Below are 72,089 nucleotides of genomic sequence, written 5' to 3'. Positions count from 1 at the left end.
TCCAACTCTGTATTCCTCTCTCAGGATTGCTTTGGCTATTCAGGCAAATTTGGCTATTCCATACAAATTTTAAAACGTTTTGCTCTAGTTTTGTGAAAAATACCATTTGGTAATTTGACAGGGATTACATTGAATGTGTAGATTGCACTATTTACAATAGCCAAGACATGGAAGCAACTTAAATGTTCATCGAAAGGAATAGATAAAAAAGATGTGGTTTGTATATATGTATATGTATGTGTATATATATATATATATATATATACACACACACACACACACACACACACACACACACACACAATGAAATATTACTTAGCCATAAAACAGAATGAAATAATGCTGTTTGCAGCAACATGGATGGATCTAAAGATGATCATGCCAAGTGAAGCAAGTCAGACAGAAAAAGGCACATTTCATATGATAACACTCATGTGGAATCTAAAAAAGAAAAAGTACAGATGAGTTTATTTACAAAACAAATAGACTTACAGACATTGAAATCAAACTTATGGTGACCAAAGGGGAAAAGTGGTGGCAGCGAGGCTAAATCAGGAACTTGATATTAACATATACACATAAGATACATAACCACCAAGGATCTATTGTAAAGCACAGGGAACTCAATATTTTGTGATAACCTATGTCAGAAAATAATCTGAAAAAGAATTAAATATATGTATATGTATAACTGAATCACTTTTCTGTACACCTAAACTAACAAAATTTTCTAAATACACCAATACATTTTTTTAAAAGAGATAATAGTTGTGAATTTGGTGACAGGAGGTTAGTTTCAGATACATATATTTGAAAGATGACCATAGCAGCAGATTTGTGCTATGTATGATTCCTAATAGATTATTGGTGAAAAAAAAGATCAGACTTTCCACTTCTGACCAAATAAACAGAGATAAAATTTATCATCCTACAACTAGAGAACTGAAAACAATGTAAGACCTTTTTTTTTTTTCAAACTTTGGATGACAGACAGTTCATGAATATGATCTGCGAGTGAAGAGAAAATAAAATGAAACTTCAATTTAACTGGAAGAAGTTTCTAGGCAGTAGCTTAGGAAGAGGAAGCTCACAGCATGTTCAGATGTCTCAGTGTATTGAGGGATTAGGGTTGAAGATCTAGGAAGACAAACAGCTTAAATCTTCAGGAGAGACTGATAGGAGAGAAATACACAGAAAGAGAGCTCTGGATTCAACAGAGGGATGCTCTCTGGTTTTAGACTTCATGAACCTTCCTACACTTTTAGTGGGAATGTAAATTAGTGCAACCACAATTGAAAACAGTCTGGGGACTCCTTAAAAGGATAAAAATAGAGCTGCCAAGAATTAAAAGTAAAATAAACAAATGGGACAAATAAAACTTATAAGCTTTTACACAGCAACGGAAACCATCAATAAAATGAAAAGATAACCTATGAAATGGGATAAAATATTTGCAAATTTTGTGTCTAACAAGGGATTAATTTCTAAAATACACAATTAACTCATACAACTCAACATCTTAAAAAAAAAAATCAATCTAAAAAATGGCCAGGAGATGTCAGTGGATATTTCTCTAGAGAAGACATACAGATGGCCAACAGGTACATGAAAAGATGCCCAACATTGCTAATTACAGAAATGCAAATCAAAACCATGGTGAAGTATTACATCACACTAGACAGAATGGGGAGAAGAAACACACTAGACAGAGGAGAAGGGGATGACAGAGGATGAGATGGTTGGATGGCATCACTGCCTCAATGGACATGAATTTGAGTAAACTCCAAGAGTTGGTGATGGACAGGGAGGCCTGGCATGCTGCAGTCCATGGGGTTGCAAAGAGTCAGACAAGACTGAGCAACTGAACTGAACTGAGACAGAATGGATATCACCAAAAGCCTACAAATAATAAATGCCAGTAAGAGTGTGGAGAAAATGGAACTCTCCTATGCTATTGGTGGGGGATGTAAGTTGATGTACCCAGTATGCAAAAAAAAGTATGGAAGTCCTTAAAAAAAAAAAATAGAGCTACCATATAATCCAATAGTACCACTCCTGGGCATATCTGGCAAAGATAAAAACTCTAATTTGAAAAGATACATGCACCCCAATGTTCATAACAGAACTATTTACAGTAGCCAAGACATGGAGACAACACATGTGCTCATCATTAGATGATTCATTTATGAAATGCAAAGGTGTGAGTGAAACTACCCAAAAAGAGAATCACAGGAAAGGAGCTTTCAGGAAAATTTCAGGGACTGAAACATGGATGGAAATAGTTCATATTCCCACCAGCCTGATAGGAGAGATGTTGTAAAATATAGGGTATTAGATACAATCCTCAGAAAGATAGCTCCTTAATAGTGGGGCTGAAGTAGTTCAAGACTAGACACCACTCTAGTCCTGCTGTAATGAAATTTAAAAAGCAACCCTTGAAAGCATCAATCTGATTGCAAGGAATTTAATTTCATGCTAGAATAAAATCTGATTCTATTTAAGGGGATGTAACAAGTAAAATTCACAATGTCTAACCAAAAAGACATAAAGTACACTAAGCATACAAAGAAACACAAAAATATATTCAGAACCAGGTAAAAAACCAATCAATAAAAACTAAAGCATGAAATGAGAGAAATCATAGAAAGTGCAAAAGAGAACATTAAAGAAGTTAGTAAAAGTATTCTCTGTTTGTTAAACTAGGTAGAGGAAAACATGTGCACATGAAGAAAAAGGAAATATATGAAAAATACAAAAATAGAACATCTTGTTTTAAAAAGTATAATGTTTAAAATGAAAACCTCACTGGATGACATTAGAAGTATGAGAAACTGCAGAAGGGAAAAATAAGCAAATTTGCAGGCATAGCAGTATAAATCCTAAATGAAAGACAAATGACAGGAAAAAAGTATACAGATCAACAGTATTCTGTGGGGCAATATCGGGGCAATGTTAAGCATCTATCATAGTTGTTCTTAGAGTTCCAAAAGGATGAGGCCTGAAAGCTGAAAAATATATGAAAGAATAATGGCTAAATGTTTTTCCAAATCTGATTAAAAACTCAATTCCCAGATCTCTAAATTCAAATACCAAACAGAATAAGCCTGAATAAAAACTATAAAAAAAAAAACAAACATTAAGATCAAATTGCTGAAAACCAGTTATAGGTAAAAAAAAAATTGTAAAGCAACCAGAATAAAAAAAGACTTCTATGTTTATTGGAAAAAAATTAAATTTATAGTAGACATTTTGCTAGAAACTATGCAATACAGAAGACAGTAAAGGAGCATCTTTAAGGATCTGATGAAAAAAACAAACAAAAAAAATCCATAAATCAAGAATCCCTACACTAGTAAAAATGCCATTCAAAATGAAGGCAAAGTAAAACTTTCAGAATAATAGACTGAGTGGATTAATCCAATGCAGATGTGCCTTATAAGTTGTGGCAAATCCTCAAAGAGGAGGAATATAGTACCTTCCAGAAGGAAATTTTAATCTATACAAAGACGAAGAGTACCAGAAATGGTAAATACATGACTAATTTAAAAAATCTTTTTTTCATTTATAACTTTGTTAAAACACAATTCTTTAAAGCAAAATAACAGCCATTTATTATGGATTTTTTTCATGTTTGTTGACAACATGAATAAATCTCAAAAGAATCAAACTACATAAAAGAGCCAGAAAGAACAGATGATATCCTATATGACTCCATTTACATCAAACTCTAGAGAATGCAAAGCAAGAGTGAAGAAGACAGATCACTGGTGACTGGGGGTGGGCAATGAATAGGGGACTGACTGCAATAGGAATTAAGAGAAATTTAAGGATGATAAAAATGTTTTTTCTTAGGATTTTAGTGGTGGTTAACTATTACAGACATACTTCAGAGATATAGGGAGTTCAGTTCCAGAGTACCACTATAATATGAATATGGCAATTTTGGTTTCCCAGTGCATTTAAAAGTAATGTTTAAGCTATACTGCTGCTGCTGCTGCTAAGTCGCTTCAGTCGTGTCCGACTCTGTATGACCCCATGGACGGCAGCCCACGAGGCTCCCCCGTCCCTGGGATTATCCAGGCAAGAACACTGGAGTGGGTTGCCATTTCCTTCTCCAAAGCGTGAAAGTGAAGTCGCTGAGTCTTGTCTGACTCTTAGCAACCCCATGGACTGTGGCCCACCAGGCTCCTCCATCCATGGGATTCTCCAGGCAAGAGTGCTGGAGTGGGGTGCCGTTGCCTTCTCCTTAAGCTATACTACAGTCTATTAAATGTGCAATAGCATTATGTCTAAAGTAAGTACATATCTTAATTCAAAAATACTTTATTGTTAAAGATGCTAACCAGCATCTAAGCCTTCAGCAAGTTACAGTAATAACACCAAGGATCACAGATCACCATGACAAATAAAATAATAGTGAAAAAGTTTGACATACTGTGAGAATTACCAAAATGTGACTCAGAGAAATAAGTGAGCAAATACTGTTGGGGGAAAAAAAAAATGGTGCCAAAAGAGTTATTCAACATAGGGTTGTCACAAACCTTCAATTTGTAAGAAAAAAAAAAAAAAAACACCATTTTTGAAGTGCAATAAAGTGAAGCCCAATGAAGTATGCTTGTAATCACAGATTATACACTTAAAGTTGGTGAGTATTATTATACATATACCTCTAGAAAGCTGATTTAAAAGAACGGTAAAAAAAGAAAAAAAAAAAGGACTCAGAAAAGAAAATCATAAGTCAAATAGCACTATTACATTTTAAAAAACACTTGACAACTTTCATTTTGACTGACAATGTTTTTTGAGTGATGCCTGGTTTTTAGACTGATTTGACTATTCTTCAGTCAAACTGTTCAAACAGATTTGTGGATATGGTCATGACCCTCATTCAGAATGATCTTTTCTTAATGTATGCCTGGGGTTGATAAGCTATAAATGGACTATATGTAAATGAAGAATATAGTTTTTTAAAAATCTGATAGAGGATTCTAAAGCTAAAAAAGAAAGCTGATTTCCATCTCAATTCTTACTTCATTCTCAGTCAGTTTCTAAATGTAGTAATAATCCTGATAGAGTCTGTGATGCCAGCATAGCCTTAATTCCTTGGGATGAAGACCCTCTATTTAGAACCAAACATAGCAAATTTAATGCTCACTCATCTAAGAATATTACCATGCTTTAAAAAGTACAGATAACCATTACGGACTCAATAAAAAGAAATTCAAGTGGCTGTTTTTTACTGGGCAGATAAAGATACAGATATTGTCAGCATTATGCCTTTTCCTGCCTGTCAGGACATGAAGAGGAACTTAATGGGATTTCAGACCAAGGACCTGAAGTAAAATGAAAAATTACATAAGTGTTATGATTTTAATTATATCTAGCTGCACTTATAAACATATGTATGGTATATTTCCTTATATCTCAATATAAGAAATTAATTTTGCTTTTTAAAAATAGTTTTATTTTTTTAAATAGCTCATTAATTCACAGATTAATTCAGATTGAAAATCTACATCAAGATAACCACAGGAAAATGTACAAAAATAATCTAATATCAATGATATTTCTAAAATTTGAAAAATCTAAATAAAATCTAAAGTATGCAGTGCTTACTGTAAAATTTAGCTTCACCATTTCTCAGAGAAAACAGATGGAAAAATATTTACATCTAAGCAATTATATACATTTTCCTGCCAAGCCATTACTTACTTATAAGCAAAAGTTTTCACTAATATTCTTATACAAAATTTTTCTTGGCTTCAATAGTCTCATAATAGCATAAATATAAGTATATAATAGCTAATTTGTATTAGACTAGAATTTTAAAATTGTATACTTTCTAAAAATTACTTTGGTAAATATCATTAGCTGTGAATATCATTTATTATTTTTATTTAACAACTTTGGATACTTGCATCTTTTCATTTAATTGTATATACCTTTGTTTTAATAAAAAGGTTCACTACAAATAGAATACTGAAGTATAATAATTATTTCATAACCAACATGCAATTGATTTGAGTACTGACCTTATAACCAAGTATTCTTAAGGGGTAATAAGACACCTTTCTGAATTAACCTAGGGGGCAGGAGGAGAAGGGGACAGCAGAGGATGAGATGGCTGTATGGCATCACCAACTCAATGGACATGAGTTTGAGTGAACTCCAGGAGTTGGTGTTGGACAGGGAGGCCTGGCGTGCTGCAATTCATGGTTACAAAGAGTCGGACACGACTGAGCAGCTGAACTGAACTGAGACACTGACAATCGTTAGCTTCGCTATAGAACAGTTCAGTAGCAGGTTTCAGTTCAGTTCAGTAGCTCAGTCGTGTCCAACTCTGCGACCCCATGAATCACAGCACGCCAGGCCTCCTTGTCCATCACCAACTCCCAGAGTTCACTGAGACACGTCCATCGAGTCAGTGATGCCATCCAGCCATCTCATCCTCTGTTGTCCCCTTCTCCTCCTGCCCCCAATCCCTCCCAGCATCAGGGTCTTCTCCAATGAGTCAACTCTTCACATGATGTGGCCAAAGTACTGGAGTTTCAGCTTTAGCATCATTCCTTCCAATGAAATCCCAGGGCTGATCTCTTTAAAATGGACTGGTTGGATCTCCTTGCAGTCCAAGGGACTCTCAAGAGTCTTCTCCAACACCACAGTTCAAAAGCATCAATTCTTTGGCATTCAGCTTTCTTCACAGTCCAACTCTCACATCCATACATGACCACTGGAAAAACCATAGCCTTGACTAGATGGACCTTTGTTGGCAAAGTAATGTCTCCGCTTTTCAATGTGCTATCTAGGTTGGTCATAACTTTTCTTCCAAGGAGTAAGCGTCTTTTAATTTCATGGCTGCAGTCACCATCTGCAGTGATTTTGGAGCCCAAAAAAATAAAGTCTGACACTCTTTCCACTGTTTCCCCATCTATTTCCCATGAAGTGATGGGCCCAGATATCATGATCTTCATTTTCTGAATGTTGAGTTTTAAGCCAACTTTTTTGCTCTCCTCTTTCACCTTCATCAAGAGGCTTTTGAGTTCTTCTTCACTTTCTGCCATACGGGTGGTGTCATCTGCATGTAACAGGTTTAGCCCAAAGCAATTACTTAACTTGATCTCACACTTAGAAGATACATTTTTATTAAATATATTGTATCTTTCAAATAATATTAGATTGGTGCAAATGTAATTGTGGCTTTGGACCGTGAATTTAAAATCATTATAACTTTGCTCAAACATATCTTAATTAATCAAAATAGGAACCATTACAATCAACAGTCTTACCTAGTGGCTCAGATGGTAAAGAGTCTGCCTGCAATGTCCAGGTTTGAGCCCTGGGTTGGGAAGATCCCCTGAAGAAGGGAATGGCAACCCACCCCAGTATTCTTGCCTGGAAAATCCCATGGATGGAGGAGCCTGGTGGGCCCCAGTCCATGGGGTCACAAAGAGTTGGACATGACTGAGTGACTAAAACACTCATACAATCAACACATTTTTTGACAATGAGAAATAAGTTTGTTTATTCTGATAGTGTAAAAGCCATGCTTCAGGATTGGACAAACTCTTGGAAAGCATTTTCTGCCTCCTGCTGGTTGTGGAAGTGTTTTCTTCACAAAAAGTTGTTGAGATGCTTGAAAAAGTGGTAGTCAGTTAGCAAGAGGTCAGGCGAGTATGGTGGGATGAGGCAAACTACATAGCCCAATTCATTCAACTTTTGAAGTGTTGGTTGTGTGATGTGTGGCCGAGCATCGTCATGGAGAATTGGGCCCTTTCTGTTGACCAATGCCAGCTGCAAGTGTTGAAGTTTTCTGTGCATCTCATCGATTTGCTGAGCACACTTCTTAGATGTAATGGTTTTGCCAGGATTCAGAAAGCTATAGTGGATCAGATGGGCAGCAGACAACCAAACAGTGACCATGACCTTTTTTTGGTGCAAGTTTGATTTTGGAAAGTGCTATGAAGCTTTTTCTCTGTCCAACTACTGAGCTGGTCATCACTGGTTGTCATATAAAATCCACTTTTGTTGCACATCACAATATAATAGAGAAATAGTTCATTGTTGCATACAGTAAGAGAAGATGACCCTTCAAAATGATGATTTTTAAAATTTTCAGTTAGCTCATGAGGTACCCACTTACTGAGCTTTTTTACTTTTCCATTTGTTTCAAATGCTGAATGACTGTAGAATGGTCGACATTGAGTTGTTTGGTAATTTCTCATGCAGTTGTTAAGAGCATCAGCCTCAATCGGTTCAGTTCAGTCACTCAGTCATGTCTGACTCTTTGTGACCCCATGGACTGCAGCACGCCAGGCTTCCCTGTCCATCACCAGTTCCTGGAGCTTGCTCAAACTCATGTCCATCGAGTCAGTGATGCCACCCAACCATCTCATCCTCTGTCGTCCCCTCCTCCTCAGCTTCAGTGATGGCTCTTAATTGGTCGCTGTCACCTTCTGATCACCGGACAGTACACTGCTCATCTTCAAGGTTCTCATCTCCTTTGCAAAACTTCTTGAACCAGCACTACACTGTACTTGAGCATTTCCTGGGCCAATGCATTGTTAATGGTATGAGTTGTCTCCCCAAAACCACAATTACTTTTGCATCAATGTAATAGTAACAAAATAATAACAAGTGTCCTGTGATACCTGTCACCATCTCCAGGGAGAAGTTCCACTACATAGAGGATAGCAAATAGCATAACAATGTCTGCCACCAGGAGCGGTAGTTCCAGCATGGTTTCCAGGTGTTGAAGTTGCCAAGAAAGACATGACTCATACAGTCAAGAGAGGGAACAACACTTTATTTACACAGAAGAGACAGAACAGGATCAGCTTCAATAATGAGCATGGCTCCCACATGGCCAATAGGTCTTTCCCTGAAACCCTGAAAGTGGGAAGATGTTCTGCATATACCCATCTTGCTCTATAGGCAAAAGACCCCATTCCTTCTCCACTGGGATCAGATATAGCAATGAGTTTGACCAGTTGTCATGTGACACACATGCTTTGCAGAACAGAAAGGTGTGCATTGCATTTAGAATAGAGATATTACCAACAAAGAAATATGTCCATCGCAGGCTATAAGGCTCTTTTCCTCTTTGTAAGGAAATTATCTGACTCCAAGGCACATTTTTATGTAACTGCAAGAGTCAAAAGGCAGTACTTGTGACCACCTTTCCCAAGAGTTAAGTTTGTTAAAATAGTAAACTGAGTTCAGCAGACTACTGCCCTCAGGCCCTGACCCACAGCCAACTTTTGTAAATAATCATTTTTTGGAACACAGTCATCATGCCCGTTCATTTCCATATTATCTATGGATGCTTACATGGTGCAATGTAGGCTTAATGCAGTTGCAGCAGAGACCTCACAGCCAGCATCACAACAGAGATCATCCAGCCCTCTATAGAAAAGGTTCACTGACCCCTAGAGTAGAACACTACCAGCTGCATAAGGAATGTGATCCATGCACACAATTTTGCTGGTTAGAGGTGAAACCTATTGTAAATATATTTGCCAACAAATATTCTCTTGTTGTATGCATATTGCAAATAAGTAAACCAGAAGTATTAACGTATGAAAAAGAAGTGGAATTTCCTAATCCCCAGGAAATAATGAAAGTAATTGCAGAATATGTTTCATGGAGAGCTTGAAAAACTGAGTGGAAAAATCTCTTCTCTTTACCTGAAAGCTGGAGACTGGGCTAGTTGGCCTCTTAATGGCCCTTCCAGTCTTGAGTCAGTGATTCTCAGCATGGACGAGGAGTTTTGCTTTTAGTCCAGTCAAATATGTTTCAGCTAACCCCAGAAAACACTTCTAAATGTCCAGTGACTGACATTCTTAAAAGTAAACACAGTGTCTTTTCTTCTGGAAGATGCTATTGTTCAAATAATGACACTTCCTCTGACATTGACGATGGTGAGTAGAATAGAATGTCAGACTAAGATGAGAGACTATGTTCTAGTGAAAAATTGGATCAAGAATCCCCTGACACCACATCAGCATTTAACAGGCCAGACGCATCTGCCATTCTAGTGCATGCTAAAGGACAGGCATAGAATCAATGAAACAGTCGCTAAACAGGGATTCAATTTTTTTTTCCTTTTGTTTTCAACACCAACAGTCAAAATGCTGGTCCTTATATAGTGGCAGCTTACAAATAAAAACATTCCAAGGCCTAAGGAAAGGAAGAAGTGTATACCATATCTTGAAACTAGAAAAAAAAATTTCTTCCTCAAATGCTTCAAGGATCACAGTCTACTATTTCCCCTCATTTTTTATTCCTTTGGTGACATTCAAGTCCTAGAAAATGTTTTTGAAAGCAATTATATTTCTAAAGCAAGTTTTCCCAAACTCCCACAGCTTAACTTTTCGGCTTAAACTATCATGTTTTAAAAGGTGTTGGCATTCAGTTTTTCCTAACAAATAGCTGGGTCTTGGAGAAGAAAAAAAAAATCTGACAATTTAAAAAGAAAGAGTGAGTATGTGTGCGTATGTGTGTGTATGTGTAGAAGGCTGATTATTTTGCTTTAAATCATTGTCTTATTTGAATAAACTTTAAAAAATTGTATAGATTACATATTTCATTTTTCATATACAATAATTAATGGGGACTAAGTAAAACTTACATCTTTTAAAACTATTTACTTGAAATATAGCGCCTACCCATGCCAGTTACATGCACATCAGATTTTGGTTTTCCAGTTGTTAAATGCAGCTTTAAGGTCACATTCATCTCCTTGCCCAAATATACATAAATGGCATTTATAAGAATGAGAAATTCCTAAGAAAAAAAATTTAAAATAAAATTGTAATTTTTTTCTTAAAGTATCTTTCACCTCCAGATTTGATGATGTATCTGTGACCAGGTGTTCTTCTGTCCTAAGTAACTAAACATAAATAATAGCTATTATCAGAGGTTGGAATATAGACTGTTCAGTACTGTTAACTGTGAAAGAAGACAAACATATGAGGTGATGTCTGTGAATACCCCCACTTTCTTTCTGGAGTCATTTTCAGATCAGAATGTAAAGAAGGAAAACCCAAGTAGAACATAGTAATCTGACTTAGTTGAAGAGACAAAATTTTGAGTTTATAGTGTTTGAAGATATTAGAAATTGTTGGGTGGAATTATCCAAGAACAGAAAAAAAAAAGACTTTAAAAATCTGTGGTGAGATCTATTTGAATATCCATATGAATACTGAGATACTCATATGTCCAGAGCATACTCAACACCAGATGAGGGAAGATCAACTGGCTGGGAGCTAAAAGACAAACAATTTCCAGACAAGATTGGGAGCTATTCAAGTTCTCATCAGGCAACACAACAGATGTGCTTTAGAAGTAAACAACCATAGAGGAAAGATTAGTCCAGACCCATTTTGCAAAGTTTAAACATAAGAAATGACCTAGCTGATCTACAAAAACTTTACTGCATGCCAAAATAATATTCAGCTCTTTAGAGGAAGTCAACAAAATCCAGATACTCAACATAATGTTCACAATGCAGAGTATCTAATCCAAAATTACTTCATCAGAGAATAAGGGGGAAACATGCAGTGCAAATATAGCCTTTTCAATAAATGATAATGGAACAACTGAATATCCACATGCAAAAAAAATGCATCTATAGATAGACCTTACAGTGAGCTGCTGCTGCCGCCAAGTCACTTCAGTCGTGTCCATCTCGGTGCGACCCCATAGATGGCAGCCCATCAGGCTCCCCGGTCCCTGGGATTCTCCAGGCAAGAACACTGGAGTGGGTTCAAAAAGTTAGCTAGAATGGATCAAAGACCTAAAAATATCAAATGCAAAACTATAAACCACTTGAAAGATACAGAGAGAAAACTTTGGGCTTGACAATGACACTTAAATACAACATGAAAGGCATGTTATGTGAAGGAATTAATTGATAAGCAAGAATTCATTGAAATTAAAAATGTCTACTCTGTGAATGACAGTGAAAGAGAATGAAAAGACAAGCTACAGATTGGGAGGAAATATTTGCAAAAGACACATCTCATAAAAGAACTGTTACCCAAAATGCGCTCCAAGCTCATAAAACTCAACAGTAAGAAAACAACTGATTAAAATAAGACAAAGACCTCAACAGAAACCTTACCATATAAGACATACAGAAGGCAAATAATCACATAAGAAGATGTTCTGCATTATATGTTTATCAGGGAAATGCAAACTAAAATGAGCTACTACTGCATGTCTATTGGAATGGCCAAAATCTGGAACAGTGACCTCAAATTCTGGCAAAAAGATGGAACAACAGGAACTTTCCTATCACACCATCTTTGTGATGGGACTGCAAATGGTAAGATTACTTTCGGAGATATTTGGTAGTTTCTTATAAACTAAACACTTCCTTACCTTATTCTGCAATCATGCTCCTTAGTATTTACCTAAAGGTGTTGAAAATTTTTTCTACACAAAAGCCTTCCCATGGATGTTCATAGCAGATTTATTTTTAATTGGCAAAACTTGGAAGGAATCAAGATGTCCATCAGTAGGTGATGGATAAACTGTCGTATGTATAGATTATGAAATGTTGTTCAATCACTCAGTCGTGTTTGACTCTTTACAACAACCCCATGGACTGCAGCATGTCACATATCCCTGTCCTTCACCATCTCCTGGAGCTTACTCAAACTCACGTCCATTGAGTTCGTGATGCCATTCAACCATCTCATTCTCTGTCATTGCTTTCTTCTCCTGCCTTCAATCTTTCCCAGCATCAGGGTCTTTTCTAATGAATCAGCTCTTCACATCAGGTAGCCAAAGTATTGGAGCTTCAGCATCAGTCCTTCCAGTGAATATTCAGGGTTGATTTTCTTTAGGATTGACTGGTTTGATCTCCTTGCAGTCCAAGGGACTCTCAAGAGTCTTCTCCAACACCACAATTCAAAAGCATCAGTTCATCAGTGCTCAGCCTTCTTTACCGTCCAACTTCAGTTCAGTTGCTCAGTCAAGTCTGACTCTTTATGACAACCTCATGGACTGCAGCATGCCAGGCCTCCCTGTCCACCAGCAACTCCCGGAATTTACTCAAACTCATGTCCATTGAATCAGTGATGCCATCCAACCATCTCATCCTCTGTTGGCCCCTTCTCCTTCTGCCTTCAATCTTTCCCAGCATCAGAGTCTTTTCCAGTGAGTCAGTTCTTTGCATCAGGTAGCCAAACTATTAGAGTTTCAGCTTCAACATCAGTCCTTCCAATGAACACCCAAGACTGATCTCCTTTAGGATGGACTGGTTGGATCTCCTTGCTCTTCAAGGGACTCTCAAGAGTCTTCTCCAGCACCACAGTTCAAAAGCATCAATTCTTCAGTGCTCAGCTTTCTTTATAGTCCAACCCTCACATCCATACATGACACTGGAAAAACCATAGCCTGACTAGATGGACCTTTGTTGGAAAAGTAATGTCTCTGCTTTTTAACATGCTGTCTAGTTTGGTCATAACTTTTCTTCCAAGGAGCAAGCGTCTTTTAATTTCATGGCTGCAGTCACCATCTGCAGTGATTTTGGAGCCCCCAAAAAAGTCTGCCACTGGTTCCACTGGTTCCCCATCTATTTGCCATGAAGTGATGGGACCAGATGCCATGATCTTAGTTTTCTGAATCTTGAGTTTTAAGCCAACTTTTTCACTCTCCTCTTTCACTTTCATCAAGAAGCTCTTTACTATTTCTTCACTTTCTGCTATAAGGGTGGTGTCATCTGCATTGCTGCTGCTGCTGTTGCTAAGTCGCTTCAGTCATGTCCAATTCTGTGTGACCCCATAAACGGCAGCCCACCAGGCTCCCCCATCCCTGGGATTCTCCAGGCAAGAGCACTGGAGTGGATTGCCATTTCCTTCTCCAATGAAAGTGAAAAGTGAAAGTGAAGTCGCTCAGTCATGTCTGACTATTAGCGACCCCATGGACTGCAGCCTACCAGGCTCCTCCATCGTGGAATTTTCCAGGCAAGAGTACTGGAGTGGGTTGCCATTGCCTTCTCCACTGCATAAATCTGAGGTTATTGATATTTCTCCCAACAATCTTGATTCCAGCTTGTGCTTCATCCAGCCCAGTGTCTCTCATGATATACTCTGCATATAAGTTAAATAAGCAGGGTGACAATGTACATCCTTGATGTACTATTTTCCTGATTTGGAACCAGTCTGTTGTTCCATGTCCAGTTCTAACTGTTACTTCCTGACCTGCATACAGATTTCTCAAGAGGCAGGTCAGGTGGTCTGATATTCCCATATCTTTAAGAATTTTCCAGAGTTTGTTGTGGTCCACACAGTCAAAGGTTTTGGCATAGTCAAACTTACGTTATTCAGTGCCATGAAAATTCACTTTCAAGCCATGAAAAGACATGGAGAATTGTTAAATGCAACCTACTGATTATGAGATGACAATCTGAAAAGGCTGCCTTCTGCATGACTCCAACTATGTGAATTGTGAAAAAATCAGTGGCTGCCAAGGTGTGAGGGGAAAGAGGGATGAATAGTGTGAAAAGCAAAGGATTTGTATGGCAGTAAACAACTCTATTTAACGCTGATGTAGATATACCTCATTATGTTGTTAAATTGTTCAGTCGTGTCCGACTCTTTGCAACCCCATGGACTGTAGCCTGCTTGGCTCCTCTGCCAATGGAGTTCTCCAGGCAAGAATGCTGGAGTAGGTAGCCATTTCTTTCTCCAGGGGATTTTCTTGACCCAGGTATCGAACCCAGGTCTCCTGCAATTCAGGTAGATTCTTTACCATCTGAGCTACCAGGGAAGCCCATGTGTATTGTTATACATTTATCCATACTCAAAGAATACGCAGCACCAAGAATGAGGCCTATGTAAACTATGGACATTGAGTAATACTGATTTGTCAACGCACGCTGATCAGTTGTAACAAATTTATCATTTTGTTGAAAGATGTTGATAATGGTAAAGGCTAGATATGAGTAGTCACAGGGTGTAAATGGGATATCTCTGAATCTTCCCCCTCAGTTTTACTGTGAACCTAAAACTGCTCAAAAAAATAAAGTCTATTTAACTTTTGAAACAAACATCGTACGTGTGTCTCACATGAACCTGTCGGTGAATGTAGCTGCCACTTTTGAGTTCGCAGATTGTCCTGAATTTTGCCACTTGGAAATAACGTGCTGAATCGTCTCAGCAACCAGAAATCTCTATCTGGGAGGGACTCTTGTGAGTGAGCTGATTTGTTTTGACTCTTTGTGTTCCTTTTAGTAGATTTTATACCCAGTTGGAAAGTGAAATAGAAACAAAACGTTGTCCCTTACAAATGCTGGGGTGGGGCCATTCCTTGTAAGCAGAGGTGAGATCAGACCTTGAGTATTTGAGGAGGCGCTATGCTTCATTTCCGGTTCCTTCTGGTTTCCAGTTTTGCCTTGAGCTCCAGGTTTTCTGCAGTTAGAAAGCAGAGCTTTGGACCCTCTGAGTGAATCCCTTTGTAAGTGAAAAGAAAGGCTGATTTTTGATGTTCTTATTATTCCCAAAGCTCTGCTCTGGGACCGTGTGAACACTGGTTCTGTCTCAGCCTGTCCAGATGCAGTGCTCCTGAGAGGTGGGGACCTAATCATTACCAGAGTGGGAGGCAAGAGAGGACACAGTGTCAATTAAAAGGAAAACATGGTTTTTTAAAAAAAAAAAAAACAACAACATCAAACAATTTCCAAATTTGATGAAAACTAAAATCCCAGTGATCCCCAAATTTCACTGATTCCCCAAATGGAAAGACATAAAGAAAACCATAACAATGTATACCTTAATCAAGTTGCCAAAAACTAATGGTATAAGGGAAAAAAACTTAATGCTTGCAGAGAAAGAAAAGACTCAGAGCTGCCATCTTTATCAAAAGCAATGCAAAAAAAAGCAGTGTGATGACATCTTTATTTATTTATTTATGTATTTTTTGTGATGACATCTTTAAAGTCTTGAAAACCACAACGAAAATCCCTGTGAATCTAAAGTCCTACATGCAATGAAATTTTCATTAAAAGTGAACATGAAATGGAGACATTTTCTTATAGACAAAATGGAGAAAACGTATCACCAACAAAGCTGTGCTGCAAGACATTAAAAGGAGATTCTTCAGGCTAAAGGAAAATTCTACCCAATGGAAACTCAAGTATATTTTATTGTAAAAACAAACAAAATTTAAATATGTGACTAAATTAATATCTTTTGTCCCTTTTAAGTTTCTTTATAAATGATTCACAATTTCAAAAAAAATCAACAAGTGTAATATGTTATATTATTGTTATATGGATGTTATAATACATATGGAGAAGTAAAAAGTATGGGAATAAGAGTATAAATAATATGAGAAGATTAAATGGAGGTATACTGCCCTAAGACTCTTCTGCCATATATGAATATGCTTAGTCGCTCAGTTGTATCTGACTCTTTGTGACCCCATGGACTGTAGCCTGCAAGACTCCTCTGTCCATGGGGATTCTCCAGGCAAAAATACTGGAGTGGGTTGCCATTTCCTTCTCCAGGGAATCTTCCCAACCCAGCAATGAAACCCAAGTCTCCCGCATTGCAGGCAGATTCTTTACTATCTGAGCCTCCAAAAATATGGACACGACTCTGCAGATGTGCATACTAAATCACTTCAAGTCATGTCCAACTCTTGGTGACAATGGACAGTAACTCACTAATCTAAAAGAAAAGGAAAAAGGGAAAATGAAACAGAATGGATGAGAGAGAAGAAGAGAGACAAGTAGAAAACGAATAACCAAATGAGAAATTAAATGCTACTAAAAAAGAAAATTAGATTAACTGTACATGTATGGTAAATACTCCCATCAAAAGAAATGATCATACATGGAAGACTTCTACAATATGGTGTATAAAAAATTCATACATTAAATATAAAGACACAGGTAATTTACAAGTAAAAGGATAAAAAAGATATACCATGCAAATACTGTCTAAGAAAACTGGAGTAGCGATTTTGATATTAACCTTTTTAGACTCCAGGGCAAGGTGCATTTTCAGAAATAAAAAGAGATCTTGCATATGACAGAAGTGTCATTTCAGCAAGAAGACTTAATGCAAGATAAATATGTACCTCACACTCAGCTGCAAAAACTAACCAAACCAAAAGGAGATACAAACAAATCCACAATTTGATAGGCATCCTCGCTGCTACTTGTTCACTAAGTAAATAACTAAACAAATGGAAAATCAGTAAGAATATAGGAAATTTGAAGAATAGTATCAATCAAATTGAGCTAATCAACATTTATAGAAAACCCCACTGAACAGTGGCAAAATGCACATACTTTTGAAGTGCATATAGGTCATTGACCAAGTACTGGTGGTTTTAAAAGATTATTGAATTATAAAGAGGGTGTTCTCAGATCAGAGTAGAATCAAACTAAAAGATATCTAGAAAATACTTTAAAACAGAAATATAAGCAACATGCCTTTAAATAGCTTGTGGATCAAAGGAGGAATCATAAGGGTAATTAGAAAATATTTTAAATGAAAATCAATATCAATAATCACCATCAATATCTGTGGGGTTCAGATAAGGCAGTATATTTTAAAATTTTTTATAGTTTTAAATGCTCCTTTAGGAGTGAAGAGAGAGTTTCTACTCTCTTAGCTTCTACTGTAGTAAAGTAGGAGGAAAAAGTGCAAACTAAAACCAAAATAAGTATAAGGAATAAAATAATGAAGATAAGAACAGGGATCAGTGAAAGAAAATGCAGGCAAAACAAAAAAGAAATCATGCAATACAATGCAAACTTGCAAAGCATTCTAAGCTTGTTTTATTCTAATTAATAATATTGATAGCATCTAGCTGGAATGATTAATATAAAAAGAAATAACCACACACAAATTACCAATATCAAGAATAATTAGAGTCTTCAGAGATTTAAAAAGCAAAAATGCATTATTGCCAACAACTTATAAACAATCGACAATTCCTTTGAAAGACAAAAATATCAGAACTGAACTGTAAATTTTAATATACTGCTTCGAAATTGAAATTGCCTTACATCTATTAAAGAAGTTGAAGTTGTAATTAAAATCCTTCCAAAATGTTAGCTCTGGACCCACATGGGTTCACTGGTGAATTTTATTTTAAAAAAGTCATAAGTAATATAAATATTCTGTAAACTATTTTAGAAAAGAGAGGAAATAGTATGTTGAGACCAGGTGTTACTCTGATACCAAAATGATACAAAGAAATGACAGGAAAAGAAAATCACAAAGCAATAATATTCACGAACATAGACACCTAAGTCCTTAACCAAATTCTCAAGAAAATCATATCTGTACTCTATAAAAATGATACTACATAATGACCAAATGAAATACTGGGAATTCATGATAGGCTTAGCATTCGAAAGTTAAACAGTGTTATTCTCCATACTGAAAAAAAGAAAGAAATTCAGATGATCAACTTATGAGATTTAGAAAAAAAAAATTACAAAATGAAGCACTCATTTATAGTAAAATTATCAGCAAACCAGGAATAAACAAACATTGTTAAACTCTGAAGGACAGCTAAAAACCAAAGACTATAGCTAACAGCAGAATTAATTGTGATAAACTAAATAATTATTTTTAAGCATTTGAAAAAGTAAGGATGGCTGCTTACAGCACTTCCATTCAGTAATGTGCTGCAGGTCCTACCTAATGAAAAAAGAAAAATAAAAGAGATGTAGGTTGAAAAGAAAGAATAAAATATTGTTTATTCATGGAAGACAAGATCATGCATGTAAAAAAAAAATTCTATACAAAAGCTGTGTGTGTGTTTAGTCACTCAGTTGGGTCTGACTCTTTGAGACCCCATGGACTGTAGCCCACCAGGCTCCTCTGTCCATGGGTATTCTCCAGGCAAGAATATTGCAGTGGGTCACCATGCCCTCCTCCAGGGGATCTTCCCAACCCAGGGATCAATCCCATGTCTCCCGCATTGCAGGCCAATTCTTTACCATTTGAGCCACCAGGGAAGCTGGAATTAATTAGGTAGTTTACTAAGGTAACATGATAATATACATAATATACAGTAAATCAATAGGTCAATATACATAAATCAACTGCATTTCTACATTCAAGCCATAAGCAATTAGAAAGAAAATGAAAATGAAAGCATCAAACCTAAGAATAAATTTTTTAAATATGCAAGACACTCCTCCCCACCCCCCAACCAAGTCATCCATAGATTTTGTGCAATCTCAGTAAAAATCCCAGGAGGCTTTCTCTGAACACTAACAATCCAATTCAAAACCTTATGTGAAAGTTGATAAATGCTTCCATTTATAAAATAAATAAGCTGTAGGGAAATAACATATTGCCTGGTGACCATAGTTAATAAAAAATTCTGTCACTGTAAATAGAGATGGATGCTAACTAGACTCATCATGGTGATTGTTTTGCAGTATATAAAAATAGTGAGTCGTTATATTGTGCATCTGAAACAATGTTGTATGTCAATTATACCTCATTTTAACCTCTCCAAAATTTTTGAAATGAAAATTGAAAAAGATTTTTAGTTTTTATGGAAATACAAAAAGTACAGAATATCCAAAACAGTTTTGAAAGAAGAAAAACAAAATTTCACGAACAAAAATTGGAAAGTTAAAGTGTTTAGCAATGCCTGAAGTGGGCAAGGAAATGGAACAATGGGAATTCTCCTACCTCACTGATGAGAATGTAAGATGGTGCTTTAGAGAATTGTTTAGTAGTGTTTTTTCCTTGTTTAATCTAGTTTAATGTAAGTTCATCAGAGGACTCAGCAATTCCACTTTAATGTATCTGTACCAGAGAAATGAAAGCATATCTCCATACAAAAACTTGTGCACCCCAATATTATAGAAGCTTTATTCATAGGCAAAAGTCAGGACAACCTCAAGTTCTAAGAGATGAAGGATAAACAGATACTCATTCAGTAAAATACTACTCAACCAAAAACATGCATGACTCTAAGAAATATGCTTACGTAGTAAATCCAGACACAAAAGGTCTGTACCTGGGTAACTCTATATGAAATTCTATAATGAATAGACCTAATCTATAATGACAAAAATATTTATCTGTGATTGCCTGCACTCAGAAGTGGTGTATAAGAATTTGCACAAAGGCATTTTTTTAGAGATTGAACTGTTCTGAATCTAATAATGCACATTTGTCTAAACTCATTGAATTGAATATTGACTGTATATAGAAAATTATACTTGAAAATTTTAACTGAAAAAAGGGAATGGAAAAATAATGAGAGATTTCAAACTGGAGGTATTCTTAACAATGCCCCTCATTTACTTCAGCCCTAGATTTTACTGACTTGTGCCCAAAGGACCAGGGTTTAATTTAGGTTCTACAGTTAATTAGCTTTGTGACCTCAGGTAAGTCACTCACTTCTCTTAGCTTCTTTCTTGGCCAATGAGAGGACTGGACTAGAGAATCTCAAAGGTCCATCAATTTCTGAAAATTTGGAGTGAAAAAATATATAATTGAAACCTTAATAGAATCATTAAAATATTCTTTTCAGTTCATTTTACTTTCAGTTTAATAAAAAATAAACAACATACATTTATGAAAATGCATTTATATGATTTATAATTTAATACTGGAAGACTTTTCCCAACATTGGATAGATCTTATTACCTATTAAAACAGTGAGAGGATACCAGAAATGACAGGGTTCTAGCTGCCTAAGCAAGGGAAGTAGATACTATTCTATCTTTGTGTTTATTCACTAGGAATCTCAAAGGCAAGATTGGTTTCTCTTTCTGATAGTCATCAATACTAAATGTTATTAGGTAAAATTTTGATTATTAAGTTATCCAATTCTTTTAAGGGTACAGAAAACATCTAATACAAAGCAGAAAGATTCCTGGTTTGGTTATTGCATTTGAAATGTGATCTACAAATGTGATTACATAATCAGCTTGCCCCTGACTTCCCTGCTGTCATAATACAAATTATTTATATTGAGGTATATTATATAATATTTTATTAGTTTCAAATATACAACATAATTTTAATGTTTGTATATATTGTGAATTGATCACCAAGATAAGTGTAGTTAACACCCATCACTATATACAGTGGCAGTTCTTGTGATAAAAACTTCAAACATCTACTCTTTTAGCAACTTCTATTAGAGATATTTTGGGTTCAGTTCCAGACTACCCCAATAAAGTGAATAATGCAATAAAGCTATTCACACAAATTTTTGGTTTCCCAGTGTATAAAAAATATATTTATTTTGTACTGTACTTAGTCTACTAAGTGTACAATAGTATTGTGCCTTGAAAAAACAATGTACTAACTTTAAAAATACTTCATTGTTAATTCCAACCATCATCAGAGCTGTGAGTTATAATCTTTTTGTTGGTAGAAAGTCTTGTCTCCATTTGGATGGTGCTTCTTTTATTCCTTAAAATAAGACAATGAAGTTTGCTTCATCAATTAATACTTCATTTACAAACAGTACCTCTGTATTATGCAATGCTGTTTGATGGCATTTTTTCCACAGTAGAACTTCTTTCAAAACTGGAGTAAGTTCTCTCAAACACTGCCACTGCTTTATAAACCAAGTTTATGTAATAGTCTATATAGTTTGTTGTCATTTCCTCAGTCTCTACAGAATCTTTACCAGAAACTGATTCCATCCCAAGAAATCTCTTTCTTTGTTCATCCATAAGAAGTAACTCATCTGTTCAAGTTTTATGGTGAAATTACAGCAATTAAGGCCAATCCGTAGGTTCCACTTCTAGTTCTCTTGCCATTTCCACTACATCTAAAGTTACTTCCCTCATGGAAGACTTGAACCTCTCAAAATCTTCCATGAGGGATGGAATCAACTTCTTCCAAATTCCTAATAATGTTGGTATTTTGACTTCTTCCTATGGATCATGAATTTTCTTGATGACATCTAGAATGATGAATTCTGTATAGAAGGCTTTCAATTGTCTTTGCCTAGCTCCATCAGAGAAATCATTATCTATGGCATCTATAGCCTTATGAAATGTATTTCTTAAATAATAAGACTTTAAAATGAAATTACTTCTTGATCCATGGGCTACAGAATAGATGTTGTGTTAGCAGGCAAGAAAATGTCAATCTCATATATCTCCATCAGAGCTCTCGGGTGACCAGGTGTGTCATCGATGAAGAGTAATATTTTGAAAGGATTGTGTGTGTGTGTGTGCAGTAGGTCTCATCAGTGGAGTTAAAATATTCACTAACCATGTTGTCAGCAGATGCACTGTCATCCAGGCTTTGTTGTTCCATTTAGAAAGCACAGACAGAGTAAATTTAGCATAATTCTTAAGGCCCTAGGATTTTCAGAATGGTAAATAAGCCTTGGCTCACTTAATGCAGGGGCCAAGTCAGCAGCCGCATTAGCCGCTAACAGGAGAGTCAGCCTGTACTTTGAAGTTATCAAGCCGGGCATTGACTTCTCTCCTCTAGCTATGAAAGTCCTAGATGGCATCTTCTTCCAACAACAGGCTGTATTGTTTACATTGAAAATCTGTCATTTAGTGTAGCCACCTTCATCTTAGCTAAATCTTCTGGATAACTTGCTGCTGCTTCTACATCAGCATCTGCTGCTTCCTCTTGCACTTAGATTTTATGGAGATGGCTTCTTTTCTTAAACCTCATGAACCAACCCCTGCTAGCTTCAAAATTTTCTTCTGCAATTTCTTCATCTCTCTCAGCCTTCATAGAATTGAAGAGAGTTAGAGTCTTTCTCTGGGTTAGGCTTTGGTTTAAAGGAAGGCTGTGGCTGGTTCAGTCTTCTGCCCAGACCTCTAAAGCGTCCTTCATATCCTCAGTAAGGCTGTTTCTCTTATAATTTCTGTGTTCACTGGAGTGCACTTTTAATTTCCTTCAAGAACTTTTTCTTTGCATTTATGACTTAGTTAAACTACTTGGCACTAGAGGCCTAGCTTTTGGCCTATCTCAGATTTTGACATGCCTTCTTCACTAAGCTTAATCATCTACAGTTTTGATGTAAAGCAAGAGATGTGTAACTCTTCCTTCCACTTGAACTCTTACAGATCAGTTTGAGATTATTAAGTGGCCTAATTTCAGTATTTTTGTTTCTTGGAGAATCGGGAGGGTCAAGTAAAGGGAGAGAGATGAGATAATGGCCAGTCAATTAATTTTGCCATCTTACATGGGTGTAATACCTTTTGACCCCTTCACCGGTTCACCCACCCCCAACCTCTTGTTCCTGGGAACCGCCAACATATACTCTCTATCTATAAGCTCACATTTTTGTTTTAGATTCCACATATAAGTGAAATCATATGGCATTTGTCTTTCCCTGTCTGACATTCATTTAGTATAGTACCCTATAGGTCCATCCATATTGTTGCAAATGGCCAAATTTCATTCTTTTTATGGCTGAAGAATATCTCATTGTGTGTGGTCTCACTGAGACCATGTCTTATTTCATCCATCTATTGATGTGCGGTTAGATTGTTTCCACATATTGACTATGTAAATAATGCTGCACTGGACATAGGAATGCATGTTTCTTCAGGCTAGTGTTTTGGGTTTTTTGAATAAATACTCAGTAGTGGAATGGTTGTATCATATGATAATTCTACTTTTAACTCTCTGGGGAAACTCCATACTGGTTTTCCATTGTGGCCTCTCTGATTTTCATTTCCACCAACAGTGCACAAGACTTTCCTTTTCTCCATACCCTCACCAACTGTTATTTCTTGCCTTTTGATGATAGCCATTATAGCATTTGCATTTCCTGATGATTAATGGCATTGAGTATCTTTTCATGTATGCTCAGCCATCTGTGTGTCTTCTTTGGGGGAAAAAAAAAAGTCTCTGGATTCTATGCCCATTTTTTTAATTGAACTTTCTTTGTTGCTATTGAGTTTTGTGAATTATTTGTATATTTTGGATATTATCCTCTTATCAGATGAATGCTTTGCAAATATTTTCTCCCACTAATTAGGTAACCTTTTCATACTGTTGAAGGTTTCCTTTGTTGTATAGAAACTTTCTATTTGACGTAGTCCAACTTGAATATTTTTGCTGTTGTAGACTTTGATTTTGGTGTCAAATCCAAAAAAAAAAAAAAAAAAAAAAAAATTATCACCAAGACTCATGTCAAGGAGCTTATCACCTGCATTTTCCTCTCATGTTTTATGGTTTTACGTCTTAATTCAAAACTTTAATCTATTTTGAGTTAGTTTTTGTGTACAGAGTAAGGTAGAGGTCCAATTCCATCCTTTTGCCAATGGCTGTCCAGTTTTCCCAACACTGTTCATTGAAGAGACAATCCTTGCCTCATTGTATGTTTTTGGGTCCTTTGTTGTAAACTACTTGACCACATATGTGTGGGTTTATTTCTGGGTTTTGATCCTGTTGCATTTACCTATGTTTTTGTTTTTATAACAAAACCATACTGTTGAATATTAAAGCCTTGTAACATAATTTGAAACCAGGAAGCATGATGCCTCCAACTTTATTCTTTCTCAAGATTTCTTTTGCTATTCAGGCTTCATGTATGTGGTTCCATACATATTTTAGGTTTGTTTATTCTATTTCTGTGACTGATTCTAATTGGCATTTTTATGATATTGAATCTGTAGACTACTTTGGACAGCATAGATATTTCAACAATACCATTTTTCCCCCCAATCCATGAGTATGGAATATCTTTCCATTATTTGTGTCTTCTTCAATTTGTTTCACCAATGTCTTAGTTTTCAGTGTACACGTTTTTTACCTCTTAGACTTAACTTATTCCCAGATATTTTATTCTCTTTGATGAAATTGTAAAAAGGATCTTATTCCATATTTCTCTTTCTGATAACTTATTAGTGTATAGATACACAGCAGGTTTTGTATATTGATTTTTAATTCCACGACTTTACTGAATTTGTTCAACAGTTTTCTGGTGGAGTCATTAAGGTTTTCTATATAATATTATGTTGTCTGCAAATAGTGACAGTTTTACTTCTTCCTTTCTGATTTGAATGTCCTTCATTTCTTTTTCTTGACTAATCGCTCTGACCAATTCTGTATTGAATAAAAGTAATGAGAGGGGGTATCCTTGTCTTGTTTCTGATTTTAGAAGAAATGCTTTTGCCATTTCATCGAGTATGATGTTAGCTAAGGGCTTGTCATGAGTCGAATTTATTATGTTGAGATATGTTCTCTCTGTTCCCCATGTTGAGAGTTTTTAAATTCTGTAGTGAATTTTCTATGTGATTCTGTTTTCCAGTGTATATATAAATATACACGAGAATATGAAGGTTGAACTGTCCCTTGCTATTTTGTTTATATGACTTTACTATGTGTTTTAAGGTATTAAAATCCTCCAAATAATTTTTTTAAAAAACCCTTACTATGTGCCTAAATATCAGACAAAGTTTTAAACCACTTTTACCTTCTCTTTTATACCACTCTGCACTCTGCCTGGTTGCTGGTTGCTGGTTTAGATGCTAAATTGTGTCTGACTCTTGCAACCCCATGGACTGTAGCCCTGCCAGGCTCCTCTGTCCATGAGATTTTTCAGGCAAGAATACTGGAATGGGTTGCCATTTCCTTCTCCAGGGGATCTTCCACACCCAGGGATAGAACCTGGGTCTCCTGCATTGCAGGCAGATTCCTTACCAACTCAGCTATGAGGGAAGCCCTCTGCACTCTAAGGCATGTTTAATTTGTAAAGAACCAAACACACTACCTGGTCGTGTCAGAGTTTAGGTAGTAGCTTGGTGCAGGACTAGGGTTTGGGTGAAGGGAGTGAGGCACTTGCCTTGGGTGCCAAAAACTCATGATCAAGATAAAAAATACTTAATGCATTATTTTTAAAAACAAAATTTAAGGTAAAAAAAATCCAAGGTAAGAAGAATAACAGCATTTTGAATAAAGACATGATTGGGCAAGATACTGAATTGAATACCACATGTTTTAATTCATTCTTACATGACAAAATTGTGTTCTTCATTATGCAGCTTCTAATTTATAGGAAAAATAATGAATTACATATATGGAAATGCTTTTTCTAACATTAGTTTAAGAGATTGACACAAACTAGAATTAATTACACAGTTGACAAACAGCAGAAGTCAAAGACCTTGAAGCTGTGATTAAAAAAACACAAATAAGTTTCTGTATACTTCCTTAGTCTTGGAATCATATTTCAGATGATTTTTTGGGACACTGGACTAGAAATAAGGAAAAAATAAATTTTATCTGTGCAGGAAGAAACACAGTTTGGATCCCAAACCTAGGAAAAGAGATTCCTATCTTTTATATAAGTACTATATTATATCATTTAGGAATTCTCTCACCTGTGTTGATAAGGATAGTATTTGTCAATCACAAATAGGTCCTCTGCTGCTGCTGCTGCTGCTGCTGCTAAGTCACTTCAGTTGTGTCCGACTCTGTGCGACCCCATAGACAGCAGCCCACCAGGCTCCCCCGTCCCTGGGATTCTCCAGGCAAGAACACTGGAGTGGGTTGCCATTTCCTTCTCCAATGCATGAAAGTAAAAAGTGAAAGTGAAGTCGCTCAGTCGTGTCCGACTCTAGCGACCCCATGGACTGCAGCCCACCAGGCTCCTGCATCCATGGGATTTTCCAGGCAAGAGTACAAGAGTGGGGTGCCATTGCTTTCTCCGAATAGGTCCTCTAGAGTTCCTTATTTCAAGTGATATCTGAATCTCATTAGCTTTTATTTACTGACAGTTTAAAAACTGACATATTTGTCCTTGTATTTTTACTAGTCTGTTATCAGACCAATTCAGAAAAACCTCATGTTTCATCCCCACCATTGAGTCACAATAACATAGAAAAATCTGTCCAGAAACCATGCATGTAAAAAAAACTGAGTTAAGTAATAGAAGGAAAATAGTCTCAAACATTCTACTTTCACAACCCTACAATTATATATTAATAGTATACTAAATTAACTAAAATCTATATGTTTAGATGATGGCCATTACAATCATACTTTTTCTATATTTCAACATAAATGTTTTAATAGTACATGTTACCAATGAAATAGAGTATAAAAAGCTTCTTTAAAATATTACAAAATCTCAGAGACAATGAATGTTATTTTATACCAATAACAGAAGTAAATCAGTCAATGGTTGTGAATTTCGATTTTTTCAACCCATGTACATTATCTCCATATCCATGTCCTTGTGTTGAAAGTAATTAATACGTACGATTCATTTAGTATATTTTAAGAAGCACTTCAGGCTAATAACTATAAAATAATGCCTAAGGCATAAGGTCACTGAAATTCTGACATTATGTCTAAGGCTGAGGGCATCATATCAAAATAGAGGTAGCTTATATGGGCAATATTTTTTTCATATTTTACATAAAATTTTTGCTTTTAGTATGTGTGAGCCTGGTAAAGTTTTAATGTGAGCTCTGCAATAGAGTGCATCACCTCTAGTTTTTATATCACAATCTTTTTACAAAAAGTGACCTACCACTAATACAATGTGTTTTATGTGTGTAACCGCCAGTAAGCAGTAAAAGTGCTGTTTCTGTAGATTTTCTTCCACTATATATACAGAAGCATAGCCTAGGTGGTGTGTTTATTCACCCAATATCACTACGGTGGTTAAATCCACATAAAGCTATTTCTATCTGGATATAGCTATATAAAATCACAAGAATAATGGGTACAGTTCTACAGGTTATACACTTTTTAGAGCCTTCGGTTAAAATTCTTCTGTCAGGGAGACTGGTTGATGAATCTTCCGCTTACCTACAGACATTTTTGTGTAAGTAGGAACATGAATATCAATTCCTATCCTCCCCTGTCTGGCAGTATTTCTGTACATGAGGAGGTAAGTGCAGGAGGGGATGCCCATATCTGCCCAGACAAAAGCCTGGATCACTACCTAACTTGGGATGTAGCTCATCTTAGCTTCTTTCTTCTTTATTAAAAAAATTAGGTATAGTTGACATACAATATGAGTTTTAGGTGTACAACATGGTGATTAAAGTTTTTTATTGATTATACTCCAGTGCCAAAGAATGCTTGAACTACCACGCAATTGTACTCATCTCACATGCTAGTAAAGAAACGCTCAAAATTCCCAAGCCAGGCTTCAATAGTACGTGAACCGTGAACTTCAGATGTTTAAGCTGGTTTTAGAGAAGGCAGAGAAACCAGAGATCAAATTGCCAGCATCTGCTGGATCATCAAAAAAGCAAGAGAGTTCCAGAAAAACATCTACTTCTGCTTTATTGATTATGCCAAAGCCTTTGACTGTGTGGATCACAACAAATTCTGAAAAATTCTTAAACAGGTAGGAATACCAGACCACCCGACCTCCCTCTTGAGAAATCTGTATGTAGGTCAGGAAGCAACAGTTAGAACTGGACATGGAACAACAGACTGGATCCAAACAGGAAAGTAGTACATCAAGGCTGTATATTGCCACCGTGTTTATGTAATTTATACGCAGAGTACATCATGAGAAACACTGAGCTGGAAGAAGCACAAGCTGGAATCAAAATTGCCAGGAGAAATATCAATAACCTCAGATATGCAGATGAAACCACCTACGGCAAAAAGCAAAGAAGAACTAAAGAGCGTCTTGATGAAAGTGAAAGAGGAGAGTGAAAAAATTTGCTTTAAGCTTGAGCTTTAAGCTCGAGATTCAGAAAACTAAGATCATGGCATCTGGTCCCATCACTTCATGGCAAATAGATGGGGAAACAGTGGAAACAGTGACAGACTTTTTTGGGGGCTCCAAAATCACTGCAGAAGGTGACTGCAGCCATGAAATTAAAAGACGCTTGCTCCTTGAAAGAAAGTTATGACCAACCTAGACAGCATATTAAAAAGCAGAGGCAATACTTTGCCAACAAAGGTCCGTCTAGTCAAGGCTATGGTTTTTTCAGTAGTCATGTATGGATGTGAGAGTTGGATCATAAAGAAAGTTGAACTGCTGAAGAATTGATGCTTTTGAACTGTGGTGTTGGAGAAGACTCTCAGGAGTCCTTTGGAGAGCAAGGATATCCAATCATTCCATCCTAAAGGAAAGTAGTACTGAATATTCATTTGGAAGGATTGATGCTGAAGCTGAAGCTCTAATACTTTGGCCACCTGATGAAAAGAACTGAATCAATTGAAAAGACCCTGATGCTGGGAAAGATTGAAGGCGGAAGGAGAAGGGGCAACGGAGGATGAGATGGTTGGATGGCATCACCAGTTCATTGGAGATGAGTTTGGGTAAACTCCAAGAGTTGGTCGACAAAGAGGCCAGGCATGCTGCAGTCCATGGAGTCACAAAGAGTTGGACATGACTGAACAACTGATCTGAACTGATACTCCATTTAAAGTTATTTTAAATCATTGACTATATTTCCTGTGCTGTACAGTGTATCCTTGTAGCATTTTTATTTTATGCATAGCAGTTTCTACTACATTATCATCTACCTCATCTTGCCCCTCCCCCACTTCCTCTCCTAACTGATAAATGCTAGTTTGTTTTCTGTAATCTATGACTCCATTTCTGTTTTGTTATAATCATTGATTTTATATTTTATATTCCATGTATAAGTGGTAACATACAGCATTTATCTTTCTCTGAATTATCACACTAAGCCTAATGCCCTCCAGGTACATCCATGTTGTTGCAAATGGTTAATTTTCATTCTTTTTTATTGCTGAGTAATATTCAGTTATTGTATGTATGTGTGTGTGTGTACATACCACATCATCTTTATACATTCATCTGTTGATGAATACTTAGGTTGTTTCCATATCTTGGCTATTATAAATAATGCTGTTAGGAATATGGGAGTGCATGTATATTTTAGATTTAATGTTTTTATTTTCTTTGAATACATATCCAGGAATGGGATTTCTGGATTATATGATAGTTCTACTTTTAGTTTTTTGAGGAACTTTCCTACATGGAAAACATCATGTTTTCCATGATGACTGCACCAATTTACATTTCTGCCAACAGTGTCCCCTTTCTCAACATACTCGCCAGCATTTGTTATCCATGGTCTTCTTGAGGATAGCCATTCTGACAAGTATAAAGTGATATCTCATTGTTGTTTTGATTTGTACTTCCCTAACAGTTAGCTGGGAGGGGTTGGGGGCAGGAGGAGCAGGGGACGACAGAGGATGAGATGGCTGGATGGCATCACCGTCCATGGACCATGAGTCTGAGTGAACTCCGGGAGTTGGTGATGGACAGGGAGGCCTGGCATGCTGCGATTCATGGGGTCGCAGAGTCGGACGTGACCGAGCGACTGAACTGAACTGAACAGTTAGCTACGTTGAGCATCTCTTCGTGTTACTTTTAGCCATCTCTATGTCTTCTTTGGAAAAATGTTTATTCAAGTCTTCTGTGCATTTTTTGACTGGATTGTTTATTTGTTTTGCTGTTGAATTGTATGCATTGTTTATATATTTCGACTATTAACCTCTTGGTCATGTCATTTGCATATCATTAGTAGGCTGTCTTTTCATTTTGTAAACGGTTTGCCTTGTGCAAAAGCTTTTATGTTTAAATAGATCCCATTTGTTTATTTTTGCTTTTGTTTCTAAAATATTGCTACAATTTATGTCAGAGGGTATCTGCCTATGTTTTCTACTAAGGGTTTGCGGTTTCTGGTCTTACATTTAGGGTTGATTAAAGATCTAAAAATAAGACCATCTTACCTTATTTCTTCATTATTCTTCATATCTACAAAAAAATATGAAAGTAACAAATTTCTCTAGTATAACTATCACTAGATTTATTTTATCTATATAACTTTTGTGGCAAGATTGTATACGCTGCTGCTGCTGCTGCTAAGTCACTTCAGTTGTGTCCAACTCTGTGTGACCCCATAGAAGGCAGCCCACCAGGCTCCGCTGTCCCTGGGATTCTTCAGGCAAGAATACTGGAGTGGATAGATTGTATATGAACTCCCCCCAAATCTGGGAGATGCTTTTCTTAAACATTCTCTCCCTTCACCCTGGCAATAATTTTTGGGAGTATCATCATATATAACTAAGAGGTAAAATATTAAGTTTCTTTGCAGCACCCCATGTTGTATAATTCGACAGTCATCTGAGGTTCAGATTTCCCAGGAAATCAACTGAGAACTCATAGCATCTCATGGTAACAGGCCAGCTCTGTGAGAGTTTTGTCAGATACTAGAGCTTGATATTGGAGAAGGCAATGGCACCCCACTCCAGTACTCTTGCCTGGAAAATCCCATGGACTGAGGAGCCTGGTAGGCTGCAGTCCATGGGGTCGCTAAAGGTCGGACACGACTGAGCGACTTCACTTTCACTTTTCACTTTCATGCATTGGAGAAGGAAATGGCAACCTACTCCAGTGTTCTTGCCTGAAGACTCCAGGGACGGGGGAGCCTGGTGGGCTGTCATCTCTGGGGTCGCACAGAGTCGGACGTGACTGAAGCGACTTAGCAGCAGCAGCAGAGCTTAATATGCATTGCCTCTCTCAGCTCAGCAGAGACTCACTTACGTAGGCCTGCCTCTTACATTCAACAGCCAATTTATTCCCTTTTGAATTACCTCAAGCATCATTTTTCAAAAACAAAATAAAATAAAAGTCGATAGCTAAAATGGAATTTGATCCAAGTATTTTACAATATAAAATCACATATCCATCATAGATAAATATTAAAGAAAACATGAACACATCAGTTGACACACACAAAAAAATTTGAAACACACCATTTAGGATAAAAACCCTCAGCTAATGAGGAATACAAGGTAACTTCCTCAATTTGATAAAGAATCCCTACATATAACCAACAGCAAACAGTATATTTAATGGGGAGAATTTAGACAAGTTCCCCTTAAGATCAGGAACACGGCAATTATGTCCTTGCTCAACCGTCCTAATCAAAACTGTAGTAGAAGTCCTAGCTAAAGTAAGAACACAAGAAAATAAAACTTTATATATGGGATAGAAAGAAATAAGACTGTGTAATTATAGATAATAGGATTATTTATGGTGGAAACACCAAAATCAACAACAAAAACTCCTAGAACTAATAATTGAGTATAACTAGGTCTTTTAATACAAAGTTCAGTACAAAAATTACCAGCAAAGGATGAATGGAATTTGGAATTTTAAAAATTACTATCTGCAGTAGCACTCCCAAAATGAAATTCTTTGCTATAAATCTAATAGAACGTGTACTCTAAACACTCCTTCCTGTGTAAACCTTTAGATTCAGTGCAATCCAAATCCAAATCTCAGTAAATTATTACACTGGTATTAAAAATTGATTTTAAAGTTTATATGAAAAGACAATGACCTAGAATAGCTACCAAAATACTGAAGAATTAAGTTGAAGAATTCATACTCCCTGATTTCAAGACTTACTATAAACCTACAATAATCAAGATAAGATGGTGTTGAAAATAGATACAAACAGAGTTTTGTGTCCATTTGTTTAGGCCTATTCAATAGAGTAAAGTGATCTTTGAGAAAAAGCACAATAAATTCAATGGATAAATAAGTCTCTTCAGTAAATGATGCTGAAAAAATTTCACATCAGCATGTAAACAAAAATATTGGGACACAGATCTTACACCTTTCAAAAAATTGATTTAAGATGCACTATAGACCTAAATGTAAAATTCAAAACTGTAATACGTTTTTAATATCTTCTAAAAATATGTATTTCTTTGTAATTGATTGATTGCTTTACAATATTGGCTTGATTTCTACCATACATCAGCAAGAATCAGCCATAGATGTACACATATCCGCTCCGTCTTGATCCGTCCTCCCATCTCCCACCCTTCTAGGTTGTTACAGAACCCTGGTTTGAGTTTCATGAGTCACAGAGCAAATTTCCATTGGCTCTCTATTTTACATACAGTAGTGGATATGCTTCCGCGCTGCTCTCTCCATTCGTCTAACCCTCTCCTTCCTCTCCCTGACCCTTGTCCATAAGTCTATTCTTTATGTCTGTGTCTCCATTGCTGCCCTGTGAATAGGTTCATCCATATCATCTTTCTAGATTCCATATGTATGTGTTAATATGTGATATTTGTTTTTCTCTTTCTGATTTTCTTCACTCTATATAATAGGTTCTGTGTTCATCCACCTCATTAAAACTGACTCAAAAGTACTCCTTTTTATGGCTGAGTAGTATTTCATTGTATATATGTACCACAGCTTCTTTGTTCATCTGTTGATGGATCTTCCATGTCCTAGCTATTGTAAATAGTGCTACAGTGAACACTGAGATACGCGTCTTTTTCAGTTTTGGTTTCCTCAAGATATATGCCTAGAACTGGTATTGCTGGGTCCTATGGTGGTTTTAGTCCTAGTTTTTTTTTTTTTTTAAGGACTCTCCCATACTGTCTTCCATAGTGGCTGTATCGATTTACATTCCCACTGGCAGTGCAAAAGGGTTCCCTTTTCTCCACATCCTCTCCAGCACTTGTTATTGGTGGATTTTTTGTTGATGGCCATTCTGACTGGAGTGAGGTGATATCTCATTGTATTTTTGATTTGCATTTCTCTAATAATGCGTGATGTTGAGCATCTCTTTATGTGTTTATTAGCCATCTCTATGTCTTCTTTGGACAAATGTCTATTTAGGTCTTTTGCCCACTTTTTGATTGGGTTGTTTGTTTTTCTGATATTGAGTTGTATGAGCTGCTTGTATATTTTAGAAATTAATCCTTTATCAGTTGTTTAATTTGCTATTATTTTCTCCCATTCTGAGGACTGTCTTTTCACCTTGTTTATATTTTCTTTGCTATGCAAAAACTTTTAAGTTTCATTAGGTTCCACTTGTTTACTTTTGTTTTTATTTCCGTTATTCTAGGAAGTGGTTCATAGAGGATCTTGCTATGATTTATGATACACAGTGTTCTGCCTATGTTTTCTTCCAAGAGTTTTATAGCTTCTGGCCTTATATTTAGGTCTTTTATCTGTTTTGAGTTTATCTTTGTGTATGGTGTTATGAAGTGTTCTAATTTCATTCTTTTACACATAGTTATCCAGTTCTACCAGCACCACTTACTGAAGAGACACTCTTTTTCCCATTGTATATTCTTGCATCCTTTCTCACAGATAAGGTGCCCATAGGTGTGTGGGTTTATCTCTGGGCTTTCTATCTTGTTCCATCCGTCTATTCCAGTACCATACTGTCTTGATGACTGTAGCTTTGTAGTGTAGTCTGAAATTAGGTAAGCTGATTCTTCCAGATTCATTATTCTTAAGATTGTTTTGGCTGTTCAGGGTCTTTTGTGTTTCCCTATGAATTGTGAATTTTTTTGTTCTCATTCTGTAAAAAATGCCATTGGTAATATAATCAGGATTGTGTTGAATCTGTTGATTGTGTTTGGTAGTATAGTCATTTCCACAGTATTGATTATTCCAACCCAGAAGCATGGAGCATCCCTCCATCTATTTATGTCATCTTTGATTTCTTTCATCAGTATCTTGTTTCTGTATACATCTCTTTTGTCTCCTTATATAGGTTTATTTCTAGATATTTTCTTCTTTTTGTTGCAATAGTAAATGGGGTTGATTCCTTAATTTCTCTTTCTGACTTTTCATTGTTAGTATATAGGAATGCAAGTGATTTCTGGTACTGATTTTGTATCCTGCCACTTTACTAAATTCACTGAGAAGCTCTAGTAATTTTCTGATAGTGTCTTTTGGGTTTTCTGTGTTTGGGTTTTTTTGTGTTTTCTGTTAGTGACTTTCAGGTATCATGTTATTTGCAAACCTATTGGTTTGAATGAAGAGGACAAGACTGCACACTTCAGTTCTTTGGTATCTGTTATCTGCAAAAAAAAAAAAAGTTTAAAAAGTTTTACTTCTTTCTTTCCAATCTAGATTCCTTTTATTTCTTTTTCTTCTCTGATTGCCATAGCTAGGACTGCCAGAACTATGTTATAATAGTGGTGAAAGTGGACACCCTTGTCTTATTCCTGATCTTAGGGGGAATGCTTTCAGTTTTTCACCATTGAGAAAAATGTTTGCTGTGGGTTTGTTGTATATGGATGGCCTTTATTATGTGAAGGTACTTTACTTCCATGCCCATTTTTTGAAGAGTTTTTGGTTGTTTTTTTATCCTAAATGGGTGCTGAATTTTGTTGAAAGCTTTTCCTTCATCTGTTATCATATGGTTTTTATCTTTCTATTTGTCAATATGTGTATCACATTGATTGATTTGCATATATTGCGGAATCCTTGAATCCCTGGGATAAACCCTATTTGATCATGGTGTATGATCTTTTTAATGTGTTGTTAAATTCTCTTTGCTGTAATTTTGTTGGATTTTTACATCTCTATTCTTCAGTGATATTGGCCTGTAATTTTCTTTTTTTATGATGTCTTTGTCTGGTTTGGGTATCAAGGTGATTGTGGCCTCATAGAACGAATTTGAAAGTGTTCCACAGCTATAATGTGTGTTAGTTGCTTAGTCGTGTCTGATTCTTTGCAACCCCACAGACTGTAGCACACCAGGCCCCTCCGTCCATGGGATTCTCCAGGCAAGAACACTAGAATGGGTTGCCATTTCCTTCTCCAAAAGGAACCATAGAAAGAAAGAAAGTGAAGTCGCTCAGTCATGTCTGACTCTTTACGACCCCATGGACTGTAGCCTACCAGTCCATGAATACTGGAGTGGGTTGCTGTTTCCTTCTCCAACAACTATCAGATCAGATCAGATCAGTCGCTCAGTCGTGTCCAACTCTTTGCGACCCCATGAATCACAGCATGCCAGGCCTCCCTGTCCATCACCAGCTCCCGGAGTTCACTCAGACTCACGTCCATCGAGTCAGCAATGCCATCCAGCCATCTCATCCTCTGTCGTCCCCTTCTCCTCCTGCCCCCAATCCCTCCCAGCATCAGAGTCTTTTCCAATGAGTGAACTCTTCGCATGAGGTGGCCAAAGTACTGGAGTTTCAGCTTTAGCATCATTCCTGCCAAAGAAATCCCAGGGCTGATCTCCTTCAGAATGGACTGGTTGGATCTCCTTGCAGTCCAAGGGATTCTCAAGAGTCTTCTCCAACACCACAGTTCAAAAGCATCAATTCTTTGGCGCTCAGCTTTCTTCACAGTCCAACTCTCACACCCATACATGACCACAGGAAAAACAATAGCCTTGACTAGACGGACCTTTGTTGGCAAAGCAATGTCTCTGCTTTTGAATATGCTGTCTAGGTTGGTCATAACTTTCCTTCCAAAGAGTAAGCGTCTTTTAATTTCATGGCTGTGGTCACCATCTGCAGTGATTTTTGGAGCCCAGAAAAATAAAGTCTGACACTGTTTCCACTGTTTCCCCATCTATTTCCCATGAAGTGATGGGACCAGATGCCATGATCTTCGTTTTCTGAATGTTGAGCTTTAAGCCAACTTTTTCACACTCCACTTTCACTTTCATCAAGAGGCTTTTTAGTTCCTCTTCACTTTCTGCCATAAGGGTGGTGTCATCTGCATATCTGAGGTGTACTCTCCCCTTTAGTTAAAAACTAAAACTAAGTTAGGCAACTGTGGCCAGGTCAAAACTGAATCACATTATCTCTGACAGAACAATTTAACTTTTATCTAAGAGTCATTTTTTGAGAGGAGAACCTGTTTAAATAAGTTAATAAATAAATATAATAGCCAGGAAAAAAGTTTGAATTGGGCCATTTCTAAGAAAAAAAAAATTTCTTTTCCCACAGTTTTCCAAAATGTGACCACTTGCTATTTGCCCACTTCATTCTATTTTCATTCACAAAATGTGTATGTGTGATTGCTTCTCTGACTGACACTGAGCCAAGTTTACATATCCATTTTATTTTTATGCTGTTCGATTTAAATTATTTTATGATGCAGAATGTAGTAATGAAGGGGTGCTTCATAGCCTGGAATATCTGGCAGTATAGTAGGTGTCAACAGAATAATCAATTGTTCCCATGGCTAATTCTTGCCCCATCTTCTCACAGAAAGTTGGGGCATTAAAAGAAGGTGATACTTAATTCACAGAAAGAAGGAAGGCCATTTAATTGGATTAGCTGGCATCTCCCTTTCATTTGTCTCTTTTTATCCCCACCTCTTAATAAGCCCTCCCCTCCACCTCCTGCCCCCACCCCCCCCCCACACACACACATCAGTAGTAACAGGGTTTGGCAGTTATGCAGAAAACAGAAGCTAGTTTTGAGATGAACCTATTGGTTTGAATGAAGAGGACAAGACCACACACTGCTTCAGTCCTCTGGTATAAAGCAATGCATCTCCCTTGACAACCTCATTCTTATGTGATCTCTTCACCAACTACTACCCCCTGCTTCCACTTGTGGGTCAGGTAATAAGTGTTTTTTGTGAGTGTAAGTATTCAGATTGTCCTTCTGAAAGGTCAGGACTTGGTGGCCATGAGGTACTCTCTCTTTCTCATGCAGTAAAATTCAAATTTTACTTGACTCAGCGTCTGCAAGTTTTAACTCTAGTCTTTCTGTTTATATAACATCATTATAAATAAGGAGAATCAGAATACAATAATCGAGTCAGTAACCTTTTAAATTAATGATAATTGAAAATGGACTTCATTTCTCACTCAAACGGTTGCTGTAGTCTAGTACCTTATTATATGACTAGCAATATTTGAGCCAGGGAGGTATTATCTAGTGGAAGAATTCGAAATTCATAATGAAAGAATCTGGGTCCATTCTCTCTCCAGGTAGCAAAGAACATAACTATATCAAACATGTACTGAAACGCACTATTCTAAGCATTTCACATACATTTTTTTGGTATCTTGGCTAATGTGTACAAAACCCCTGCAAGCTAAGTTTTATTATTATTCCTGTTTTCTAGAGGAAATGATGGGAACAAACAGCAGTTAAACAATTCACCCAAGATCGAGCAGTTAAATGGCAGAATTAAGGATTCAGCTTCAGCACACTGACCCCATTGCTTCAGTAGTTCATAGAACCTGGGGTGAGTTTTAAAATATATTTATGGAATGGGCAACAAGTATCCAGAAGAGGCACTGAACCTAATTCAGGAGCAGAGGCCAAGGAGCCCCTGGTGCCCATGCATTAGGCAGTAGCAGTTGATACACTTGAGGGGGATGCCTGGTGGTCCTCGCTGAGACCAGATCGATGGCAAAGAACAAAAAGACACTTAGGGGGACCTGCAGTTACCCACCAACCTGTACAAAAGTTCTTCAGTGTTTTAACAACAGGTATAACCAGTAGTGGTGACACATACTGAATATCAGCTCTGTGATACTTGTACACCTCAAAATAATTTACCAACACAGATTTTAATAAGAATCTCGCAACAAATGGCAGCAGAAGCCATATTCAGGCAGTTTGTTTTCATTTCACTGCCTGTATCTTGTCGGCTGTAAGCACATGGGAATATGGTCATTTGCAGTGTGGAATCATTGCTGTCTTAAGAAATTAACTAATATGAAATACATGAAGAGAGTATGTCAGGCTTTGGTTTAGTCTTAATATCTTTTTGCAAAAAATGGAGAGCTGGAGAATGCCATATGTGAACACTATTTGGAAAATTCCAAGATCTTCTCAAAATATCTGAACTTTGATAAAATCACAAAGGAATAAAAGACTTGCTCAGGTATGACTCACAGTAGCACAAAAGACACTTACTTAGCTTTATAAGAAAGTTTATGTTTGAAGAGTTTTCTCTTCCAGCTGCCAACAAATGGAGGAAAGGGATATATTTATTTACTGAGGGCAGAATATCCCCCTCAAATAGCAGACCAAGTTTTATGGAAGTCACTTTTCAAGTTAGCTAAGATTTTGTCAATTATTTGATGGGTTTTAGCTCAGGGATAAAATGTGAAGCTGTTATTTTTCTGGCAAAGCCAGCAAGAAGGAAATGTATGCTGAGGGAGGGAAAAGAGAAATTGGAAAATTGAGCTAACTTAATAGAAATCTAACATTTGCTGTTGCATCGAATAATTACCTTTTTTTCAGATCCCTTTGAAGATGAAAGGTTTTTGTATTAAAATTTTTTATTACCAGACTATCATGGAGGGAAAAGAAATCTGTGCAATGTCTGTGCATTTCCCGTTTTAAAATACACAAGTGATCTTTTGCCTATCTTTATTATAGTGGTTCTGTTCCAAAGAGCCTTAATCTGGAAAGTAGATGACATAAACTTAAACAACTGAGACTATATTAAGATGAGCAATGCAAGGGAAAACAAAACAAAACAAAACAAAACCTTGGGCTCAGTTTGTAGACATTAGACATTGCAGCAGTCTGTCCTCTTGCAAAGAGAAAAGCAGTGTTGTGTTGAGGATAGCTGTGGGGACTTGGCTAGATGACTCAGTCAAAATCTTTGTTATTAGATGACTCAGATTTAGTAATCCTCAGCCAGTTGCCTTCCCAAGTGTATCTTCATTTTGTCAACATGTTTGAGGAGCTGCTTCAGAGATTCTAATAAGTCCAAATGAGCATTAAAAAGGAGAGTCAGTGACAAGTGTCTCTTGAGAAAGGTATGCCCTTCCTAGAAAACTCAGGATTTTGTTATGAGGATGCCAGCAGTGCAAGAATCTGGCCTAACACATGATGACCAGGTCGATTTTATATGCAGGGAAGTCAAATGAGTTCTCTAAGTGGCACGACGTTAAGTACATCCACATAGTCTCTGAGCATCTCAGTTCTCCAGAGCACATTAAGCCTTTCCAGATTTATCCTCGGAGCTTGGCTGTTTGCCAGGATTCAGACTGTGTTCTGTTGTGCAGTGGGCTGAGTATTCCCAGGTGTCGGCAGAGTTTTATGTCTAGTCCTTATTTACAGTTTTTCTTAGGATTGCTTTGAAGTGTGAACAATCAAGTTGCAGCATGCAGCAAAGTTCTTTCCACATGAGCCCTTTATTTCACTTTCTATTACGGCTTGGATGCCTTCTCAAAACAGGAGTATTTATCTCTAACTCTTCAAATGCATTTGGAAAGATAAATTCTTTTGCAAAGACTTTAGAAACCATTTTATTCCTTTGTTAAGTAAGATAAAAATAGAAAGAGCTGGTATTCTTCTTTCTTGACTTCTTTGAGAAAAGAGGAGTAGTTTAGCAAGCCTTTTCACTTATTAATTATTAGAATATACAAAACATCCTGTGGCTTGGTGACCCTCATCCAAGAGGAGACACACATGCTTCTTGCATTTAATCTGTGCTGTGTACTGTTTGGAATTACTAGCAAAGTTCTAATATGACATGATGACTAATTTTTAGCTCTTAAGTGTCACAATTGGGGAAAAGGGAGTATCTATTGTAGCAAGTGTACAAATTATGCCTTAACATCCATCTTCCTAATGATTTTGTCATTTTCTGAAATTCCCAAGCTAAAAGCAGATATTCTGGATTTCCACCTCTCTATCCCCTCAGGATAAAAAGCTCTAACTAGAATTGTGTGAAGGGAGGCTACCAAGCCCACTTCCCCAGCACACTTTGCAAACACCCTTTAGAGGTGACCCTCTGCAGCCCACAAGGCACTGCCTACATGGATCTCCATTCAGGAAGCTCAGTAGACTGAGACAACCTGCAGCCCTTGGGGTAGCCCAGTAGCAAATGTCAGACTCAGAATGAACTTGGTATTTCCACTTAAAAGATTTTTTGCACTGCACGTGTTTTCTCCTTGTCACCCGCTTCTTGTGTGTGTTTTCCAAAATCACACTCAATGTTGTGAAAATAGTGGTCAAAAATAGGAGTGGTTTAGTGAGGGGAGAGGCTGAGATGGTACATGGCAGCTGGGTGACTGCACTAAAGGCTGTATTTCTGTGTTATGCTATACTGATCTGGGGCTCTAACAAACGTTGATTTATGGTGCCAGGAGGACCCTGGCGTGGATAACTTCTATTCCTTTCAGAACTTTTTATCTTTATTTTTAAATGTCACAATTTTAAATGATTTTTTTTTCAGAGTCAACCCCAGATTAATGATTCCTGGAAGGGCCATGGCAGTGATTATGAGTCCACTTAACACTGGTGGTTGATGGCATATTAAACAATAACGCTGATAACATGCAGCCTTCAGTACCTATAGCATTTTCAGCCTGACCTCAAGATGAAATTAATACAGAAGACAAATAGAAGGGAAGCACGTGCTCAATTTTTTCATCAGGCTGTTACATAAATAACAGATCAACATCTTCCTGTTCACACCACACCAGAGTGGAGGGAAATGCTAGAAACTTCAAGCCATCAATAACTTAAAATGGCTGGTGTCAAAGCCACTTTTTTTTTTTTTTAACAGCAGATTGACCTGTTTGTAGCCCATTCTTAATAGCAAGGGAAGGAGTTTGGGGCTTTGGCTAGGACTATACAAGTGATTTCCAAATGATATTTCAGATGTAAAAATTCAGTCTTCCAGTATTTCTCCCATTCTCCCTTCTCCCAAACACACACACACACTGCCCCATCAACCCCCACTGACACTTCTTCATTGTCATGAAAAAGCCCAGCCAGTCTTGGGGGATTTTGCAAAGCATTATTCCTCTTTTTCACTCAGACCCTCACTGATACCTCTACATTTTTTTTTTTTTTCTCTTGGTGGGGTGGAATGTTATTCTCTGGTAAGAAGCAGAGTTTGAGTTTTTAAAGTTGTAGAGACAGTGGCTGCCAAGTTCATCTGTTTGACTTCTCTGGCCATTGGCATTCAACTAGTGGGTCCCCATTGCGGGAGCTGAAATGCGAAGTGACCTTTTTGGGTGAACAGTCACAAAGCCACACTGGCACATTTAATAGGGAGAAATGTGGGCTCAGTTTTGTGGTATGAGAAGATTGTCAGGAGTATGTATCTTTTTATTTCTTTAACCCAAACACAGCCTTTGTAGCTTTTTTTGAATGTTCAAGTCACACCTTCCCCTTCAAATGATAAAAGAATTCAGTGTGAAATTTGCTTTCTAAACTCCTGTAAAGGTTCTGTCGTTCTCATATAATACTTCAGGAGTATATACCGGGGACACATTCAATGGATTCCCTTTATGCCTTAATGATCAGATGCAGGAGGGGAATGCTGTATGGGTTTCATTCTTATTTCTTACTCAATTCTCTCCTCTGTATCATCTGAACTTGTTTTATATTGACACCTTACTCTTCAGTAAAAATAAAAGCATGGGGTTATTTTTGTTGCAGGAGGTAGTACCTTAACACCCAGTAAAAGTGTTTCCCACAGAAATTTGCTGCTAGAAAATCAGGGATCTTATGAAACGAGAAATACTATCCTATGAAGTTCAAGTGGCAAATAGGGCTGGAGTTTTTTTTATTTTTTAGTTCAGCATCCAAACTTATTTGGGTTTGGGATGAGCACTTTGCTAATAATGTGTGTCTACTTACTTCCAAGATGCAAGATGCTAGATCAGAACCATATGGCATTTAAAGAAAATGATACTGTGACAATGTCAGCACTTCTACTATAAGACTTTTTTTTTCTAGAATGTATCAATATCTAGCAAAAAGTGGAGTTATCCAAAAGTTAGCACATGGCCTAGCAACCACATTTATTGTAAATAAATTTTGCAGAAAGGTCCTCTTGGCTATTTTTAAATGATAGTATTTCACCCACACAAGAAAGTGCATTTTTGCTTAGTTTATTGTTTTTATTTCTGGCTTCATATGACTCAAGTACAGCTTCATTTTCAAACATTAGCTCACAATGTTGACTGGTGCCTTTAGGCATTTCAGGGATAAAAATAAAATGACCAAGTTGTTTGGTTTGGAAAAGCAACTTCTTCCAAGCAGCTTCTTCATGTGCTGAATTTTTTCTCAATACATACTTTATAACTTTTTTGAAAAAGACAGCATTTTCCTTCACATATGGGAGGCAGGTGAACCTAAACCACGTGGATGTCCTAGAGCTCAGATTCTCTCATTCACAATCACACTCACCTTATCTGAAGTATCTCAAATACAGAGAGATGTATGACAAGCTCCTTAACATCAGGAAGTATTGCTAGACATTTCTTTATTTAAAAAACACATTTTAAATTAATGTGTGTTGCCAATATTGCATGTCAGGGAAAGGGCTAAAATACTTCTATTTTGCGGACTGATTTATCAGTTTCCATGCTATGAGGCCATGTTTCCAAGTTATCCCCGCAGTCTATCCACCTAGCAGGAAAATAGTCATTCTTGCCTCTCCAGATTTAGCTAACCTAGGAGGATAGATGTGCACAGAAGAAAGAAAAGATTAAGAATCAAAGCTCCAAAGATAACCAGCCATGCAGCTTACAAGTATCCAAGAAAAATTACACCAGACAAAATTAAATAGACAAGGAAAGACTATTCAAGGTTATTGTAATGGGAGTTGAGATTATTACAAAAAAGGAGAGAGGCTGAACTCAACCTCAGTGAAACAAGGGGCAGGAGGCTTTTTAAGGGCTGAGGTGACTTAGTGGGAAAGTCCCGGAGGACACTGTGGGGAGTTGGTCAATGTGATTAGGCCATCTCTATTTGCAAATTGGCACTTAGGAAGTTAGGTTTCTACCCTCCCACAGAGACTGGGAGAGAGGGGCGCTATCTTTCTTGATGATTGTATTTGAAAAGGATGGTTCCCGGGTCCTTGACAAAGACATGTCTGGGTTGCAAAACTGGCAAGAGACTAGGAAAAGATTTACATCTCCAAGAGGCAGAGAAAGTACAATTCCAAGTTTTCTAAAGTAAGTGTTCTGAGAAAAGGAAGGCTAGGGAAATACTCGAGAAAATCCTGTGTGAAGTTTAGTTAAGCTAAGGAGAATTCTTAAGGCTGTCTTGATGTAAAGCCATATTGATCTGGAGGAAAAAAAAAAAAAAAAAAAACATCAAGGGACTAGGGACTAATCTTAAAAGATTTAAACTCCCAGTTTCCATGACTTCCTGGGTCCCTCAAACTCACAGGTTTGCTCTTATTCTCTCCAGCAGGCTTAGAGTCAGAAGGATAAGGGTAAGAAAAACTACAGTGAGTCCCCTGGTTCTTCATTTTTTTCTGCTATATCACTTGTTTATTTCACATGGCAATTTCTGCTTCTGTCCTGGCAATCCCATCTTGTGAGCCAGTGAAGTAAAGATGATGATCATAGCTTTCTTAATTATTCTTCTTCCCAAATAATCAAGATCTTTAGCTTGAATCATCTCCCAGGAACCTGACACACAAGCCTGGGCCAAACAGTACTTGGAAACTAGCAACTTGACATTGTAGATCTCTCTTCAGAAGACACTTATAGCTAACATTCCTGAAAATCCATCAGTTCCCTTCCACCAGTTTCACATCCACTAACTCCATCTCCTTTTTCAATGTACTTCTAAGCTACCAAGTCTCCTTTCATCTGTCGGTTCTGCTGACACCCTTGTAAAAAGACACGAATGACCTTCACCAAATCTGTAAGTAGAGATTTTTTATTTTGCTATGCATATCACCCTCAGTCTTCATATAGAATTCACCACTCGTTTCACAACGAGCTCTTCTTTGAAGCTTTTTCAGTGCTTGAATTCCATGACAATGCACTTTTCTGATTGCTCTAATGTTTCTTTTTCTCTCTGTCTCATGGGCCCCACTTCCTGTGTTGGTGTCCTGAAGGTAGGATCTCTTCTCCTTCCTCTGGTCTTGATCCATTGCTTCCTGTTGGGTCAGTTCATCTACTTCCATAGTTCCAGCCACAACCTTAATCCTGATGACTATAACAACTGCCTTTGTAATGATGATTGAAGTCACTGTTTTCATAGTTTTCAGTTTCTATCATTCCCATTAAGCCCCAGGTTAAATATTTCAACTGTCTCGTACACAAAGAGAACCTAGAGTTCTGCTAACATCTCAAACTGAACATGCTCAAAGTGCAGTGACATCACCCCTACCTCTGCCTGCCAGTCTCTCACCTTATAGTCTTCCCCTGTCTACACTTAACATTTTATTTAAATTTGACTGATGGAGCTCCAGCTGACCTTCAGCTCTCACCCACCTGGACCACTCCAGCCCTGCTTGATGATGCTCTGTGGTCTTACCCTTGGCACTGGAAATTGTTCTCATGCTGAACATTTATACTCACCTGTTGAAATTTTTCATTTTATCCCCTTTTCAATTTAAATGTGACCTCATTCTGTGAACATTTCCCCATTTCTTGGACTATAATTAATTTTTTCTCATCCCATTATTGTGACTGTTCTTTATAACATCACTAAACTCTGCTTAGTATTATAGTTTATGTGTGTATGACTCTCTCTTTCACTAAATGGAAAATTCTTTGACAGCAATTATTGTATCCTATTTTCCTTTTTATTCCCAAAATTGCCTTTCACAGTGTAGGTCTTCAGGGCATGTGTATTAAGTGGAAATGTTTCATTTCATAAACATGAAGTATTTCCATATGCAATCTAAACATTTCTGGGATCCTCATGGAATCCTAAATGAGTTGTTGAGAGATCTTAGAGAGCTGAAAATTGAACAGATATACCAGATAAACTGGTGAGGTGGGGGTTGGAGGGGTGGTAATTATATGTTAGTTCATTTCCTGATATTTTACACCTCTCATATTCAGTGGATGATAGTAACTTAATCTTTTTAAATTAATTTTTATTGGAGTATAGTGGATTTACAGTGTTGTGTTTATTTCTGCTATGCCGTAATGTGACTCAGTTATACACATATATACAATCTTTTTAATATTCTTTTCCATTATGATTTATCCCAGGATATTGAATATAGTTCCCCTGTGCTATACAGTAGGACCTCATTGTTTATCAGTATTTTATTTTATGTTTCATGTTTTGAAGCCTTGAGAGAGGGGAGGTGGGAAGAGCACCATGTGATATTTCCTAGTGACAGGAGAAGATCTGGCTCTCTTTGAATTTGTCTTCAAACCCCATTTAAAACCCGTAGCCAATGTATTGACAATTGCAAGATCTCTGTGTAAATGCTTTAACCAGTTGTCTCTAAGTAGATGTAACTATTAGGATCCTCTCTCTATTTTCATGTGGAAATATGTGGCCGAGAAGGAAGCTTGCAAAGAAATGTCATAGAAATTTCTTGTGAAGATAAGCAAACTTGAGCAACGTTCAAGCACTTTGGGATGGCTTACTCCAACCTGGCTGGATCACACAGAGACAGTGTCATAACCCACTGAAGGAATGGGCTGAATAAGGGTGGAATATTGTCATACAGAGTGGCTCCCAAGGGTTCTATTGATGTTTCTGTAGGAAACCTGCCTGAGTCACATTACATTCTGAGAACCACACAGTCTCCCCACTTTGGAAAAAAATATAGATACAACTACTAGTCAACCTTAGCAGCTAAAAATTATGATTCTTGTCTAAGAAAAAGTTTAGCACTACGGCAAATAATATCATTCCCATCGAAACAGGATTTAGTTGATAGTTTAGCATCTACAATCACTCAGATACTTTATCTACATTTATGTTTTCTTTTCATAACAGCACAGCAAAGTAAGTATCAGTTCAGTTCAGTCACTCAGTCATGTCCATCTCTTTGTGACCCCATGAACCGCAGCACGCCAGGCCTCCCTAACCCCTGGAGTTCACTCAAACTCATGTCCACTGAGTTGGTGATGCCATCCAGCCATCTCATCCTCTGTCGTCCCCTTCTCCTCCTGCCCCCAATCCCTCCCAGCATCAGAGTGTTTTCCAATGAGTCAGCTCTTCGCATGAGGTGGCCAAAATACTGGAGTTTCAGCTTTAGCATCATTCCTTCCAAAGAAATCCCAAGGCTGATCTCCTTCAGAATGGACTGGTTGGATGTCCTTGCAGTCCAAGGGACTCTCAAGAGTCTTCTCCAACACCACAGTTCAAAAGCATCAATTCTTTGGCACTCAGCCTTCTTCACAGTCCATCTCTCACATCCATACATGACTACTGGAAAAACCATAGCCTTGACTAGACGGACCTTTGTTGGCAAAGCAATGTCTCTGCTTTTGAATATGCTGTCTAGGTTGGTCATAACTTTCCTTCCAAGGAGTAAATGTCTTTTAATTTCATGGCTGCATTGTCTCTATTTTAATTTGGAATAAACTAATGCTCACAGAAGAAAAAAAAAAAAAATGTGAACTCTTTTGACAATATTTTGCTGTTTCTCTCCCATAATTAAAGTGTTACTGCTGCTAAGTCGCTTCAGTCGTGTCCAACTCTGTGCGATCTCATAGATGATAGCCCATTAGGCTCCCCCGTCCCTGGGATTCTCCAGGCAAGAACACTGGAGTGGGTTGCCATTTCTTTCTGCAATGCGTGAAAGTGAAGTCATTCAGTCGTGTCCAACTCTTAGCGACCCCAAGGACTATGGCCCACCAGGCTCCTCTGTCCATGGGATTTTCCAGGCAAGAGTGCTGGAGTGGGGTGCCATTGCCTTCAATTAAAGTGTACCAGAGTACTGAAGAATTACATTCAATGTAAAATTTTGAATTTACTTGCCACTTCAAGCCTTCTATTTTTTATAGCTTTAAAAGATAGATATATTTTGTAAGTTTTGAGAAATTAATGCACTGGGAATTGTCAAGGTTAGGATAACTGCCTTGTTCTCTGACTAGATATTTCTTGGACTTTCACTCTAAGGTACACATGTTGGCAAGGATACACTCAGACTTGTTCAACCTATAAGGCCCGGGAAATAATGATCAGGTTATTTACTTTGTTTAATTTCATTATTTCTCTTTCCAGAAATGGAAACATCAGCGTTTCCATTAGCCCCATCTGTGTCTATTCTACCTCTAATTGACATTAGCAGTCGTCATGAATTTTGTCTTTTTCTGTTTTGTGTGACAGCCCTTGAACCATCAAATGCCATGCCTTTAGGAGTCTCAACCACCGAAGGGTCTGGAAATAGTATGCTAATTCTTTACCCAGTCCCTAGTCCTTGTCCTTAGTGTCTGTAAAACTATCAGACTACAGAGTATCTAATGTATCACCACCGGACATGACTAGGTTTTCTAACATCCCCTTCTTTCTGGGTCTCCCTATGACCTCTCCCTCTGTACTGTACAGTTGCTATGCTTCTTGCCATCTTTCCCTTGAAGCTTAGTCTCCTTTACAAGATCTCCTGTGATCCCCTCAATGATATGATTCAGGACTGATATTCTCACCTGGAAATTAAAAATTGGCAACCTTCATAGTCATTTTTTATAAGTAAACTAACTTGACTTACCACACCTATCACAATGTTTCGGGTACTGAAAATGCTGACATTGAACCACACTACATATGAATTTGCCTCCCAAACTACTTGGACTTGTGACTGTAGAAGGGCAGAAATGTGTCTCTCCTATAATAATGATTTTTACCACCTACAAATTTTCTACTAATAACAAGTTTTCTGATTTTTTCTCTTTCCATCTTTTATATACGTGCATGCTAAGTCACTTCAGTTGTGTCTGACTCTCTGCAACATTATGGACTGTAGCCCTCCAGGCTCCTCTGTTTGTGGGATTCTCCAGGCAAGAATACTGAAGTAGGTTGCTATACCTTCCTTCAGGGGATCTTCCCAACCCAGGAACTGAACCCAATTCTTTTACATCTCCTGCACTGGCAAGCGGGTTCTTTACCACTAACACCACCTGAGTATTATCTTGATGAGATTGACTGTATACACACTCACATATACATATGTTAAATGGTTTTCACTTACTTTAAAATGTTTTATAATATGTTATAATTCTATCCTAGTATTTATTTTAATTTTTCATTTTTCATGAACTTGTAAAAAAGATTTTTTTAAAGAACTCAGATTTTGCAATGCATGAAATGCCTTACTTCATTTCATGCATTCATTATCAACTGAACAAGAACACGAAGACAAATAGGTGAATTAGGATAGATATTCTAAAGTTCCCAACTCCTCTCCCCTTCTTTTGGCATTGGCCAATTAAATAATTTCATAAAAGTTTTACAATAACATGTTGCTCTTGGATTAAAATGATTAGTCCTCTAGCACTACAAAAATTAGAAACTTGTTCATAAAAGCAAAATGTAGAGAATACAAGGAAAACAATGCTCAGAGTGAAGGTGCTGATGAATAACATTTTTAAAATAGGAAAGGGAGGGAGTTCCCAGCATCATTTAATTGAAGTAAAATTAAAATATTTGAAGTCTTTGAACAATGACAGTTTTAAAGTTAGAAATTAGTTAGACTGGATTTAGTTAGGCTGGATCCAGTTTAGTTAGACTAGATTTCTAACTAAATTTCAGAAAGAGCCAGTACAAATAGCAAGTAGGTGCCTGGGAGAGAAGTGTCCTTGAAAGCGGCCCTTGATCACATGGACTTGATTACGATCCAAACTTGTCAAAACTTGTGAGACCACAAGGAGACTCATAAAATGTTTTTCACAATGCCTGGAACATATTAGACAAACAGTAAACCTTGTCCAATCCCTCCTTTATCCTTTATACTTCCTGCCATGGTGAGTGTGTGCGCATGGGTTGTGGGGGGACGGACAGTCCTCCGTACTACAGTATACGGAAAGCCTTCCTTTGGTTTCTTGCTTTTGTTTTGCCCTAAAAATCCAATTTCTATATTAATATGGGACAGTCTCCACTGGTGATAAAACTCTCCTTCAAAGAATAAGCAGGCTTTCTGAGAGAGCTGACACTGTAAAATGCAGATCAACAATCACAGGAACAAAAACCACCTCAGAAATCATACAAATGGTAAGGAAATGTTGTAAATAGAAAGATATGACTTCATTAGACAGTACTGGAAGTATTCATTTTTCAGAAATTTAGCTCTCCATAATTCTTTTATTTCTTTCACAAATTGGATAATTAATGTGAGTTAGTCAAAATCCTCTATGGTTACAATCTCTGTGATTCTTTAATATTATAACTCTATGGGCTCATTTCTCATTTTCCTCCATACCTCATTTAAGGCTTGAAGTCAGTGGGAATTACCCCAGGCAAGATGAATTAAAGACTATCTGCCTAATCACTTAAGGCAGACTGTCAATTTTTAGAAATTATTAAGTACATCTACACAGTCATATGAAAATGTGGGTTTTCATAAAAACCCACATTTTTATATTTCTAATATAGATGGGAAAATTCTCTTTTTTAAAACTTAAAGCCACAAAGGATTGTAGAATTTTGAAATAAGAGTCTTAAGGAATATTTATTTCTCACTTATTCAAAAAATAGTCTATTGAGAATTTTAGGGGCCAAAAATATAACCCATTTGTCAAGTTATTTAATCTTTCTGGGTCTCAGTTTCTTGGTTGGTTGGGTAAGAAAGGTGAACAAGATGAAGCCTGTGTACCTCTAAGCTGCAACATCGCACAGTGCTGGGCTGGCAACTTGTCAAAAGTTACCTAGCTAATTAGTGGCACAATCAAGACTACACTCCAGAAGCTCGGATTTCCTAGTTAACTCCTCTCATGTCCTTTGCACTGTAACATATTAAGTTCTTAGATTTTTTTTAAAAAGATACTTTTTAAATCCTGAAAATGCTTCCCTATGTCTATAAAAGGTCACTTCTGGCCCTGCAATGTGTCTTGGATAGTTACATATGAATTCTATTAGTTAAGTAGGAAAATACTATGTATTATATCTAAAAATTCAAAATCTAAACTAATACCAGGTTCTTCTATGTATGACCTGCATTTCCTTTTCGTATTTTGTTTTTTTACAAATGACATATCATTTTGACATCACTTGTATATTTCAACCCTTAGAATACAAGCCTAGTTGGGTCTAAGGTTCTCAACTGTCTCAGGGTGACTCAGGACCCAGATCAGGTGGCACTCCGTGCCAACACATCAAACTCATGTCCATATTTATATAAAGGTGGCAGCTTGTTAATGAACATGGAAAGCTACCTTGAAAGAGAAAACTCTCCTCAGTGTACACTGAGCCGTGTGCCATCCAACTTGCCTTGGGGGTGGTGGGTCCCCTTTTTGTCTGATTGTGTGGAGATCATCAAGTCTTCTAGCACCATCCTGCCAGGGAAGTGTTATCCCCTTCTCTGCCACATAAGATGCCTGCATGAGCTATTATATTGCTGTCAACAACAGAGTCAACCACATATGATGAGTCAGTAACCAAACTCATCACACATTAAGGACAAATGCTCCTGCTAGCATCATCATATCCCCCATAGTGACTCTCAGACCCAATATAGACTTACACATGAGGCAGTAGAGTACCGAGTTTGACCTCTGGAGGTAGACCATTGTTGTTCAGTCACTAAGTCGTGTCTTGCTTTTTGAGACCCCATGGATTGCAGCATACCAGCCTCCTCTGTCCCACTTTCTCCTGGAGTTTGCTCAAATTTATGTCCATTGAGTCAGTGATGCTATCAAATCATCTCATCCTGCTTGGCTTAACTCTTGAATCTCTCACTAGTTGAGTGTCCTTGGAAGCAGCTTTGATCATGTTTTTTCTTTTTCCAACTTTATTGAGATAAAATTGTGTATCTTTAATGAGTAAGGTGTGTTGATATGATCACTGCCTTAGTGTTAGCTAGCACCTCCATTGTGTCTCATAATTACCATTTCTTTTTTTGTAGTCAGAACATATAAGATTTACTTTAACAACTCCCATAATCTTTTAGGACATTCATTTCTGTATATGTAAAATCGCAACATTAGAATCCACCCCATAGGGTTGTAGAAATTAAAGGATTTTGTTTTTATTCTAAACAGGCCATGTTAGCTTTTATTATTAAGGTTTTTTGTACTGAATATTTTTCCATTTTAGTTGTGTGTGCATGCTCAGTCATGTCTGATTCTTTGCAATCCCATGGACTGTAGCCTGCCAAGTTACCATGTCCATGGGATTTTCCAGGCAAGAATACTGGCATGGGTTGCCATTTCCTCCTCCAGGGGATCTTCCCAACCTAGGGATCAAACCCACATTCCCTGTGTTGGCAGGCAGACTTTTTACCACTGAGCCACCTGGGAAACCCCAACCAAAACTAAAAACCATGCTGTCATTCTGAAGCCCTCTCGCAGCTTAAACTTAACCTGGTTTTACAGTTTCACCTCAAAAGTATCTTATTAATGAATCACTGTCTAGCTGTCTTACATAGTTCTTAATGTTTTACACGCTAGTGGAGTTTATTATTATATACTCTTGAATTTCTCATTTCTTTCTTTTCTTTCCTTTTTTTTTGTTTCCCATTGAGATATTTTCTTACTTTGTATTGTTTACAGTATTTAGTATTAATAACATGTATTATAAATTAACACATAGTCAATATTGATGAAATAGAGTTCTATTTCTTTCTTTATTCAATACTACATTATTACTATCTACTGCATGATAAGTATCAGGTAGAATAACTATAATATAATAACAAATCCCATGAACAGAGGAGCCTGGTGGGCTACAGTCCAGGGAGTCACAAAAGAGTTGGACACGAATTAGTGACTAAACAACTATGACAAATCTATAACGAAATCATGTGTGAAGAATAATATTGGCACAAAGTAAGCAGTAACAACTGCTTAGGAGAGACTCTACCTCCCATTCCCCCCAAAATAGTATTGCAAAGTATATTCTTCAATGGAGTTTTGAAGGATGATTAGGAGTTTACCAGGTTCACATAGAGTTGTAGGATAAACAAAGAAAAAATAAAATACACTTATTGACTCAGAACCATGAAATAATATTAACAGAGCTTAGAGTAATTACCGGGTAATGGAAGAAATGATACTGGATAAGTAATGATAATAATAGTTAACATTAATTGAGTGCTTTCTAAGTTTCCAAGCATTCTATGTGCGTTATTTCTGTTCCACACAATGGGGTCATTAAGAGTTTATCATTTTAATACAACTTTACAGACGAAGGCAGTGAAACTCAATGGAGTAATAGGGCTGACAAGAAGCAGAGGTAAAGTTTCAATTTCACTCTATCTCCATGTCTGCACTAATTCTGTGATGAGCCCACCAGTATGAGGTGGGCACCTTATGAACCATGCAAGCTTGAGAATTTAACCTTGTAAAGGCAGTGGGGAACTATTGAAGTTTTAACTTGGGGAATAATACGACTAGATTACTGTTTGAGGATATTCTGTACACTTACCAACTTTACCTTCCTAATAGGTTAAGCTATTATTTCGAAGTAGGTATTAGTGCTTCCTTAATTACATAAACTTAATGATTCCTAATTCAACATCATAAAACTCATTATTTCATTGGCAGGGTTTTTATTGTCTCCTTTGGACTGCCACTGTGCTCGTAGTTCACAAAGGAGATTTAAGAATAACCATACACCAACAGAAGAACCAATGGTGAAGGTACTGGAGAAAAGTATAAAGTCTAAGGGACAGGGAGGGAGAAAGAGAAAATCTGAATGAGAATAATAAATGGGGCAAGGTTCTAGAAAAATCTCAGCATGCTAATAACAGTTATTATGAGAAAGCAGGAAATTGTCCTGTGCTTCAGATAGGCAAATCAGCTTTGCATTCTAGATTTTGATTCAGATGATTAAATGTTTATTTAGTATTTTCAGTATTCTAGTTACTTAACTAGGATCTAGGATTAACAAAAAAAAAAGTACTGTTAATAAGATATTGCTATTGTTTTCCAGTAGCTTCCAGTCTTCTACAAGAAAATCCCAGAAATAATGAGGGAGACAGGTATTCTAAATTTTATTTTGCTACCCACTTTGTATCAGCCTAGGAGCAACTTAATTAAATATTATTATGCCTTTATTTTCATACATGTATCAGGAGTTGTAATCTATATTATAAAGACATATGATTATGTTGTCTTTATACAGACTTTATTGCAAAAACATTGATCAGTATTCTCCAAAAATGCTATATAAGACATCAAGCTGCCAAAGTTTTTTTTCCCCCCAAAATTCCTATTCTAACTACAGTAAAATCGCAGAATATTCTTGTATCAAAAATCTTTAATACATTGATACTGAATAGTGGAGAGTAGATTGTGGATATATATAGATATAGATATATATCTGACTAGAATAGACAAATCACATCTGCCTACACTTGAAGCTTAAGGACACAGAACAGCCTGTTCATTTCCAGACTAACTTTTGAATATATGGTTTAGACACGCATGTTTGTGTTTATGTGTCTTACTCATTCAATTAAGTTATTCATTCAGTTAAGAAACGAGGTGCCTTATACTTCCAGGTACTACATATCAAAAGTAAAGCTTAATTAACAAATAAGTAAACTGGAAAAACATCAGATGAAAAATCTTAGTGACTACATAGAAAAATTATTAGAGCAATAGTTTTTTAAAGAATCATTTGCTTAGTCACTGAATAGTATCTTCTAATATAACTTGAGTGTTTACTTGATATTTTTAGAATGCTATCATCAGGAAAGTACCTAGCATCTTATCACCATATATGAAAGAATGTGTAAGACTAATTTCAAAATTTTTACATCTTTAACCATGGAATATATTTTGAGTTTTGAAGTATTTTAATTGCTGCAATTTTTATTAGACTGTGTATTTCATTTGTTAACCTGAAAAGATCAACTTCCCTAAACCTCTCATGCCTTCATCCTATTTAGCTCCTGGCTAAAATGCAGAAAATAAGTGCTGTGTTTTCAGTCTCCTAAATGTTTGTCTTAGACTCAGGTCAGGTGGTAAATAACATGATATTTGTGAACACACAGTAATCACTTATCTCTCTTTATAACTAGACTCTCTCTTACTTTTCTTTTTTGGGTAACAGTTATATCTTAAATAATCCAGCAGAGGGTGCTTCCTTTTTAGGGTTGGATTAGAAATGAATGTAATCAGCAAAAAGTTAAAATCTTTTCATATTTTATTTCCAGTGGTCAATTAAGTCCCGTTCCCTTGCAGTTTTATGCTTTCTCAGATGTGTCCCAATGGTAAGCACCTTCCATGAAGTACCACACGTTTTAACCAACAAATACCTAATAACATGCATCTGGATCTATATATGCAGGCTTGTCATGCTTGCTGCCTTGTTTTTCTTCTTAATGGATGTTACAATCCTAATCAAAAGTTTTGGAAATATTCAAATTAGGGAAGTCTTTTTTTTTTTTTTTTTTTGACATTGCATTTTCCCTTCTGTGGAGTATCGCTGGCATCCACAAAAAAATCTTTTATTTGTAAAGAAAAAACAAATGTGGCTTTCCAAATTATTCCACAACAAAAGCATGGTTTTATAACATTCCTAACATCACTGACCATTCTAAGAGTAGATGAAAATGTAACCTTTTCCGAAGAGCACAATAGCCTGTCTTCAAGTAATATTCTACTTCCTAGATGCATGGCCCTTTATTTCCCTGTTACATAGGACCAGTTCCTGAAATTGTCATCTCAGGAGGCTATATATATATATATATATATATATTCCTCTTTCAACATGTCACCTAGCTCAGAAATATCTGGCCTTTCAGGATGGATCTGCTAAGGAATATGAGGCTCTTATTAACAAAATGGCTTTGTATCACCCTTCTCAGTGAAGATAACTACAGTGACCACAAAGGAGAAAGCTGAGATAATCTCAGCTATCAAACTAGTTTCAAGGAATTTTCCCCTCCCACAATTTTGTATATGACAGTGCAGTCAATTTAAATAAATGGGAAAAATTTTTTCCCCTGAATATTTTCTAGTCAAACAGATTTTTGCTTTTGAATCTTTTCTCCCATCCCTGATACTTCCCACTAGAAGTTGGACACCCATTTAGAAAACAGGCCTTTCTGGAATGCAACTTAGTAGGAAATCAATAAATGCTGAAGTAGCCCTTATTTCAAAACACAAGGGCTAAGAGAATGAGTTGGTTTTGGTGAACAAATGTTTTATATCTGTGTACCAAAAAACTGAGTACAGCTCTAACTTTAAATCCCATTAAAAAGGTTGTAATTAACTACAGGACCTCACTGATTGTTCAGGTAAAAGATGATCATGCCACAATGAAGAATTTCCCCTTTTTATTTACAAACAAAAGAGGATTTTATGTGGGCAGAAATTAGAACATTACTGAAATGCTGGTTTCCTAAGCTTAAATTCTTTCATGTTAATATAGATCCCTGATTATGTAAAATCAACATCTTTACAATTTTTGTATGGTTTGGATACATAATACATAATATTTTGTACTCTCTGTTCAAGTAGGTTGGTTTCTTCCGAAAGAATTATGTACCTACAACATAATGAGGTAATTAACTAGAAAACAAAGGTTTCGCTTCTGTTTCAGACAAAACTGGCTTCTAAAACACAGGCAACACATGCTTTCTTTGGGGGACCATCTGCCTTGTCCTCCATGGTGATTTTGTTGTCAGAAATCTCATATCATCTTGTGTGTCAAAAAGACCTGAGAAAACATGAAAAGGACAATTGAGGTGAAATACCCCATATGTTGTTATGTTGCTTTGGTAAATATTTTAGTAGATTTGCCAATGTGGTAAACTTCAATAAATCAGAAGAATGTTTCTCCAGATGAAAAATCACGATTATTTTGATTGACAGATGTGTTAGGGAAGAACTGCAAATAATTTGGTAGTCAGATACCTTAAAAATTGTATTCAAATGTTCCCAAATATATTTGACTACAATGCATTTGAAAAATCCTTAACCAGAACAAAAAACAGAATTTCAACTGTATTGCCCACACAGTGGTTCACAGAGTCACATTAAAACAAAGTCCACTATCTAAATTTATCTTTCCACTGCACAGTCTCTCTCCATTTGAAGCCCTTTGTTATGTAAGACCACAGGAAGCAAGAGGAATGAAATAAATTGAAAAGAACCCAAGAAAAATTTCCAAAGATTGTAAGTTGACAGTTTGAAGGATGGATTTCTCTTTGGAGTGTTCCATTAGCCCTTTGCATGTTCACTAACATACAGTAGTTTTGGTATTGGTCGCTGTAATAGACTGAATAATAGTCCCCAAATAGGCCCATGACCTTATTCCTGACATCTGTGAATGTCTCCTTCTATGGCAAAAGAGATTTTACAAATGTGCTTAAATTAAGGATCTTCAGATGGGGAGATTATCCTAGTGAGCCCAGTTGTAATCGCAGGTGTTCTTTCAAGAGGGACACTGGAAGAGTCAGAAGCAGTTAGAAGAAAATGCAGTGACAGAAGCAGAGGGACAGAGATTTGAAGATATTACGCTGCTGGCTTTGAAAATGCAACCAGGAGGCCATGATTCAAAGGATATAGGTGTCCTCTGGGATCCAGAAAGGCCATGGCAATGGGTCCAATCCTAGAGCCTCCAGAAGGAGAATTGCCCTGCCAGTTCATTTTAGGTTTCTAACCTCCATAAAAAAGTAAGAGAATAAATTTGTGTTAAGTCACTAAATTCGTGATAATTGTTACTTATGGCAGCAGAAAAAAAAAAAAAAAAAGTGAATGCAATGCCTTTAGTTAATAACTAAAAGATTTCATATAAAAATTAAGGTATATATATATATTTTTTCCTTTTTCAAAACTAGAATATCTGGCAAGAATTGAAGTGTCACGTCTTTCTTGTAGCAGGGGCTGGTTGTTCTGTTTAGATGGCATGTGTTCTCCAGTTTACCAAGGGCTTGATGAGGCTCTTTTTCTTTTTTTCTCTTAAACCTGGAAGCCATTAGACATTTGCATTTGTGACCTCTGAAAGGATATTAAATTTTGCATTTTACATAATATTAATTTCACACTTCATTTTTAAGAATCGTATCTATATACTGTTATTATTTTTTAAATGTTACTTATTAGTCTATTACTTGTACTGGATCTTCATTGCTGGGCAGGCTTTTTTCTAGTTGCGGCGAGTGAGGGCTCCTCTCTGGTTGTGGTATGTGGGCTTCTCATCATGGTGACTCTCTTGTTGAAGAGCACGGGCTCTTGGGTGCGCGGGCTCCAGTAGTTGTGGCAGACGAGGGCTCAGCAGTTGCAGCTCCTGGGCTGCACAGGCTCAGGAGTTGTGGCCCACTGGCTTAGTTGCTTCGCAGCATGTGGGATCTTTCCAGACCAGGGATCGAACCCATGTCTCCTACACTGCCAGCAGATTCTTTACCACAGAGCCACCAGCGAAGCCCTTTACTATAATTTTTAATAACGTTCATGTGAAACTACTGACTCTGAAAAATTTCATTCCCGTGTGCTTTGTCATCTCCCACCATCCACCTACTTCAGTCTGTCTTTTAAACTTTCAACCTGTAGATCGGCCACTCTTGGTGGACCTCAGTGACGTCATTTGCAGCGTAGGCTGTGTATTGGACGCACAGGATTCTGGAGTACTAACATGCAGCCTCTGCTGTTCTTTTCCACTGCGAGCCATCTCTTCTGCTCCTCTTGAGCATATTGGGCATTCTTGAGTATTAACCAATAGTTTCATATTCTGGATACTAAAAAGTTCAGCCCAGCCCAGCATTAAACTTTGCCCCTTCCCCTGAACTTTGCTCTGCTTTAGGCTACAGCAGAGAAGTAGTATGTATGTGTGTATGAGAGAGAGAGGTACAGACAGGCAGACAGACCAGCAGTGCTCCCTCAGGAACTTCTCAGGGAAAATCCATCTCCTAGCCTTTCCCATCTTCTACAGCTGCATTATTTGCATTCTTTGGCTCTTTTTCCCATCTTCAAAGCCAGCAGCACAGCATTTTGCTTCCATCCTCACATTGCTTTCTGTAGTTTTACCTCCGTCTGTCTCTCCCATAAGGACACTTGTGATTACATCATTGGCCAGCCTGGATAATCCAGGTTGTGTGTATGTGTGCTAAATCGCTTCAGTCACATCTGACTCTGTGTGACCCTATGAACTGTAGCCCGTGAGGCTCTCCTGTCCATGGAATTCTCCAAGCAAGAATACTGAAGTGGATTTCCATTTCCTCCTCCAGGGGATCTTCCTGACCTAGGGACTGAGCCCACATCTCTTAAGTATCCTGCATTGGCAGGTGGTTTCTTTACCACAAGTGCCACCTGGGAAGCCCAATAATCTAGGTTACTCCTCCCTGTCTCAAGATCTTTAACTTGATCACATCTGCAAAATCCTTTCTTTGCCATATACAGTAATATTCATAGGTGCCAGAAATTAGAACATGGACATCTTTGGGGGCCATTATTCAGCAAACTACATAAGACTAACAAATTCAAGCCAAACAGGAATTTTACACTAATTGACCTCCCAATTGCTAAATTTCATGGTTTTCCTCCTACTAACATTGTCCACTGCATTTAAGATTGAAGGCTTCCATTTCAAAAATTTCCTCCCACTGATTCGGATGCTCTTTATCCATGATGGTTCTTCTTTACTAACTTTTCTTCTGCTAGATTTTATCATCTTTTACCATAGTTTTTTAACTTTGCATTCATCCCACCCTTATTTATCTACTCTCACAGTGCCCACTATCATAAATCCTGATGATTTCCAGATCTACATCACAAGCTCTAATCTTTTTCGTCAGTATTTGCAATCATATTTGGGACATGTTTTCCTTTAACTCACTATTTCTGAAAGTGAACCAGTTCTCTTGTTCTCATAACCTTTCTGTCTTTCCATGTGAGTGCATACTAAGTTGCTTCTGCTGCTGCTAAGTCGCTTCAGTTGTGTCTAACTCTGTGCGACCCCATAGACGGCAGCCCACCAGGCTCCCCTGTCCCTGGGATTCTCCAGGCAAGAACACTGGAGTGGGTTGCCATTTCCTTCTCCAATGCATGAAAGTGGAAAGTGAAAGTGAAGTCGCTCAGTCGTGTCTGACTCCTAGCGACCCCATGGACTGCAGCCCACCAGGCCCCTCCATCCATGGGATTTTCCAGGCAAGAGTACTGGAGTGGAGTGCCATTGCCTTCTCCGCTAAGTTGCTTCAGTTGTGTCCAATTCTTTGCGACACCATGAACTGTAGTCTGTCAGCCTTCTCTATCCATGGAATTCTCCAGGCAAGAATTCTGGAGTAAGTAGCCTTTCCCTTCTCCAGGGGATCTTCCCAACCTAGGAATCAAACCGAGGTCTCCCTCATTGCAGGTGGATTCTTTACCAACTGAGCCACAAGGGAAGCCCAAGAATACTGGAGTGGGTAGCCTATCCCTTCTCCAGGTGATCTTCCCAACCCAGGAATCCAACTGGGGTCTCCCGCATTGCAAGTGGATTCTCTACCAACTGAGCTATCAGGGAAGCAAAGGTTTCTTTCTAACCTTTGGCTGAATAACATTGTGCTTCAATAAAATTCCCCTTATTCTCGACACAACTTAAATGTCACTTCCTCTGAAATTCTTTTTCTATTTTCCCATAACACTTTTTACATCTCTGTCATAGTCAACAGTACTGTTTTTATACATCTCTCTCTACTAAGTGTGTGTTGTTAGCCAAGTTTCTGGAAGGCACAGATACAGCTTCATTCATTTTGCTGTCCTTTGCACCAATCTAAGGCTTGCTTCCCAAAAATCAGTGTTTAAGACTATGGAGCAAATACCTGAGTTTTATTATTAGCTTGTACTCTTTTTGTCTCAGTTTCTTCATGTATAAAATCGGGTGGTCTGGAATATAATAGTATATACCTGAAATAATCTTTTTGAAACATTTCCAGTAGTGTCTGCCACATAGAAAGAGCTATCACGTGTTAAATAAAAATAAATGTTTCCTGAATTACATTTGACTATTATTACCTGAGGGAGAAGGCAGGGGCACCCCACTCCAGTACTGTTGCCTGGAAAATCCCATGGATGGAGGAGCCTGGTAGGCTGCAGTCCATGAGGTCGCTAAGAGTCGGACACAACTGAGCGACTTCACTTTCATTTTCCACTTTAATGCACTGGAGAAGGAAATGGCAACCCACTCCAGTGTTCTTGCCTGGAAAATCCCAGGGATGGAGAAGCCTGGTAGGCTGCTGTCCATGGGGTCACACAGAGTCAGACACGACTGAAGCAACTTAGCAGCAGCAGCATTATTACATGTGCAAACTAATATTTTTAAAAATTAAGAAAAAGGGCATTCAGTAGCATCCAAAAGTGGGATCATTAAAGCATGCATGAGAAAGGATACAATTATTCAGAAAAAGTAAATCAGTGCAAGGTGTTTTTGTCATAAGAAGAATAGAAATATGAGGGCATTTCTCATTTTGTTCCCCTGATGCTGACTCTGAGCACATGGTTACCTCCAAAAAATAAAATAAAATACTTCTTTGGTTGAATTAAGTCCATGGGACCACAAAGCAAAATGAGAAATTATCCTTTTAATTAGCTTCAATAAGTTTCAATTAAATTATTTTATGAGAATTAATAATAGTTGAAGAATTTTCTAGGTCTTCCTTTTAAAAGAAACATTTCAGTCTCTTTAAAAATCAAAACCATTATCATGAAAATTTCTTGACCAGAATAGAGAATTCTCTAGATAACTGCAATTTAAAAAAAATAGAATTAAGAAGTCTAATATTGTCATGATGTTTCTAAATTACTAGGATCATCATATAATTTGCCCAGCAGTAGTTCTTTGAGCGAGCCCCTTTAGAGCCAGAATTTAAGCAGGAAATTGAATCTGCAAAAAGAAGAATCAATGAAGCATTGTGTCTTGCAGTACTTACAGATGGATGGATAAATGCTTAAGGATAAGGAATCATTGAATTTGTGGAGATAAGAGGGAATAGAGGAGGCATGAGAATGAGAATCAAGAAGGGGTTCTTGTCTAGCTAATTCTGTACTTGATGTGTGGCCCAAGGCTTGTTACCTGAACCTCTTCAGATCTGAGCTTCTTTGTCTGAAGTTGAACTAAATAATTTATAACATCTCTTTTAGCTCTAACCATCTTTGTTTTTATGTACAATGAATAGTAGGTATAACTATAGTATTTTAGTGATATTCTAAGTAGTTCCAAAAATATAACAGATGATATTTTGAAGCTTGCTAATGAATCTCTCTTCTCTTTTCACATAAATGCTTGCCCTTTTGGGTCTGAAGCATCCATTGCCTTAGTGGAATATTAGGATTTGTATGAACATAGTATTTCACTTCTGACATTCAAAATGAGATTTTTCAGCAAGGAACATACCAGCCAGCCACGCTATTATCTTAAGAGGATTTACTAAATTCTATCAGCTACGATTTATCATGATAAAGGCTAAACCTGTAGCTTTGACCATATCTAGTTCTCTCATAAAACAGAAAACAGGCCCCTCCAGACCATAATATCTGACTCTGGGGCTTTCTATTCTATGATACAGGGGAGACGTGATGTTGAGGTTTGAGGTAAAATTCAGTCCTTTAGGCAACAAGGGAGTGTAAAGCTCATGGCGTAGTCATCTGTTCTCTCTCAGCTTCACCAGGAACTGGCCATTCTCATTGCTGATTCAACCTATGTCAACCGTCAACTGACCATAAATCCCCCTAAGGGTGCCGATTCTTTGACCAGACAGACTGTCCCATGGTGCTTGGCTAGAGGGTCACTTTTACAGCTCTTTGATGCTACTTCTGGCAGTCTCCCTGGCCAGCTAGATTCAGCTTACTCAGAACATTCAGGGCTGTTTAGGCCCTTCCTGTACCACAGGAGGTCAAGAGCAGCAGCTAGGGAGTATTTATTCACATTCTTGTTCTCTCACTGCCCAGTGCTGCTACTCCCTCTTCCATTTGATAAACCTACCTATCTGGCCCATCCACCCACAGGGTAGACCCTCTCCAACTCCCAAGAGAAAGTAAAGGGAAAGACCCTTTGCTCTCAATTTACCTCTGCAATCTTCACCTCTCAGATTTCATGCCTGAAAAGGTAGGTCAGCACTCAAGCATCTTACCACTTGCTTCCCTTTCCTCCTGCACTCAATGTTTAAAGTACCATTGTCCCTCATCTGTACTTTACGAGACAGGATTTTCTTTTCTCTTTATTCTAAGGAGAATTTTACCTCAGTAATATCCTCCTCCTTCCTGATTCTAATATCATAGATTAACTTCAATAGTGCACATGGGATAGAAGGAAAAACTCTCTTGCTAACAAGAGAATATAGAATTATTCTTGGATTATTATATGCATTACACAAACTAGTAGCCTTGACTTGTTTTCCATAAAATGTTAGTACATGTTATAAAATATGTTTCATACACAGTTAAAAATAGAGGAACGAAATAAGTATAGTGTATTTTGACTTATAAAACAAATCTCCCAATATATTGTACTTCTGCTTTTAAAAAGTCAGAACATGTGGACTGGCTGTTTGGATATTCCAATTAGACACAGCTTTCTAAATATCAAAAATCCAGAAAGTACTGATTGTTTTCTAAATTTGAAGAGAGTGTGAAGAGATCAGTCACAGATCTTCTTTCCTGTGTATTCATCCAATCTGTGTATAGCACAGAAATACTAATACTGAGAGCTATCACTTATTCAGCCCTTACTGTGGACCAAGGCTTCCCTGGTAGCTCAGACAGTAAAGAATCTGCCTACAATGCAGAAGACTCAAATTCAGTCCCTGGGTCAGGAAGATCCCCTGGAGAAGGAAATGCCTACCCACTCCAGTATTCTTGCCTGGAGAATTCCATGGACAGAGGTGGGCTAAGTCCATGGGGTCACAAGTAGTTGGACATGACTGAGAGACTAATACTTTCAGTACAGACCAAACAACATGTAACTCTTTATTTCACTGACTAGCTCTTGGATGACACAAAAAAAATTTCAAAAATAGCTTGAAAGATTAGAAAAACAAGTAGAAACTTATAAGATGTGTTAGCAGTGATAAATTCAGCCAATAAGTAAGATACACAACCAATGTGGTAAATAATAATAATGTCCAAAAAATGAAGCATTTATTCAAAAAATATTTTTAATTTGGTAAGAAACTGAGAATTACATAACAGCAATGAATTATAGAAAATGAAAATGCTAGGGAGTGGTTCTTCTGAACCACCTGCCCCATATTTTCTCTATCTGCTAATTCTCTTAGCAGTTCTTCTTTTTTTAAGGTTTTATTTACTACTATTTTTGCCTGCGTTGGGTCTTTGCTGCTGTGTGTGAACTTTCTGTAGTTGTGGCAAGGGAGGCTACTGTCTGGCTGTGGTGTGTCAGCCTCTTGTCATTTTGGCTTCTCTTGTGAAGCATCAGCTTTAGGCACATGGGCTTCAGTAGTTGTGGTGCATAAGCTTGACTGCCCCATAGCATGTGGGATCTTCCAAAACCAGGGATCAAACCGATGTCCCCTGCATTGCAAGGTGGATTCTTTACCACTAAACAACTAGAACCCACTCCAGTGTTCTTGCCTGGAGAATCCCAGGGACGGGGGAGCCTGGTGGGCTGCGGTCTATGGGGTCTCACAGAGTCGGACACAACTGAAGTGACTTAGCAGCAAACAACTAGAGAAGCCCTCTTACTGATTCTTCTGAGAGGAAGGAGGGAGCTGCTAATCTGATGGGCTTGAGCGTATTGTGAGTGGTGTCCTGGAGAGCCAGGGCCCTCTTGCTGTACCATGAGAACTCTTAATAGATTGTGTTTATTTTCACTCTCACTTTCTTTCTCTAGGTGCTCTGAAATGAACATATGCTCCCTTTAAAATTCATATGTTGAAGCCCAAATCCCCAGTGTGATGGTATTAGGAGGTGGGGCCTTAGGTTAATTTAACTTATGAGGGTGGAGCCCTTGTGAGTAGAATTAGTGCCTTGTATCAAAAGACATGAAGACAGGGTCTTGAGAGGATTGTCTGCATAGATAACAAAATCACCATGAACTGAGTGCTAATATTTGAATGTAGAGAGCTAAGAGCTAGAGTTTAAGAAACAAAGTAAGTGTGACTAACCTAACCTCTCTGGCTAAGATCCAGAAAATAAATAACCCGATGAATAAACAAATGAGAAATATAGCTCTACAAAAAAAGTGGAAAATCTTGAAGAAGTTGACAACTCTTTAGCAAAATATAAGTGACTGTGAATATAGGCAGAGCAGAAAATAAGAAAAAGTATCACAGAAGAGATCAAAATGGCGATTAAAATTTTGATGAATAAAAAACTGCAAAACCAGGTGTTTCACAGTTTCTAACTTGTCAAATACAGACAATGTCAGTGTTTTGAGGCAATTCAGATACATTAGAAATAGAAAACAAAATTAAATATGAAAGATTACTTAGCAGGAGCAGTAGCAAACATCAGCTTACCTGATAAAACTGTTTATTGTAAAATAAAGAACAAGAGCAGAATGCTTGCCATCCACTATTACTCAGAATTTCTTCAGAGAGTCTCCTATCTATAATATAGGAGAAAAAATAATTGCTATTGTTTTGGAAAATTATCTCTTTCTGCTAATAATATTACTAAATATCTAAGAATATCCAAAAGATTTTATTAAAAACTGCTTAAACTTTGAGGAAATGTGGTAAGTGGCTGGATTAAGACAAATCTTTAAATACATTTAAATACTAGAAGCTTTTTTTATATTAGCAAAAAGAAGATAGAAATAAAAAAGGAAAACATTCAATTTTCAGTAGAAATAATTGTAAAAATATTTGAGCATAAATTTAATATGAGAATGCAGGATCCATAAAACTGAAATTGTAAAATTCTACTAAAGCTCATAAAACAAGGACAGAATAAATGAAAAGACATGCCATGTTGTGGGAGTTGGTGATTTCTAATGACGGCTGCAAGAACAAACATCCCATGTTAAAATGTGGCATTAACTGTCCTTCCCAGCCCAAGCATTAGGCTTGTGAGTGAAGAAAATTTAAGTGACTCTAATCCAGCCATTATCTTCTGCAGTTTCATGAGAGAACCAAAGCCAAAACCTTGTATTCGAGTCACTCCCAAATTCCTAACCCACAGTAATTTAGAAATAATATCTAATAGTTGTTACTTTAAGCTGGTACATTTTATAATGATTTGTTACACAGCAGTAGGTGGCTAGTGCACATGATTGAAAGTTTATTATAACAAATATACATTATCCCTCAAATTAATACGCTAAATGCAATTGAGTAACAAATGTTTAAGTAAACACCCAACAGTGTTTTGTTTTTAATAAGATAAAAATTCCTGTAAAATAGTAAGTTCATGCAAATAACCAAAAAAATTTAAAAATAAGAGCTACTTTCTAAAGTTATTAAAATAACCTATAAAGATAGTATGAATATAAATCAACAAATGTTAATTGAAGTGAATAGACAGCCAACAGAGATTCAAGTGGGTAAGAATTTTAATACATAATAAACATATAATCTCAATATGAGGAGAATAATGATTAACTTTAAAATGTTACTTGTATAATTAGATATCTATTTGCAAGAAAAGAAAGCTGGGCCAAACTCCTCTTTAGATAAAATAAAGCCTTGTAAATGTAAAAATAAATAAAACCTTAAAAAAATATTTGGATGAATCTTTTCAGTTATACATATACATATATTCATCTTTTTCATATTCTTTTTTCATGTAGGTTATCATAGAATATTGAGTAGAGTCCCACAGTAGATCCATGTTAGTTATCTGTCTTATATATAGTAATGTGTGTATGTTAATCCCGAGCTCCTGATTTATACCCTTTTCCCCTTTGGTAACCATGTTTGCTTTTGTTTTGTAAATGTCTGTAAGTCTATTTCTGTTTTGCAAATAAGATTATTTGTATCATTTAAAAAAAAATTAAATTGTACATATGAGTGATACCATATATTTTTCTGTCTCTGACTTAGTGTGATAATCTCTCAGTCCATCCATGTTGCTACAGATGGCATTATTTCATTCTGTTTTTGTGTCTGAATAATATTCTATTGTGTGTGTGTATGTATATATATGTAAATATATATAATATATATGTATATATATGTGTGTAAATATAAATATATACACACACACACACACATATGTATGTATGTATACCACATCTTTATCCATTCCTCTACTGATAGACATTTAGGTTGCTCCCATGTCTTGGCTATTTTAAAAAGTGCTCCATGAACATTAAGGTGCATGTATCTTTTCTAATTATAGTTTTCTCCAAATACACGTGTAGGAGTGGGTTTGCTGGATCATATGGTAGTTCAATTTTTAGTTTTTTAAGGAACCTCTATACTGTTCCCCATAGCAGCTGTACTAATTTACATCCCACCAACAGTGTAGGAGGGCTCCCTTTTCTCCATACTCTTTCTAGCATTTATTGTTTGTAGACTTTATGACGATGGCCATTTATGACCAGTGTCAGGTGATACCTCGTTGTGCTTTAGAGTTGCATTTTCTCTGATAATTAGTGATGTTAAACACCTTTCCATGCGCTGTCTGGCCAACTGTATGTCTTCTTTGGTGAAATATCTATTTAGATCTTCTGCTCACATTTTGATTATGTTGTTTGTTTGCTTTTGACTTAGACCGGAATAAGCTGTTTGTATATTTTGGAGATTAATCCCTTGTCAGTCATTTTGTTTGCAAATATTTTCTTTCATTCTGTAGATTGTCTTTTCATCTTGTTTGTGGTTTCCTTTGTTGTGCAGAATGTTTTGAGTTTATGTCCAATTTATTTATTTTTGTTTTGTTTTATTATCCTAGGAGATGAGTCCAAAAGATAGTGCTGTAATTTATGTCAGAGTGTTCTGCCTATGTTTTCCTCTAAGAGATTTATAATGTTGGCCTTTCACTTAGGTCTGTGGTGCATTTTGAGTTTATTTTTGTATATGGTGTTAAAGAATGTTGTCATTTAATTCTTCTATCTGTAGCTATTCAGTGTTCCCAGCACCACTCATTGAAGTGTCTATCTTTTCCCCATTGTATATTCTTGCCTCCTCTATCATAGATTGACTATAAGTGTTTGGGCTTATTTCCAGACTCTCTGTCCTGTTCCATTGATCTATATTTCTATTTCTGTGCCAGTACCATACTATTTTGATTACCATAGCTTTGTAATCGAAACGGTGATTAAGTAACTTACAACAACAAAAGTTCAGGACCAGATGTCTTCACAGGCAAATTCTGCCAAATATTTAAAGAAGAGTTAACACCTATCCTTCTAAAAATCTTCCCAAATATTGCAGAGGAAGGAACACTCCCAAGTTCATCCTATGAGGTCACCATCACCCTGATAGCAAAACCAAAGATACCACGAAAAAGAAATTATAGGCCAATATAACTGATAATATATCCTAAAATGTAGAATATGTGCTTGCTAAATTAGGATTTCTCTATATCTCTCTTACACTGTGCCTCTGAGGGCAGTAACTGTGTCTGTCTGTGTGTGTGTGTGCATGTGTATATTACACAAATTCATTCTACATTTTACTGATAAGTAATTTACAAATATGAGCCACCCAGGTGGCACAGTGGTAAAGAATCTGCCTGCCACTGCAGGATATGCAAGAGACAGATTTGATCCCTGGGTAAGGAAGATCCCCTGGAGTAGGAAATGGCAACCTGCTCCAGCATTCTTGCCTGGAAAATTCCATGAACAGAGGAGCCTGGCAGGCTACATACAGTCCATGGAGTCACAAAGAGTTGGACATGACTGAACACACACACAATTTACAAATAACCATAAAATAGGTCATAGTTTTTGGTAAATTCCATATAGCCAATTGATTTTCACACAACTCTTTTTTAAACTTTTGCTGAACAGCTATAATCCATAGCAACTCATGGTCACAGCTGTCAAATTGATATAGTTCCAACTTGAATGTTAGTTGAAATTCCATTTACATTTATGAATAAGAAAAAATTGAAACAGTGAACAAATATTCATGGTGATGTATTCATTAAATCAGAACTTCACTCATTCATCAGTGATATAAATGACTACTTTGCTGAACTGGATGATAATTTTCAAATACTAGAAAAATATTCACCATGTAACAGCTACAGATATAACACTTTTTAAATTTAATCTGCATTATTAACATTTTTCCATTACTTTCATAAACCCGTACAATCCACAAAACAATAAACCAAGCCCTGATTTGTAGCATTTACTATATTTCCAGGGTGATTTGCAACCACGGCAATTGCAAGTTACAACTAAAGTCACTAACAGAGAGTGGAAAGATAGGTGCAACAGCACAGCATTGGAATTATTTTCACCATATAGATACAAGAGATATAAATAGCCTCAAGAACATAGTAGTAGTAAAATAGCAAAATAATAAAAATCACTTTTGAGTGTTTACTACTTTTGTTTTTAATTTATGAATTTGTAGAATTTAAATTTTAATAATGGATATGTTTAACAACTGGCTTATAAAATTCCTAATAATGTAGCTATCAACTCTTCTGGGCTGAAATAAACTGATTCCAGCATAACACTCTCTGTACATAAACATTTAATCAGGTACAGACCAAAACAGATTTCAATGGAAAACAAAATACACAGGAAGTTTAAGGAAGCAATCTACCTATTACTGAATGCATGAAAACTGGTTAAAACATATCACTTTCTCTTTGAAAATCTGTATTAGTGTATTTGTCCACTAACTGTATTAATTTTTTTTTAATCACACATAATGGCATCAAAGATTTAAAGTTGTAAGTGTTAGGGAAAGGATTCTAAGTTTTTTACTGCAAAAGAAAAAAAAATTGAGAATCAAAATTTCCCACACCATAACTAGAATGAAAAAGTGAAAGTTGCTCAGTTGTGTCTGACTCTTTGCAACCCTTGGACTCCTTTGTCCATGGAATTCTTCAGGCAAAGATACTGGGGATCTTCCTACCCAGGGAATAAACCCGGGGCTCCCACATTGCAGGCAGCTTCTTTATCTCTGTGCCACCAGAAAAGCCCCCTAAATAGACTACTAATGCTAAGCAGTAGACAATCTTAACTACTAAATTTGAAATGTATAATAGGCAATTTAAGAAAAATCACACTCCTTAGTAAGCCTACTTTCCTTTCCAAACAAAATGCTGAAAGAGAAAAATGTCAAATTAATAACTAGACTACATTACATCTTCAAATTTGGAGGTTTTCTTTGCCCAAAATTTTTAAAATATTATAAAAAATTTAAAACCAGTATATTTTTAAATCCCTACCTTTTACCATTTTTCATTTCTGTAAATAAGAAAATGGATCTCAAAAGTAACTAGACTCATAGATCCATATAAGATTTATAAGCCTCTCCTAGGCATAAATGTAAATTTGGTCATCGGTGTTTCAGTGGTACACAGAACAAATATGTTCACTTTTAAACTATATTTTGATAACATGTATACTCAGATAAATACACGTAAATTTGGACTAAATCACATAAATGAATGCAGCAGGCACTTCAGGAATTATATGAGAATTAAATTAGCAATGTCTATTATATTTTAAGTATTTGATAAGCTTAATTTATGGTCATTAATTTATCAAGTGAAAATACTCAATTCTTTTCCAAATTGTACTAAAATTCAAATTTTGCAGTTTTACCTTAGAGTCATTCTACTACTAGCTTCAGTATAACATGTTATTGCAGTTTAGAGAATTAAGACAGAAAGTCCAAAGACAGCTACAACTAAATCTACTTTTTACCTTCATGCTCACATGGAATCTACTTTTCTTATATACTTATATTCACATATTTTCATCATCTTAAAAACTTAAAAATAGATCTAAAAATTATGGAAATTAGAAGCATTAACCTACATTTTGATGTTCTCAGTCTAATTTTTCCTATTGTCTGATTTATGTTTTCTCCAGCTGCTTTTTTAGTTTTTCTGTTCTATTTACTCATCTTACTAGATTTTTAAAAGCTTGACAGCTATTAAAATAGAGAATATCAAGAAGGTTAGTTAGTACCTTTATTAAAATCCAAGTCACTGAAATACAAAGAAAAAAAATAGAATTTTTATTCTTGCTTAATGTACTAGGAAGCATAGCTTTTGGCTGAGGTTTATATTTTAAGTAGTATTTTACATATCTATTTCATTTTTTGTGTGTTTTATGGTATTTTGGACTGCTTGAACTTGTCAGCTTGAAAACTGTTTTCTTTGAAACTATGCAAAGAACTAATTGTTTGGCTCTACTAAATGTGGAGTGATACTGCACAGTTCTTAGAATATTAAATGCCACTATAATTTCTCCTTTAGAAAATTAATTTTTGTGTGCACTTTCAGTTGATCTTATTTGTTCCTAAGATAATTATTAATTTTTGGATGACTCAAATGACAAAGCTTATCTTTTAAAGGTGAAATTTAAAATCATCTAAAAGTAAAAATACACAAACATGTAGGAAACACACACACATGCACACAGTCCTGGTGTTTGAAGTCTCAGGATACTTCCTAATTCTTAAGAAGTTTTCACATCTTGAAAAGTATTTTCATATTCTATTTTGTTCTCCACTATTAGAATTTGATACATGAGCCTCTTAAATATTGCTTTCAACTTTTTAAGAACCTTTGGTTCCTACAGACTTGAGTTACCTTATTATACAATTTATTGAAGGCTAATAATTATTAGGACATGTGGTAGGCGGTTATCACAAGTAACATCACCCTACTGGCTCTATGTACAAGCTACAATAGGGCAAATGGTACAATTAGAGGCACATTCTTTGGTGCATAACAATAGAAGCCTAGTGACACTGCAAGATTAAGAAAAGGCTAAAACATCTTTAAAACTACTCATTACCACCAGTCAAAATGTGCATATTTGACCTTTATGGTAATCAGAAGACTCTCTGCTTATGCAGTAGGCAGCTAAATAATCGTCACTTTCGACACACAGTTTTCCTTGGAGTGACCTAAGGTTAACATGGTTGATCCTGAAGCTGACACAGACATTGAATCAACTCATCAGCGGTCACAGTGAAAGGCCACCACCTTCATCACCTAGGTTACGGTGACAGGATAAAAAGAGTGTTTCAGATTTTTCTCGGCAAGAGACAGTAGGACTTAAATGTTGATTGCTCTGTACATTTCAAAGGTTACAAAATTACTTGGAAACCTCTCCCTGAGGTGCAGATTCACTCTGTGGTATGATAATCATGCAAGTTGCATCAAAAATAATTGCTTAGTTTATTACCTTGTTGTCTTATTAAAGCCTCCTGCTAAATTCAGAAATCTTTTACTCTTGATGTCTCTTCTTCCCTATAGGTCTACTATTAACCCCACTCATTTTAATTTGAATATATTAACAGTTGCAATGGAGACTCTCAAAGCTAAATGATCTCCAAATAAAATAAAATGTACACAATGACTAGCGCTAAGTGTAACAACTCTAACATCAGAAAAAAATGAAGACCCTTAATCTTATGGAATAAATGAAAATCTCCCTTCATTGTCCCTCCCTTAGAGCTTATACCTCCCTTAAATCTTACACCTGATGATCTGTAGCAGAAATGGTTGTAATTCCTGAATAATGGACACTTAAATCCAATGAACTAATTTT

This window comes from Bos indicus x Bos taurus, chromosome 4 (genome assembly GCF_003369695.1).
Source record: "Bos indicus x Bos taurus breed Angus x Brahman F1 hybrid chromosome 4, Bos_hybrid_MaternalHap_v2.0, whole genome shotgun sequence".
Lineage (NCBI taxonomy): Eukaryota > Metazoa > Chordata > Mammalia > Artiodactyla > Bovidae > Bos > Bos indicus x Bos taurus.
Note: the sequence above shows the minus strand (reverse complement) of the source record.